The sequence below is a fragment of the Pelodiscus sinensis genome, chromosome 4 (assembly GCF_049634645.1).
Source record: "Pelodiscus sinensis isolate JC-2024 chromosome 4, ASM4963464v1, whole genome shotgun sequence".
NCBI lineage: Eukaryota > Metazoa > Chordata > Testudines > Trionychidae > Pelodiscus > Pelodiscus sinensis.
In genome coordinates this window covers 27,761,918-27,834,006 of record NC_134714.1, presented here as the reverse complement: position 1 = coordinate 27,834,006, position 72,089 = coordinate 27,761,918, and the positions used below count along the sequence as shown (strand labels likewise).

The 72,089-nt window shown below is 41.9% G+C and overlaps 1 protein-coding gene across 3 annotated transcripts; it reads left to right on the top strand.

The window, feature by feature from the left end:
- Positions 1 to 25,627: 25,627 nt before the first annotated feature.
- On the top strand, positions 25,628 to 65,917 carry LOC102460137 (protein TUNAR). 3 transcript variants are annotated; one of them, XM_075926036.1, is made up of 3 exons: positions 25,628 to 26,408; positions 35,698 to 35,958; positions 65,120 to 65,917. In XM_075926036.1, exons 2-3 carry the CDS (start codon positions 35,920 to 35,922, stop codon positions 65,303 to 65,305), a joined length of 225 nt encoding a protein of 74 aa, XP_075782151.1. In that variant the 5' UTR covers positions 25,628 to 26,408; positions 35,698 to 35,919; the 3' UTR covers positions 65,306 to 65,917. The 3 variants fall into 3 exon arrangements, with proteins under 3 accessions (XP_075782151.1, XP_075782152.1, XP_075782153.1); XM_075926037.1 differs by lacking the exon at positions 35,698 to 35,958 and having other exon boundaries at positions 25,629 to 26,408; XM_075926038.1 differs by lacking the exons at positions 25,628 to 26,408; positions 35,698 to 35,958 and adding an exon at positions 56,313 to 56,536.
- Positions 65,918 to 72,089: the final 6,172 nt, after the last annotated feature.

Sequence of the window (72,089 nt, the reverse complement as noted above, 5' to 3'; positions counted from 1 at the left end):
TCTCGCACCCTAAGCGAGAATCATGCCCCTAGACCAACAAGCCATCCTTGCTGCTCCCCTGCTGCCACTTGGCACGCCTCACGAGTCTGAGAGAAAGACCAGGCAGCTGGAAGCGCAACGTTCAAAAGGACTGTGCCTCCCTCCACCTTGCTAAGATCATATGACTCACATTATTTCGAAAGAACAATGTAAGCGTCTACATAGCAAGCCCGTTATTTAGGAATAATTTTGAAATAACAGGATTCTTATTCATAATAATAAACCCTCATTTTATGAGGAATAGCACCTATTCCAAAAAGGTTATTTTGTGTAGACAGCACAGCTGTGATTATTTCAAAATAGGTGGCCTCCAGTGCTTCTCACAGTTGCTTTGGGGCCACTTTCTCCACACTCTGTCAGAGCCCTATAATTTCCTTTCCCCTGTAGCCTTTAAAGCTGCAGCAACAGGAGAAAGGGCTGATGGCATGACGTCAGCCCCTCTAGCACCATGCCATACAGTAGTGCCCTGCTCTGTTCTCCTTGATGCCATGGCAAACCATGCTCCATCTGAGCCTCCACTGGCTATCAGCACAGCTGCAGCTAACTCCCAAGCACCTGGCCGGTGATAAAAGTGGAGAGTACCATCCTGGTCTGGTGCAGAGATCCTGCAACTCATTGAGGTCTGGGAGAGGAGGCAAACTTCCAGGGTCTTCACACTAGGGCTGTGTCTAGACTGGCAAGTTTTTCCGCAAAATCAGATGATTTTGCGGAAAAACTTACCAGCTGTCTACACTGGCTGCTTGAATTTCCGGAAAAGCACTGACGATCTCATGTAAGATTGTCAGCGATTTTCCGGAAATACTATGCTGCTCCCGTTTGGGCAAAAGTCTTTTTCCGAAAGACTTTTGCGCAAAAGGGCCAGTGTAAACAGCACAGTAGTGTTTTCCACAAAAAAGCCCCGATTGTGAAAATGGCGATCAGGGCTTTTTTGCGGAAAACTGCGTCTAGATTGGCCACGGACGCTTTTCTGCAAAAAGTGCTTTTGCGGAAAAGCATCCTGCCAATCTAGACGTGCTTTTCCGAAAATGCTTTTAACGGAAAACTTTTCTGTTAAAAGCATTTTCGGAAAATCATGGCAGTGTAGACGTAGCCTAGGTGTAGGAATGCAGACATTTATGGCCAGATGTCCAACAGCCTGTACCAGAAGGGACACATGCGCACCCAGGAGTAGGTGTTCATGAAAGTGAAGGATCTGAGTCAGGCCTACACGAAGGAAAGGGAATGGAGCTCCTGCTTAGAGGCAGTGCCCCAGACCTGCCCCTATTATGAAGATCTCCACTGCATCGATGGAGCGGGATTAGTCCCTTCCCCCGCTTGTTGTGGACTCTGGGCTGGAGATGCCTGTCATGAGCCTCCCAGACGGCAGGACTGTGGAAGAGAAGGAGGAGGAGGCCAGCAGTGACACCATGCCCGCCAGCCAGCAGGTCATGTTGTCCATGGAGCCAGTACTTCCCTCCCAGGATGTCACCCACGGCTCAGACAAGGCCCATCAGGTGAGTTCCGTTACTTTCCCCAGACACAGGTGTGGGGAGGTGGAGGTGACCAGGGGATGTGCTCGCTTAGCTTTTTTGAACTGGGGATCGCACAGCAGCCTGTGCACATGGTCTGGAGTGCCAGACTGGAACACATAGGATCAATGAGGCTGCCACACAGGAACTTTGTGCTCCTGCTCACAGGGTTCCTGCAAACGCCTGCCTTACTCCCAACCCCATTGTGGGACATGTTCCCACCACAAGCCACCACTGAAAAGGATGGGGTCATGGACACACACAGCGGTGCTGCACACAGCACATGGACATATCCGCACTCTCAGGGCAGCATCTACTTCCGGGCAAGTGTGATGAACTGGAGGACACTAAGTCCCTGTCAGCGGAACCTGCCGGGTGGAAGTAGAGAAGGGGATCCTAGTATAACCCTTCCCAGAAAGCGGAACCCCCCCCCCATCCTCCAGAGAAGTCCGCTCCCTGTGGGGCGCCACCACTGCCAGACCCAGCGTGTGTACGGCTCTGAGGGAAGCTGAGTCACTCCATCATCCCCCTTCCACCTGTAGGCTCCTGGCCTGGCTGGCACCTTCATATGTCTGCTCATCCTTGGACTGTGGGGATCGCAGGGCTCCTGTGGGATGTCCATGCCTCTGCAAGAAAGTGCCCACTGTCTAGGCCACAGATGACCATGTTTGAAGCACATCACCATCACCATCATCTGAACTGAGACCTTTCGGTATCTGCTTACACATTATCATAGAATCATAGAGCTGGAAGAGACCTCAGGAGGTCATCAAGGCCAGCCCCCTGCCCAAGGCAGGATGAAAGCCAACTAAATTATCCCAGCCAGGGCTTTGTCAAGCCGAGGCTTAAAAACCTCTAGGAATGGAGATTCCACCACCTCCCTAGGTAACCCAGTCCAGTGAAATAGTTTTTTCTAATATCCAACCTAGCCCTCCCCCACTGTAACTTGAGACCATTGCTCCTTGTTCTGCCATCCCTCACTACTGAGAACAGTCTTTCTCCATCCTCTTTGGAACCTCTCTTCAGGAAGTTGAAGGCTGCTATCAAATCCCCCCTCACTCTTTTCTTCTGCAGACTAAACTAATGCAGTTCTCTCAGCCTCTCCTTGTAGGTCATATGCTCCAGGCCCCTAATCATTTTTGTTGCCCTCCGCTGGACCCTCTCCAAAAGCGTCCAAATCCTTTCTATAGTGGGGGGCCTAGAACTGGACACAGTACTCCAGATGTGGCCTCACCAGAGCTGAATAAAGGGGAATAATCACTTCTGCTGGCAATGCTCCTCCTAATGCACCCTAATATGCCATTAGCCTTCTTGGCTACAAGGGCACACTATTGATTCATATCCAGCTTCTCATCAACAGTAATCCCCAGGTCCTTTTATGCAGAACTGCTACTTAGCCATTCAGTCCCCAGCCTGTAACACAGTTCCCTGCCAGCATGGTGCTCCTCCAGGCTGGCATCCAACCTCCACTTGTGCTGCTCGAGAGATCGCTGTGGGGTAGGCAGGCAGGCAATGTGTTCTGACTGCAGGTCTTCCTGGGGTTGCCAGCACCTGTGGGTCTCGCAGGATTGAGAGGCAGGCATGGGAGGTGGTAGATATGCCTCACTCAGAGCTGGTCCAGCTGTGAAGAAAAGTGACAAGGGCAGTCAACCCAGGAGACGGGGTGTCTGAAGCCTACCTCTTCCTGCTTCTCCACATGGGAATAATATGGCCAAGAATGACCTTGAGCAGGTCACTGCATATTATGTAGTGCTGGGAAGAAGGAGCAAGGAATTTGAAGTGCAAGTGGTGTTCTCGTCCATCCTCCCTGTTGAAGGAAATGGTCCAGGTAGGGATCATCAAACTGAGGAAGTAAATGTGTGGGTATGCAGGTGGTATCAGAGGGTATGTCTACACTACCACCCTAGTTCGAACTAGGGTGGTTAATGTAGGCAACCGAAGTTGCAAATGAAGCCCAGGATTTAAATATCCCGGGCTTCATTTGCATCTTGCCGGGTGCCACCATTTTTAAAGCCCCGGTAGTTCGGACTCCGCGCCCGCGGCTACACACGGCACGGAGTAGGTAGTTCGAATTAGGCTTTCTAATTTGAAGAGTAACGAGGAGTAATAGTAGTTCGAATTAGAAAGCCTAATTCGAACTACCTACTCCGTGCCGCATGTAGCCGTGGGCATGGAGTCCGAACTACTGGGGCTTTAAAAATGGCGGCGCCTGGCAAGATGCAAATGAAGCCCGGGATATTTAAATCCTGGGCTTCATTTGCAACTTCGGTTGCCTACATTAACCACCCTAGTTTGAATTAGGGTGGTAATGTAGACATACCCAGAGAGTGGGATTTGGTTCCTTTGCCATAGGACTCTGTTCCGGGCACAAGGATTGTTAGGAAGAGATGGGATCCACCTAACCAAGAGAGGAAAGAGATCTTCATGGGCAGGCTTGCAAGCTTAGTGAGGAGGGCTTTAAACTAGGTTAGTTGGGGGACGGTGAGCAAAGCCCTGGGTTGCCAGCGCCCTCAGGATTTCCCTGAGACTAATCCCCTTATCACAGAAGGAGCAATCCCAATCTACCCCATCCCCAGCACAATTTGTGTATCTTTTTCCGCTTTTCTTTTGGAAGAGGCTTTTCCGAAATTTGGCACGTTTACATAGCGCCAAATTTCAGCAAAACTTCCTCTTTTGCCACATCCCTTCTTCGCACAATGAGGTTTACATAGCGCCAAATTTCAGCAAAACTTCCTCTTTTGCCACATCCCTTCTTCACACAATGAGGTTTACAGGGATGGCGAAAGAACGTATCCGCTTTTCCAAATGTTTTTTTTTTTTTGGAAAAGCAGACTCGTTCCTTGGACGTGGCATACCTTTTCTAAGATACCTCCAGTATCCCAAAAAAGAACTGCAGAGTGGATGTAGCCAAAGTTGAAAGTACCTAAAAAAGGCATAATCCTGCTTTGAAAATCTGATCCTTGGAACTTTGAATGTAGTTTTGCCACAAGTCATTTTGGGTACGTCTACACTACAGCGCTAGTTCGAACTAACTTAGTTCGAATTAGTTAATTCGAACTAAGCTAGTTCGAACTAACGCATCTAGAACTAAAAACTAGTTCGAACTAGCGTTTTGCTAGTTCGAACTAGTAAGTCCACATTGAGTGGACTCTGAACAGGGCTTAATGATGGCCGGAAGCAGTGCCGGCAGGGCATAAAAGGAGGACTTAGAGCGTGGAGATACTGTCTCAGGCTAGCCGAGGGCTGCGCTTAAAGGGTCCCGACCCCCACCCCGGACACACAGTTCTAAGGGGTGCCCCGCTTGCAAAGAAGTTCTGGCTTGGAGTGCCCTGAGTGCCCACACTGGGCACATCACACCACTCGGCCATCAGCCCGGCTGCACTTGCCGCAGGCTGCCATCTGGGGAGAGGGAGTAATTGGGGGGCTGCAGGAGAGCTTCCACCCCCAGAAGCCCGCAGAGCCAGCCCAGTCCTCCCCATCGGGGGCTCGTGCCCCATTCCTCCCTCACCTTCTTCCACTTGCCCTTCCCTAGCCCCCCTTCTTATTGATGTACAAAATAAAGCTAATGTTTCTTCCAACATTGACTCTGTCTTTATTGAAAAAAACTGGGGGAGACTGGGAAAAGGAGGTGGGAGAGGGGAAGAGAAAGGCTGGGAGAGGGGAGGGCAACTAACATGATCAGGGGTTGGGAACAGGTCCCAGATGAAGAGAGGCTACAGAGACTGGGACTGTTCAGCTTAGAAAAGAGGAGACGGAGGGGGGACAGGATAGAGGTCTCTAAAAGCAGGGGTTGGGTGGAGAGGGTGCATTCAGAAAAGTTCTTCATGAGTTCCCATAAAGAAGGACTAGAGGACACCAAAGGAAAGGAATGGGTAGCAGGCTTCAAACTAGTAAGAGAAAGTTGTTCTTCTTCCCAAAGCAAATAGTTAACCTGTGGAACTCCTTGCTGCAGGAGGCTGTGAAGGCTAGAACTAGAACAGAGTTTAAAGGGAAGTGAGATCAAGTGATGGAGGTTGGGTCCATGGAGTCCTATTAGCCAGAGGGTAGGAGTGGTGTCCCTGCCCAAAGTTTGTGGAAGGCTGGAGAGGGATGGCACGAGACAAATGGCTTGGTCATTGTCTTCGGTCCATCCCCTCCAGGGTCCCTAGGGTTGGCCGCTGTTGGCAGAGAGGCTACTGGGCTAGATGGACCTTTGGTCTGACCCAGGACGGCCATTGTAAGCTCAGGGCTCAGGGTCGGGGGTCTCAGTGGACCCCCTTGATTTTCATGCACACCTGCTCCTGGGTGGCCAGGCTGGCAGCTCTCCTGCCCTAGACGGCCACTTTCCTGTGCCTAGTGCGGAGATCGTGGACGAGGTCCACGATGTCCGCACTAGCCCAGGAAGGTGCCCGCCTCTTGCGGTCCAGGGCAAGCTCCCGGGAGCCGCCAGCCTGGTCCCGGCAAGAGGGGGTGGGCTGGGAGGCATCGGGTGGGTGGCTCTGTGCCGTGCCAGGTGCAGGGTCTGCTAGCTGGGTGCTGGCAGGCTTGCACCTGGCACGGGCACCGTAGCCAGCCCGTGCCCCTTTAAGGGGTCCGGGGCCGGGAGGGGGGCATAGAGTTTCCCTGGTGTTGGCCAGAGTGGCCACCAGGGAAACCTGGGGAGGGCTAGCCTCCCACTAGTTCGAACTAAAGGGCTACACAGCCCTTAGTTCGAACTAGCTAGTTCGAACTAGGCGTTAGTCCTCGTAAAATGAGGTTTTCCTAGTTCGAACTAAGCGCTCCGCTAGTTCGATTCAAATTCGAACTAGCGGAGCGCTAGTGTAGCGCATAGGAAAGTTAGTTCGAACTAACGTCCGTTAGTTCGAACTAACTTTCTAGTGTAGACATACCCTTTCTCTGTTCTTTTTACCCAAAGCACCTCTTTTACACACTGGAAATCCTAGTCAGAAAAAATGTATTTGGATGTAGGAACTTAACTAGCCCCTATGATTATTAGAGGAATGAGTAAGAAGCTTCCATGAGCATATTCTGTTCTGTTAGCCTGCATTGAAGTGAATACAGCTTCTTCAGAGAAAGGAGCCAGTTTCCTTTAACTTAGAACAAGAAAGGCAACAAACCAATACTGCAACAATGTCTTTGTACAGATTGCAATTGCACTATCTGCCCTACTCTACAATAACTTACCAGTTATTTTACATTTACAGGCAGTCCCCGGGTTACGTACAAGATAGGGACTGTAGATTTGTTCTTAAGTTGAATTTGTATGTAAGTCGGAACTGGTACATATTGTAGGGGAAACTCTAGCCAAACATTTCTCCAGAGCACAGTTTTATTCTCCCACACCTCACTTCCCTCACTTCCCCGCGGTATTTGCATTTACATGGCTGCCGCTTTTTTCCGGCTCGGGGTTTTTGCCGGAGAAAAGCGCCAGTGTAGACGCGATTTTCCGGAAAATAAGCCCTTCTCCAGAAGATCCCTTATTCCTACTTGTCTGATTCTTTATATTTTCTGGTGGAACATCATACAATCTTTCAGTTTTTGATGAGTAAATCATATAGGTATGGGTATTGAGTTGAACTCTGCAAAATATTTGCTCTACAGTTTGTTACCTTGATAAGAAGGGATACTTTTATGTTTTTAAAGACACTTTTTGTCAGATAAGGATATGTAAGATTATCTTAAAGTCATATCAGTATTTTCAGTTTTTCTACATGCTTCTGTGCTTATCTAGATGTAAGGAGGGTCTGAATCAATACTTCAGTTACAGCCGGCTGGATTGGGAAAGGAATCCTGATGTGGTTATGTAAATACACTTCACTTATGTTGCTTAGGACTGCTAGATATTCAGTTGTTAGAATGGTGTTTTGCCCATTGTAACCAATTTGACTGTTGTGGGGGTCACAAACTGTGTAAATCATGGGTTCCCAAACTGGAGGCGTGCCCCCCTGGGCGGGGCGTGAAGAAATTCCAGGGGGGGGCACGAGGCGACCCAGCCACGCACACCCTCGTCAATCCCACCCCAAGCTTTGCTGCTATTTTTTGGGAGGAGGAGCGTGAGGGTTTCTCAAAAATCAAAAGGGGGGCGTGATGCCAAAAAGTTTGGAAACCTCTGTGTAAGCAGTAAATGTGGTAATTGTAAGTTATGACCACCAATGCTTGCAGTTATTGTGGGAATGCACAACGCAGAAAGGAAAGACTGTTTTTAACTCAGAAGGAGAGAGCCTGTCAGTATGAATACTTGGATGGACAGGGTCTACTCCTTCAGAGCCCTATAGATTAAGCTGTGGAGGGCATCAGAAAACAGCATGCCCAGCAGACATGAGCTGTAAGACTGGTTCAAGCTGTTTCTCCCCACTGTTTCAATGATAGAGTTAAAGAAAGGCTCCATAAGGGGTCTCTTTTGTGTGTAAATGTACTCCAGTGGATGCTGGAATCACTTGTGGCTGAATTGTGCTTTGGGCCAAGAGCTGAAATCACTAGGTTTGGCCCACGGCCAAATCAACCACAAGCCAGTGAAAGATGCAATGAGCAGCCAGCAGGGTGGTGATGGAGAGGTATGAGGAGTAGCCAGCAGAGCGGCAGCAGCGAGGGGCAATAAATGGCCAGCAGAGCGGCACCAGAGAGCAGCAAGCAGGTGAATGGCGAGTGACCAGCAGAGTGGACGAGATGCCTTCTATCTCCCTCGCCATCTCAGGAGGGGAGGTGAACTCTGCAGATGCACCTTTGAACTCTGGTCTGCCCTGACCAAGGGCAGTGACTAAGTGAGGTGCAGAAAAGGCTTGAGCATGTGAAGGGGACATCTACATTTCAGGACTTGAAAGCCAGAGAGGAAAAGGACATTGCCCAACCTACTTGTGCTGGGACGTTTACTCGTGGGTTATGAACTCTGTTTGTGGTGTTTTCCTATGGACTTTGTGGTGTTTTCCCATGTTACTTCCTGCCCCTTTTATTAAAGGTTTCTTTTCCAAACTCAGAATCTGTGCTTGTGACTGGGGAAGTATTGCCTCCCAGAGGCACTCATGGGTGTTGTGTGAATTTCCCAGGTTACTGGGTGGGGGTTCGAGCAAAAGCCAAATTAATATATGCAACTTTGGGTATGTTAATTGCGTAGTTGAAGTTGAAATTGTTTAATTAGGCTTTTGGCACTATCTACACAGCAGGAAGTCGAAGGAAGAACATTCTTCCTTTGACTTCCTTTACTCCTCATAAAATGAGGGTTACAGGAGTTGGAGTAAGAAGTCCTCCATCTCAACATTATTTCAAAATAATGGCTTGCTGTGTAGACATGCATTATTTTATTTTGAAATAACATCAGTTATTCCAAAATAACATTGCTGTGTAGATAGATATATCCATACAGAGTTTAAAATGAGGAGAAAATTCTTACCATATTTTAAATCTTACAAAAATGTGTGGCTCAATCATTCTCACATAGTAAATGTGAGGTATTAAATAAACAGGTATGGAAAATAGGCAGATTCTTGTGTTGTTTAAGTGTTGGCTGAAGATAGATTATCAATATGAATTTAGTTAGGAAAGATGATGAGAATTTAGTTACCAGGAAAACAAAACCAAAGTTCAGAAAGCAAGGTGAAGATGGAGGGTGGAGCAGTGGGTGAGAGAAGAATAAAGGAAAAAGAACATTTTATATTTTGTTGTCTTCAATAATTAATGTAGCTTCAGTTATTTATGGGAGATTTACATGGGAAAGCATAACATTGGTGGAAATAAGTAGTTTCTGTGCAGTAAGCATGTTTTAAAATCCTTTTTGTGAACCTGGCTTGGTTTGGGAGTCTGTAGTGAAACTTATTTTGGGTTTCATTTTAAAATACTTGCAGTGCTCTGCTGTACAATTTATTGAGCCAAATTAGAATCAACATATAACAGAGAGCAGAATTTGCCCTGTCTTCCTAAGCCTGAAACTGTTTAATTCAGAAACACGACTCATTAGGGGGAGTTCATCAGGTAATTCTGTTATATTCCATGTGGATTCAGAGGGGATGTTAGTACAAAATTTAGTCCTATATTCCTACAGCAGGCTGTTAATAAGAGAAATATGTGTAATAGATTAAATATATTATGCAGCTAAGGAATCACTCCTGGCAGGTAGAAGTGCCCGTTAAGTAACTCTTGTAGACTTAATGGTTTACTCCTTAAGTAAACCCGTTAAGTCTACAAAATTAAATGTGCTTATGTGAAAATCTTGCTGACTAGCTGTGTTCGTCTTCTCTTCTATTTGTATCTGCAAATGTGTGTGTGTATGGGAATGTGTGCTTTACATACACAAAAAGACCTTATAAGAAAGGTAAAAATTCAAGCATTATTAAAGTTAGAAATGTCAGAATTAAGGTTGCCTGTGCAACTTTCATTTAGCTCTTTTGTGTGTATGTAATCTTTGGGCAAGTCTACACTGCAATTAAATACCATCAACTGGTCCATGTGAATTGACATAAGTTCATGGTGCTCAGGCTACAGGGCTGTTTATTTGTGGCGTCGACATTCAGTCTTGGGCTGATGACTGTGCTTTTGTGATTCTCCCTCTCATAAGGTATGTCTACACTAGCCCCCTAGTTCAAACTAGGGAGGCTAATGTAGGCATTCAAAGTTGCAAATCAAGCCCGGGATTTAACTATCCCACTCTTGGTTTGCATCTTCCTGGACAGTCGCCATTTTTTGAAATTTACAAGTCCGGACTAACTTCCCGCATCTAAATGCGGCAGGGACCCGGTATTTCAAATTAAAGCCCCTAAATCGAACTACCTGTTAAACCTCCTTGCAGGAGGAATAACAGGTAGTTCGATGTAGGTCTTTAATTCGAAATACCGGGTCCCTGCCGCGTATAGATGCGGGCAGTTAGTCCGGACTTGTAAATTTAAAAAATGTCGACCGGCTGGGAAGATGTAAATCAAGCACGGGATAGTTAAATCCCAGGCTTGATTTGCAACTTTGAATGCCTACATTAGCCTCCCTAGTTCGAACTAGGGGGCTAGTGTAGACATACCCATAGGGTCCCAGAGCCCAGGCTCCATCTCAACTCTGTCTATATTGCAATTAAGCAGTCCTGTAGCCCGAGCCCCACAAGCTCAACTTAGCAGACACAGCCCAGCCACATGGAGGTGCTAGAGTTTCTTGGTGATATAGTTGTAAGAGTTTTCTTTTCTTAATCTGAGAAAAATGTATTTCCCCTAACTGCATGTTTGAAATACGACCATTTATATCAATGACACTGCCATTGGTTGACAATTGCAAGAAATCTTATACAAAGTTTTTCATGTAACTTGTCACCAGAAAAGTTAGGATTTGCTAAACCTGACTATCCTGCTTAAATCCATGTATCATGACTATATCTGAAGTTATAAATATTGGCTATATATATGTGTCTCAAATGGGTTTGTTCCTGGGGTAATACTCATAAGGTATTTTACAACTAGACTGGACAGAGGCTATGAGCTGCGTTTTCAACCAGTACATTTACAGGCGTATGGAAAAGGGTCTTTCCTGACCTGATTCTCTAGGCTGTGGATTTACAACTGACAGGAGCAGACTGAACTATGGACTGAGGACCTTCCAATCTTTTGAAAGTTACCAGAGGGTGCGTCTACACAGCACCCTTAGCTGGAAATAAGCTACACAATTTGTGCTATGCAGATCGCGTAGCTTATTTCAATGCTATTTCAAAATAGCTTAGTCCATAACTTGGCACTGTCTACACAGCACCAAATTTTGAAATAACTCTCTATTCCAAAATGCCCCTTAACCTTTGTGGAACTAGGGTTACCGGGATGTCGAAATAAGACGACCATTATTTTGAAATCTATTTCAAAATAACGGGCTGCTTCAATATACACGGAACGGCTATTTTGGAATACTTCCAGTATCCCAAAATAGATCTGCAGTGTAGAGGTACCCTTGAAATTTTACAAGCTAGTGGTCTATAACATTGTTGCTACAAACAATATATAAGAACGTTTCAATGATTGTATGGATATGATCTATTAACCACTTTAATGCTCTTCTTCTTTTCTTTTATTAATAAACCTTTACATTTTAATTAATAAAGAATAATAAATAAAGAATTAGCAGTGGTGTGATTATGGGGATAAGATCTGAATTATATATTTACATGCATAGGTAGCTGACCTTTTAGGATTAGAATAGTGGTCACCAACCAGTAGATTGGGATCTACTGGTAGATCTTGGAGCCTTGGAGAGGTGATTCTGATTAGTTTGACCAAGAGGATATCAAGTGCCAGCACTTCAGCTGCCCCTCTCTCCAATGCTGCTCATCTCTTGCCCTTTGCCTTGGAGCTGCCCATTCTCCTAGGGAGTCTCCTGCTTGCTGTGCAGGGCAGTGGAGGGAGAGGAGGAGTGCTGATGTCAAGGTGCCTCCTCCCACTCTGTATCCTTTCTCCACAGAGCAGAGAGGGGGCACAGCAGGACTTGGGATGGAGTTTGCTGGCTGCTTTAGGGAGTGGTGCAGGGCCAGGGCAGGGGTGAGCCTGCCTTAGCCCCACTGCACCACCACCCAGGAACCACCAGCAGTGCCCAGCTGGAGCCCACATCCCAAACTCCTACCCCAGTCATGAACCCCCTCATGCATCCCTGCCCTAGCCCTGAGCATCCTTGTATCCAAATGCCATTCCAGAGCCTGCATCTAGAACCCCCTCCTATATCTCAACTGCCTGCTCCAAGTGCAGCTCAGATCCCCTCTCGGACTCCAGATCCCTTAATCCAAGACCAGAGCCTGCATCCCAACCCTCTACCCTAGCCTTATGAAATTAAGTGAGGATGGCAAGAGAGGGAGAATGGAGTGAGCAGGGGTGTGGCCTTGGAGAAAGGGTGGGAAGGAGGTAGGGGAAGGGTATTTGAGGTAGATCTTAGATTGAATTTAATTTCAAAAAGTAATCTCGTGCTCAAAAAGGTTGGAGACCACTGGATTAGAAGTACGCAATTTGAGATTAAATTGGTTTTAAATAAAGTGTAGTATTTTGGTGGTGAAATAAGGACTAGAATCCCTTGGGCTGTGTCTAGACTGCATCTCTTTTCCATAAAAGGGATGCAAATTAGACACATCACAATTGCAAATGAAGCGAGGATTTAAATCCCCCCAGCTTCATTTGCATAAACATGGCTGCTGCTTTTTTCCGGCTCTGAGCTATGCCAGAAAAAAGCGCCAGTCTAGACGGGGATCTTTCGGAAAATAAAGCCTTTTCCAAAAGATCCCTTATTCCTCTTAAAAAAAGGAATAAGGGATCTTTCGGAAAAGGTTTTTTTCCCCGAAAGATCCCCGTCTAGACTGGCGCTTTTTTCCGGCAAAGCTCAAGCTGGAAAAAAGCGGCAGCCATGTTTATGCAAATGAAGCTGGGGGGATTTAAATCCCCTCTTCATTTGCAATTGCGATATGTCTAATTTGCATCCCTTTTACAGAAAAGGGATGCAGTCTAGACACAGCCTTGGAGACTGGTTTATAATAAGATGTCAAAAATGTAATGTGGTGAGACAGAGGTTTATATTTGTTTCAAGCCTGGTATAATCTAATGATAGAATAAGCACCAGGTTGGGGTGAATAAGCACCTATTTCTCAGCTGTTAGTCCTGAATCTGGTATTCTGAACTGTGACTCACTGAGGTGACAGCTCATTCTTCAAAATGGTTGAATCATTTTTGTTGAAACTTTCCCCCAAAATCACTTCATCCACTATGCATTTTACCTTGTTAAAAACTGCAGTTCTTGAAGTGTTCAGGAATTGGTACTCTATAATATGGTGCTCATTAGGTGCCATAAGAAGGCTTCAGGTGACGAATTTTCCCATCTTAAAAATCATCTATTCCACAGACAACCACTCCCTCCCAAAATAAATAAATGCTATACAATTCCATTTTAAAAACTACACCCCAAAAGTTGTGTGTGATTAAGCAATATGTATAGTTTAACACTGCTCATGCATGTGTCTTATGGTTGGAATAGGTCAGAAAATGTGAAGAAACTGAAATATTGAAAAATGCTTTTGAAAAGAACCGAGTTTTCTATTTTAAGCATTTTCAGTACCAAAAATATTTCAAATGTTTTTTATATTTTCACCCTTCTTTTGTCCTCCTTCTCTCCCACTCCTTCCCTATAGTCATTTCTTTTTTTCTTTCAATTTTGCCATTGAACTGGGGGGAGAGAAGGAAGCCGGGGAACAATGTGAAAAACACTCTTGGTAAAATGGAAAAAATTGAATAATTAAAAGGCTTTGTCTGAAAAATTTTGACCAGCAGTAATTACAATGCACATTTTAAATGAGTGGTTTCATACTGTTTTTCAAAAAATAAAAATAGTGTACTTTTAAAACTTTGTTTAAAAGAGAACAATATATTACTATCTAAAGTGTAAATACAGGCAAAAATATATGCAGACAGAGCAAACGAGGCAGATATGTTCAAAATAATCTTTTAATGAGTGTATCTTCACAGTAGATAACAATTATCATAATGGAATTTCCAGAGCTTAGCACGCAGCACTAAATAATTTTCAGAGCTTTGAAAATAATATGAGTTTTAGGAAAAATCAGAATTTAAAAGTACAGGAAACAGGATCTCATTTTAATTGGCTTTAACTTTTAAATGTACTCCTTCCCGTGTGTGTGCGCGTGTGTGTGTGTATATATATGAAACCAGCACAAGTCTTTCAGAAGAAAAGTGGAACATAACTTTAAGTTGAATATTTTAGATTTCCAATAGGTCTAGCAATGTGTCTGTAGAACAAAGCCATTAAAACTGATTTACTGTGACATTCTTAGTACACCAAGGAAGAAGACAAAAAAGCTCCTTCGTTAACAATAACCCTCACCCTGTTCAAGCTACTGGAAAGGAGCTGTCTATGACAAGGTGCCTAGTCAGAAGTGGTCATCTTCTAGATGTTGCTGATGTAGAGAGGCAGACTATGTATATTATGCAAAGCCTGTGAAAGATCAGGACTAAATTTTGCTCTTCACTGTTGGTGGTGTACTGTTTATCTAAAATCCTCAGCCAGTGTATCTACGGAACATTCCCCCTAGTTTTTCCCATAAACTCAACTTCATAACAACAATAAAATATAGCAAAGAGCACATTTCAGAGGCTTTCTTTACACTTTTCCAGAGGCCAAAAGCATTCAGTCTTTGGTCACTGTCCACACCACACCTGAGGTTTTTGGTAATCTCCTAGAAACACATGGCCTGCTATATCCTATGTCTTAAATAAAACACAACCTGTGTGCGGGCTGTAACTGGAGTACTCTAAGAAGGAATTGTTAGTTACTTCACCAAACAAAAACCTTGCCAATGGAATAGTTGGATGACAAGTTTAACAAAATGCTGTTACACATAAAAGTCATTTTTAATTTAAAGTGGGAAGTATAACAGATTACATTTCTATAGTTCCTTTCAAGCCAAACAATCCCCATAATTACACTGTATAAAACAATTTCTGAAGTACAAACAACTCCAGGATGAAAAGTAACAGCTGTTTAACATTGCACAGCAGCTCTACATAAGAAATCAGCACAGGGAGTGAAGAAAAATAAATCTACAGAAGTAATTTTAGGTAGTTATAAGGTAATTTCCCAAGTTGTAGTTTGGCCAGAGCAATGCAGTTATTACTCTAAACTTGTGGGATGTGCCCTAGGCTCTTTAATAATCACAAGACTTTTATTTTTATGTCTTACACAAAGGTCAGCCTGTCCATAGCATAGCGTCTCTGGACACCAGGCAACAGTACTGCTTTACACAAGAGTGCCACATAGCTAAAATTCCTTGTTTTGGGGGGTCTTTCCTTAAACAAAAGATCCATTAACAAGGAACTCTGTAGACTAAAGTCATGGAACATTGTTTCTGTACTGGAAGCAATAGTACCTGAATGAACAATTAAGATTGTAGAGGGATAATTGGTTATTTGAGTAATGCTACTGGGTTAGGAAATTGAAAATTTGTTCTCTAATCCCTTCATAAATCTGGTGTGGATTAATTCATGACATATAGTTCATATCTAAAACAGGCAGGTGCAGGTACAAACAAAGATTGAATAGTGAGAGGTCATATCAGTAAGGAAGAGGCTACTACTGAAATAAGAAACAGTAACACATTATTATGATGTGATTAGGAATATGGATTTTAAGCAAGCTGAAAAGGCAATAGCTTCCTTATCTTCATTAATAATAGAACAACAACTCAGAATTTGTACATCATTTTTCACCATGGAGCTCAAAGCACTTTACACAATTTAATGTACATTTTCACATCCATAGAAAGTAAATATATCCATTTAAGGGGCCATGAAAACACATAGCTGTATTGGAGGCTACGTCTAGACTACAGGCTTTTTTCGGAAGAAGCATGTTTCAGAAGAGATCTTCCGAAAAAACTTCTTCCGAAAGAAAGCGTCCACACTGCAAAAGTGCATTGAAAAAGCTATCTGCTTTTTTGAAAGAAAGAGTCCAGACTGAATGGACACTCTCTTGCATGTAAGCTGTGATTGATATGGATGGAATGGCCATTAGGGCACCTGTGCTTTTTCCTTTTTCCTCTTCTTCCGAAAGAACTCCCTCTTCCCTGTCCACACATACCTTTTTGTAGAAGAGCTCTTTTGCAAAAACGCATTCTTCCTTGTAGAATGAGGATTACCAATGCTGGAAAAACCCCTTTGTTCCTTCGATTTTCTCATGGAAGAACGCAATTACAGTGTGGACATTCCTCAAGTTTTGTCAGAAAAATGTCCGCTTTTCTGACAAAACTCTGTATTGTAGATATAGACAGTATAATCAAAAATTATAAGCTGAAGGTGGACCAGAGCAGTGAAGATGAAAAGAGGAAAACAAGTTGTGTCTCTGAACTGAATTTCATTTTTTCAATAATGTATTGTTACATTAGATAATCATAAAAGAATGCTTACTCAAACGTAGCTGTATAAGTTACCAATTAGAAATGGAAGTACTAACTCCTTGTGACATAATACTTCTTTATATGTGCCTTCATTGATGCATGATGGGTTGGGTTCATCCATGATATAATTCTTGTAAGCAATGGAGCCCCCAGTGGGCAGAGATATGACCCATTTTCACCTAGCTGTCTGTGAAATATGCTTGTTGAGATGCAGCTGGGAATGCGTGGACCACTGATTAAAAGTTTTTCTGTGCCATTTTTCACAAGTACACAGATGTCATTGCCACCCACTGTATGCATCAGAAGAGCAAGTAACAAAATATTTGTAGTGTACCAAGCTTACAAATTAATGTGTTCTAGATTCATAATATTCAGGCATTTTCTTTTCTTCACGGTGTGAAAATAGAGACAGTCCGAAAGCGAAAAAGAACCAAAACTATTACCTTTATTCAAGGTGTGTGGTTTCTATACATAGAGGAAAACCTAGTCCTATAAGCTTGTGTTTGACAGAAAAACAAGTAAGGGCTATTTTCTCCCATGAATTATATCCTGTCCATCACATCAACTTTCAGACTAATACATCAGAGTAGAAACTGATCCAATGGGTGAGGGCCAGAAGTGAATAAAAAAAATACCATGTCCAGCTGAAACCCCAAGAGGAGGTTCAGGTAAGAAAGATACAATAACCCAAACTGAAATTTGGCTGGGTCACGGAATTGACATATTGAACTGGATTCTATTCTGTACTAGCTGTGTGAATGAACTTCAGAATGATTCCTTGCATCTAGTGTTTTTATTGTGACTGTAATATTCATTTGAATGTAATTCTGTGGAACCTGAAGCCAAGGCAACTGACAAAGATCATTCCAAACATTTTATATATGGGAGAAATTCAACATTTTAAATCTTGACACGTTGTTTTTTTTTTTCAAAGAAAATAATTGGACAGGTGCTTTGGCCAAGTCAAAGTGTATGTACCTCAGAAGCCAACAAAGGGGGAATGGTTATGACATTACTGTACCTTTCTACTTCACCAGTACTGGTTTCTTACATAATTTAAAGCACCTTCAAGGTTGCTCTAAGTTGAGCCTGCTGTTAACAGCACCCTAGGGCTGTGTCCAGACTCAGGGTTTTTTTCGGGAAAAGTAGCCTTTTCCCGAAAAAACTTCCCCTGCGTCCAGACTCAAGCCGCGTTCTTTTGAAATTATTTTGAAAGAACGCGGCTTTTCTTTCGATGGCGGTAAACCTCGTTTCACGAGGAAGAACGCCTTCTTTCGAAAGTTCCTCTTTCGAAAGAAGGCGTTCTTCAAGGTAAATAGGGCTTCCTCGAAAGAGAGCATCCAGACTCGCTGGGTGCTCTCTTTCGAAAAAGTGGATTGCTCTTTTGAAAGATCCGCCTGCAGTCTAGACGCGATCTTTCGAAAGAGGCTCTTTCGAAAGATGCTTTCGAAAGAGCCTCTTTCGAAAGAAGCCTGCAGTCTAGACATAGCCTAGGGGTTGTGATGCAACATGGGGTCACTGCACACACGGTGCTCTTGCCACATTCTTCAAACCCTAATAAACATCCCCTGCATCAACGGGCACTGGGAGCAGGAGACCCAGTGACTGGCTAGCAGAGCTGTGTATGCATGGTAAAACCAAGTAAGCATACACATCCTTTATTTCTACTTGACAAATCCTATTATTTCAAAATGGTAGCCACTGGATTTTCAGTATTACAATGAATAGGCATGAATAACTATAGTAAAAAGAGTGGTCTCTGTAAGACTGACTTTTGCAAATATAAACAAACATCAGAAGGACAATAACACGAATATGGGAAACATTTCACTGTCCTCACTTTCTAAGAGATTATTTTTTGGATAAGTCCAACCAGATAGAATAATCATCAACGAACCCTCGGGATGTGCCCTTTTAATAAATTTAGACAGAGGATTAACTAAGATTATTGTCACTACCACATTCCTCTTCCCATTTATCTTCTTATATTTGCTCCTTTCATGTGCTTTCCTGCACCCCATATCATCTTCTTTTGTTTTCTCATGTCACCCTTTCACTCACATTATTATAAATAGCATTGATTTGTTGTATTACTGTTACACCAACGGACCCTAGTCATGGACCACCCTATTATGCTAGGGGCTGTAGTTTCACCTCTGGTCTGCCCGCATGTAATGTTATTTCATTCTGTGTTGTACTCTTTGTGCTCTACCTTCCCCTTTGTCTGTCTCCCCTCTTTTGGCTTCTCTTTCTCTTCTGACACTTCCACTTCTGCTTCTTCTTCTACCTTTCTTCAGCTACTTCTCTCTCCATGGTGACCTATGTTCATTCATTTCCCTTCCTCCTCCTCCTCCTTTCCCTTTCCCATATCTCTTCCTTTTTTAACCAACTATCCTTGGGTATGTCTACACTACCCTGCTAGTTCGAACTAGCGGGGTAATGCAGGCATACCGCACTTGCAAATGAAGCCCGGGATTTGAATTTCCCAGGCTTCATTTGCATAAGCGGGGAGTCGCCATTTTTAAAACCCCGCTGGTTCGAACCCCGTGCAGCGCGGCTATACGGGGCTCGAACTAGGTAGTTCGGACTAGGATTCCTATTCTGAACTACCGGTACACCTCGAACTAGGAATCCTAGTTCGAACTACCTAGTTCGAGCCCCGTGTAGCCGCGCTGCACGGGGTTCGAACCAGCGGGGTTTTAAAAATGGCGGCTCCCCGCTTATGCAAATGAAGCCCGGGAAATTCAAATCCCGGGCTTCATTTGCAATTGCGGTATGCCTACATTACCCTCCTAGTTCGAACTAGGAGGGTAGTGTAGACATACTCCTTCTTACCTGGCGATGAGCTCATTGAGCACTTTAGAAAGCTCCTCCTGCAGTAGTGTTGAGAATTCTCAAATTTCTGATTGATCTTTGGAGAGGACATGAAGCTCAGTTCTGGGCATGAGCCTTGTTTGAAGCATGTATAGTTCACAAAAGGTCAGGGTTCACAGACAAGGACTGCATCAAATTTAGAAGTCTTGCCTAGAGGATCCTACTATAGTATTTCTCATTCCTCACAAGCCTAACTTCTAGCAATCGCTTTGCTGAAGCACTGTTTGAAAGCCATTGAAGGAATGCAAGCAAAGCATTTTGGCAAGGGAGCTACTTTCGTTCGTTGGTGGACTTCAAAAAGTAGCAGGTTCTGTATCATCCCCTCTCCTAATGTTAGTTGGGTATTCAGGGCACTAGCACAATGCAAACATTTGATAACCGTGATAAGTAGTTACAGTTGGGGTACGTCTAGACTACAGGCTTTTGTCGACAGGGGCTTTGTTGACAGATACTGTCGACAAAGCTTCTGTCGACAAAGAGCGTCTAGACTACATCCAGTTCTGTGGACAAAGCAAGCCGCTTTTTTGACATGACACTGTAGATGCAAAGGACAGTGTAGATGCAATAATGCCTTCTGTGTATAGAACTCTGTCGACAAAAGGGGTTATTCCTCATAGAATGAGGTTTACCACCGTCGACAAAACTGCTGAGTTCTGTCAAAGTTATGTCTACAGAACTCGGCGGTAGTGTAGATGCTGGTTTAGTTTTGTCGACAAAACCCTGTAGTCTAGACACACCCTTACTTACTAAGCTCTTTCAATACTTCCTTAAAAGTCAGTTTCTCCTATATGCCAAGTACAGCAGGATCAGAGCCATAGAGAAAGATTGTTTAGAACTTAGAGTAGTGCATTCATTTCTGAGCATTTCATTACCAGAAAGACTAAGAAATCTGAGGCGGGGTGAGGGGTGAAAGCATAGCAACTAGTGATGAACAGGGTGGAGGTTTCATACTTATAAAAACAATTAAGGGTCTGATCCAGATCCCATTTTGTAAATTGAAAGATGTCCATTGGCTTTGATCAGGCCCTAAAGAGTTAAATAGAGCTAGTCTAGCTAAACTACAACTAACAAGGTAGAGAACATGCATCAATATACTATAGACACATTTAATTTACTGATTTATTGGAAAGATCTTATATCTTGACCTTAAGGGGCAAAAAGATAAATAAGTATGCTTGCATCTCCTGATGGTCAAATGGCAGCAGCTATTTTTGGCCTATGAAATACAGTCATATTCTTAGGTAGCTGGAACAGGAAATTAAAGTTCCCAACTTAATCTGGATTGGAAAAACTGGCTATATTGCATCTGGGTTTAGTTAATAATAAAGGTAGTAACAATCATTATAGACTGTTTTCACTCCCATGTTCCTTGTTAATTGTCTCTTACTATATTAGACATACACAAGAGTGGTATTGGTCAATATTCTTTATGTTTTTCAACATTTTATTTTGGATCATATAACTATTTTGCCACGTAAATCACTTTTGCCAAGAAAATAGGCCACTAAATTAATTATTTGGCATATGCAAATAACCAAGACAGAAGAAAAAATTGGCTTGGCTGTAATCGTTTCAGAATGACACCAGGAAAAACTATATATTTGAAAGTTGCCGGTGCCCCAGGAGATTAATATAACGTCTAAAATGAATTGATCCTTGCCTGTCAAAGCCATTTTCATTCTAGACCAATATGTGTGAAAATCTAGACGACATAATACTCCTTCAAACTGTGTATGTTAAGAGGCCAGTTTTGCAAGGCACTGGATGGTTCCCACTCTTATTGACTTCTGTGGGAGTTGAAGGTGCTCAGCACTTCTCATGAGGCACTCAGCACTCTACAGAATCAGACCCTAGAGTACGCAGGAGTATTTTATATGGGGAATTTAACTTTTCAATGTGAAAACAACAATTAGAACAAATTCCATTTTCTAAAGTCAATATCTGAAATGGCACGTTGTCTTGGGGAAAGCTCTAGGTCACGTAGGGTTAGTAATACTCTACCTTGGGACATATGCTCTGTAGATTTGTACTGAAAGAATGTGTATATATAAACCCTAAGCATTTTGTTCTATATACTAGATGTAAAGAAGTGCTTTTATTTGGGAATTACTGGACACCATTGGAGATGTCCATTTTGTAGCATGAAAACATCAAGTGGCTGATGGTTAAATTATGGTGACAATTCCTAAAACTAGTGATTTTGGGTGTTTCATCTTTTCACTGCCCTACATGACACAAATTAAAGGGGCCTGAATTTAAAAAATAACTGAATGCCGGCCCTCTGAAAATCAGACCTCTTCAAGAGTTCTCACGTTGGGCTTCCAAAAATCAAAGCATCCATAAATTACTAGCTTTGTTGAAAAACACAGACCATTACAAACAGATTTAAAGATTAAAATTTGTGTTAAAAATGTATTTATCACTTTACATTGCAACATTACAGGGTTTTTTTCCCCACAGTTACCTTGCTAGGGAAGCTGATTTCCAAAGGTTCTCTTTTTATAAACTCTGCAGGTAGGCACAATAATTTGTATTTAATTTTAGAGCTAACTGATTATTCAGATCAAGTGCAGGGACCTTCCCAATAACATATTTGATTGGTTAGCAATCAAAATCTTTTTATGTTTTATAAAGGGTGGAGCATGAAAAACCCCAAGCATACATACATCATGTTACCATTTGCTTCTAGTTTGAAATGTTCTTTATATTGATCTGACACCTTCCAAATAATGGAGTAAAATGGGTCAAATTCTGCTCTCGTACAAGCATGTACAGCTGCCATTGACGTCAGTTGAACTTACGTGCATGTATGTGAAGACAGAACTTAGCACCTGGTCTTTCGAGAAATTTGTTCATATAATTAAAGCTACGATTTAGTCATGGATATAGCAGAAGTCACAAAACTCATGGCATCCAATGACCTCCATATCTTCAGCCTGCAGTGATTGGGAGCTATAGGGCTCCCACTGCCCACCCATGGATGCAGAGAGCTACAGGGTACCCCTTGCTGCCTCTGGCACTCCTGGCCACCACAGGTGGCAGGAAATATTCCCTTCCATTTTTTCATCCATGTGGTGACTTTTTCCATCCATGTGTAGAATGAATTTTATGTGCACCAGGGCATATCCAAATGTGCACCACCAATAGAAACAAAAAAAGCTAGCTGTGGGTGCTCTGCTAATCAACTGGGCAGAATATGAATTTCTCCTGAGCAGCCACACAAGTGCACAGCTTATAGTGAACACTGGTGGCAGGATACTCCATTGAGCAGGAACTCCCGAGTTCCTGGCTGCCAAGGGCTCTTGGAGCTGTGGGCAGCAAGGGTGCTTTACCATGGTGGGTGGAGGAGCCCAGAACTGTAGGGCCTCCCCACAGCCTCTAGCAAATGCAAGCTATTCTGAGTCCCGCTCAGCTGGCCACCTTCAGGGTGTGGGGACCTGTAGATCCCCATTTAGTAAGGAACAGTTTGGTAAAAGTCAAGTACGGGTCATGGCTTCTGTGAACTTTTCTGTTTTACCCAGGAACCATGACTTTCCCTTTTTTTTTTTTTTTTTTTTTCATGGAGAGGAATGAAAAGAGCAGGAAACCTGGTTACATGGCCAAAAATCTCTGAGGGAGGGAAGCTGAGCTTAAATAGTGAAGTCTACATGGATGCAGCTCTGCACTTTTTGTGGGGATTTAGCAAGGGGATAAATTATTGTCTGTGCCATTATTCTCCAGAAGTTCATAGTGCAATAGATTACAGATAGATACCTAAGTCCATGTTCAAAAAGTCAACCTTAACGTATGCAGAGCAACTTATGATCACTGTTTCCTGAGTCATTGGCAGAGGCAGTTACTTTCACATGGACTTATCTCCTTGTTGCGTATACATGGTGAGATCCTGGTCCCGCTGAAGCCATTGGGAGTTGACTACATTTGGCTCAAGATTTTATCCCAGCGGCCCCAAAACTGCTCTACTATTTTCTGCCACTACAATTTCCAGAGACAGTGGGCTAGCAGCACCTCAAGCACCCAGAAAGAGGTGCCTGAACCTCCTCTTGGGTGCTGAACCCCCTTGCTTGGTTTTTAATACATAGCCAAACTATTACCAAATGTGTATGTGCAGGTTGTTTACTGTGCATGTACAAGCACAGTACATTTTAGCAGGCACCTTGCACGGGCTATAAGCTGAATAAGTGCAGAGTAAGAAATTTGTAATCTAAACCCAACACTGCAGTCTTTCCTTAGGCCAAGCCCTACTGTTGTCAGTGAGGTTTGCCTTAGCGCAGACTGTCAGATTAGCTACATCTAATGTGCATATTTATATAGAGCACAGCTGTGAAATGTGTGTATTATTTTCCAGGTGTGAATTTCAAATTTGCAGCATACCACATAGCCACACAGACTGGCTCCATCCTTTACCACAACTACACTTATTGAAATAGTCATACCCTTCCCTCCCGCCCCTCGTACATGGCGGTCATATTGAGTTCTCAGGACCATATCAAGCCCTGCCTGGAAAATGCATGAAAATGCTAACAAGGATAAATGCTAAGTTCATACTTCTCAAGATTTTTAAGGTGTAGTGCCACTGGAGAGGTTCTGATTGCTTTGAAGAGTATGCAGGGGGTGTATGGAACAGAGGACATTTCGGCTACGTCTACACTGGCCCCTTTTCCGGAAGGGGCATGTAAATTTCACCAGTCGTCGTAGGGAAATCCGCGGGGGATTTAAATATCCCCCGCGGCATTTAAATAAAAATGTCCGCCGCTTTTTTCCAGCTTTTAAAAAAGCCGGAAAAGAGCGTCTACACTGGCCCCGATCCTCTGGAAAAAGTGTCCTTCAAAGTAGGAATAAGACCCTCCGGAAAAGGGCACTTTTTCCGGAGGATCGGGGCCAGTGTAGACGCTCTTTTCCGGCTTTTTTAAAAGCCGGAAAAAAGCGGCGGACATTTTTATTTAAATGCCGCGGGGGATATTTAAATCCCCCGCGGATTTCCCTACGACGACTGGTGAAATTTACATGCCCCTTCCGGAAAAGGGGCCAGTGTAGACGTAGCCTTCCTGTGTTCCTGGAAGGACAGAGCAAAACAGGGAGAAGGAGAAAGGAGGAGTGCTGGTGCAAGCATTTTAGGGCAGCAATGGGCAGTTTGCTGTGTCCTAGCACTGTATGATGACACAGGGACACCAGAACAAGCTACCAGAGATCCTGGTGCAAACCCCATCAATGTCCATTGACTTTGATGGGATTTGGATCAGGCTTTTAAGGCCTTTGAGTTTCATTTGCTTAACACTAACCATCTGAGTGAGATGGACAATAGTCAGCCTCTGAGCTCAAGACCTCAGCCAGGATAGAGCTCCAAACAGTTGACTCTGGCCCTCAAGCAGGGCAGAACAGTCTTGGAACTCAGGCCTCAAACAGGGCAAAGCACCAGACAGTCAAAGGTCTAATGTTCTGTGCTGTCAAGCAGGGCAACACAGAAACTAGTCTAGGGTCCTAGCCTTCGCAGAAAGTAGACCAACACAGGCCCCCGGCCTTAGGTGGGAAGGCTGTTGCCTCAACAGGTTGGTAGCAGGAGGGCAGTGGGATCCAGGCCTAACCTATTTCATTGGGTCCCAGATCAGGGCTCTAACAGTGGCAGAGTGGCCAGCGGTGAATCCAGTCATAAATCACTGACCTGGATTCAGGCAAGAATGCAGCCAGACTAGAATTGGCTGTTCCTGGGCTGTTTCCTATTCCCCCCTTTGGATGTAGTTGGATCCCAGGGACATCCTCCCTTGCCCTAGGGTACACCACCAATGGTAGTCCCAGCAGCTCCTACGTGGCTAGCAGCTTGGGAATCTTGGGTCAGTAGGGTTGCCAGGTATCTGGTTTTTGCCCGGACAGTCCATTATTTCTGGCCCCCGTCCGGTAAAAAAAAACAAACTCAGAAAATACAAGACATGTAAAATGTTTCTCCCATGAAGGCCGGCAGGGACAATCTTCCCCTGTGGCATCTGTCATGGGCGGGGTGGGGGGATGGGGGAATGGAGAGCAAGCAGCGTGAGGATTCAAGTGATGACCTGCTAAATTGAACTTAGAGGGGACCCCGTTAGCGCCTGCACTTCTGTTTCTCATAAGGAGCAAGAGACGCCGATGGGAGTGTTTGCTCTTGTCGACCTCCCATTATGTGGATGGCAAGGAAATGTGATTTAAGATACATCGACTCCAGCTATCTAATTAACATAGCTGGAGTTGTGTATCTTAATTCGACCTTCTGCTGTAGCATAGACCAAGCCTCACTTCTTCAGTGGGAGCAGGATGAAGCTCAGTATGTTATATAAAGCCTGAGTTTCCCTGTCCCTCTCTTTCTACCAATGGTATTTGCAACAAGAGCAAAGCTGATAATCTAATAGAATTCTTTGCACGCTGGCTATAATGCTAGAATTGACTGAGTAAGTACACATACTGTATTACTTTGCCAGAAGAGCCTAGCAGATCCAACAGATTTTTACTTTGTAAGACAGATTTTGCTGTATTCATGCTTTTTTTTATCTCCCCCTGAGGAGTATTAACTCAAAGCAATCACAAGACACCCATTCTTGCCTGCTGCTTCCTGGGCTGCTACTTGTATCTTCTTCATTCCTTACTGCTTCTCTAGCCATTTAAATCATAATTTTAAACTGTTGTCTGCTCCTAAAATGATAACCTTGTCATTTGGGAAAGGCTAAACACGTAAAAGCATTTTCATTTCGGTAGCCTTCACTTTCATTTACTCCTTTCTTTTCAAATCAAGCAGCACACAGAGTGCTGTATAAATAGCAAAGCCTGAACTACAGCCAGTTTTGAGGTATATGTAAAATGCAGGATTGAAAAAGGAAGAGACAAACTGCAAGGAAAATGCTAAGCTGCTCCTGAGCCTGATGGCAATGTCTGTATTTTGTCTTGGTTACCTGAACAATCTCCGGGAGCTTAAATGGATTACAATAATATTCTAACAAGACTGCAGGCATCATCAACAGCTCTCATCTAGGGAAGAAGATAAGGGATGGAAGAATGTAATTATTTCCATGTAAGCTAAATTCCAGTAGCTGACTGCTATGAGAGGGAAAGCCCTGAAAACTTTGCTCTCCATATAAGACAAATAGGTAAGTTTTATGGGATTCTGTTTTAATGTATGAGTTTGAGCAGAAAAATGTGTCCCATACCGAGGCAGACTTTGTGTTATTTGAATGCTTAAATATGCAGCAGTACTTTACATGTTGTCATCATCTATTGGTCAGGATATAAAACCACTACCTGTAGGTTGTAAAATTTCTTTTGCTATATTATTATCTTATTCAAGAATATGGAAAGAAACCCCTACCTGATAAAGCTACTAAAGATCTGCATTCTTTTTTATATTGTAACAAGAGTAGCTTTATTTAAGTGGTCTTAGCTAGTCAAGAACCCATGCCTAAATCTTTTCCCATCACATATATACTTGTAGCTATTTATCACTCTGTTTGTTACTCTCTGATTAAAACAATATTGATCCATTTGATAGAACTAATAACCTATGTAGATGTGGCTTTCTGCTAAAGCTTTTCTTCAGATGTTTTTGATTGAATAGCTCTACTGAGTAAATTGTTTTGTAAACTGCACTTCCTTGTCCCTTTAATTTACCAGAAGTTCTGCAACTCCTTTCATGTTTCAGCTTGCAGAAATATTTTAGTAAGCAGGGGGGTTCCTAGCCCTTTACTGAAAATGTCATCAAGAAAGATAATCCTTTTTTTTCTTACTTGAAAGGTCAGTTCTTGTCTTTAAATATTGTCACTGAAGCTCTTCTAAAGATGGAACATGCAGTTTCTTCTCCTTTAATAGAAAAGATATGGTTATCACATTTAAAAATATATCTCTTTGGTCATAAATCAATTGCTTGGCAAGCTTTCTCTTAATTAACATGGTTACCTTGTCATCTGATAATATCTACTAGCTTTTAAAGCAATTATTGTTGTTAATGGGGAATATCTTAGGATGGATTTCTTTATATAGGAAGGTCTATTAAAGAAGGCAGTATTGGATTGCATTATTAATATTCATACTTTTTTAAAAAGGGAGTAATTATGCTTGTCTGCAGAAAGCAATTATTTTAAACTGTGCTTTCCAATTTGGTTATAATAATTAAAACTAAGCATGCTGGCAGAGAATAATTACAAATAAAAATCTATGAATAATTAGATGTATAATTGATGGAAGGCACAACTATTGTCACTTTTCCCCTGCATAATAATTTAGCATAAGAACATAGGAAACACCTTTTGTTAAAATCTCAGTTGCGGATCAATCCATGAAAAGGATTGAGATATTAAACCAGAAATGATTTGATGTGCATATGCAGTGGTTAAATTATTAAAGGAGACTAAAGGAGTCAGACTGAAAAGAAAGAGAGGCAAAAGAGAATATTCAGAAAATAGGTGTGCATTTTTTTCTTCTTTCTTGTCTTTTAAAAAAATAAAGGATACCATTAATGTCATGGGAACAGTGTGTATTTGTTGGCTCTGAGTGGGTCACTGAGTGAATCCCTGCTCATTACTCATTTGAAAAACTTTGCAAATTAGACTGGTCTCAGAAGAGATCCATAAAGTACTTCAAATCAATTTTTACAACAATTCAGGTTCATTTGCTGTAAAGTTTAGAATGGAGGATTTGTTTTGAATGACTTTCAGCAAAGGACTGCTCATAAGGGTGCCTCTGCTATTGGCAAAAACCAATCTGCAGGCATTAACTAATTGCCTGATGAGCCTTGCTTTTCTGAAGCAAAAGAGTATAGCTATGTTGTCGTTGTTTAAAAAAAGTATTGAAAAGGAAAGTTAGGAAAGGAATAGTTAAATTGTTAAAAATTTGTCTTATACCCCATCTCTCAAAGTGCACTCTTTTTCTACTACCATTTCATGCAATGCACTTACCCCTTTCTTTAAAGTGTTTAATAATCTTTAAGAGTATTTTGGCTAATAGTAGGTATTCGGCCCTGCAAAGAATTTATAAAGCAGCAACCAAAAATACTAATATTGAGGCCCCAGTTTATCAAGGAAAATTCCGCTTGAATTATATGAACATATCATTTTCTGTTACTTTTCCCAATGCTTGGAGGATACCTAGTAAAGGAAATTTTTCCTTTTTAAAAAGACCACAATTGCTTATAAATAAATATGAAAAAGATACATTATTTGCCTGTCCTTTTGCTTATGTGATTAAATAGCAACGTCATTTCATGCACAACAGAGAGCGTAACTAAACTTTAATAGGACTAATTTAGCTGATGTTTAATCCTTCTTTAACATACTGTAATGTTTTTTTTCCCAATGGGTATATACCAGATCAAAACCAATGTTGAGTATTTATTCACCAGCAATAACTGTTGCTCTGCTTAACTTACTTGAAAGCTTTTCTTTACCTACTGTGAATATGCTTCTGAAGAAAAGGATTTCGGGCAGAAGAGCACTTCAAATTCAGCGATTTCATGCATTACATGTCCTGTTTTATTATACAGCTGTACAGCAAGATTACTGTTTTTTTTTTCTGATGAGCTTCAGCTATAAATAGAGAATGTGCAAATACATCATTTCATTTCTTAGGCCACTGAAATGATATCTTAAAGTCCTATGGTGTTTTAACATACAAATTATATCTGTTTATGTAAGCAATACGAAACACATAATTCGTTCTTTCTTCATTTGGTGTAATATGCCAAGCACTTTTGTACGAAAAGAATACAACTAATAAAAGAAAAAGGGCCCAAGTCTGGAAGTCCAATAAGAATTTTGTCTTCAATGGAAGCAGTCAGATCCCTCCTTTAGGTTCAGAAGTTTAATTTGGCTTAGAAAAACCAATTTTGTTATAATAAATTGCATTTTAGCATAAGATGTCACTTTTAAATCTGCTGAAATTGAAAGTGAGGTGTTAGCAGTAGTCCACTGATGTATTTTGGAAGTGTTTTTGAAACAAGGATTTTCTTTCCAAAGAAAAAAATTTAGTATATTTATTGTATGTGATGTGCCTATAACATAGCGAGATATTCTGGTATCTGTGTACTGGGATACAGTTACTGTATATGCTAACTTCTGCTATTACTCACACTAGTAGGAATCCAAAATATCTTCATTAAAGCAATGGGAAAATTGCAGTTTTATACTAGTTTAAGTAAGAGCAGAATCTAACCAAAGAAACCTGTTTTTGCTTCCAGTTACACTGGTGTAAATCAGAAATGAGTTCTCTAAAGACAATACCAGTGTAAAGTCCAGGCAAGTAAGATTAGAGTCAGACAAAATACAACTATATTTTAGATTAAAGTGACAAAGGTAAAAGTAAGACCATTTAATTTACAGTCTTCAGCTGCAGACTTTTTTAAAATCTTTTATTATAAAAGCTACTTTGCCAGCTTCAGTGCATTAGCATTTACTTAAAGGAAACAAGAGCATGGCCCTAAAAATAGGCAGGAAAACGACAACCAAATTCATAATGCTTTGCATTTTACCAACCTAATTCTCCTCTGATTTGCACCAGTTTTAACCTGATGAAATCACATTTCTTTTTGTACAATGGCATAAGTGAAAGAAGAATCTAACTTGTTACAATATGCATGTACAGATACTTGCTTTGTAAAATTCTTTTATTATTTTTGCTAAATGTAAAGGTATTGTGTAATATTTTATCGAACATATATTCAAAACAAAGTCAATTATTTTTAGATTGTTGTGAAAACCATGTATGCCATAAGTAGATATGACATGTACATTTTTTCCAATATATTTAATTTTAAAAAATATAACGACTTTTTCACATAGTTAGAGATTTTCCTTTGAATTGCAGATTGCAATCTGGAAATGAAGTCCCTGAAATGGAAATTCCCATGCATGTTATATAGTATTTAAACTAAAAAGGCAAAAAATCAACTTGGCATGTTTTACTGCAATAGACTGAATAGTAATAGAGCTGTGGGATATTGAAAGGTCAAAGCTAGAAACATTTCCAGACAACTTCTGATGTATGGATTAATTGTTTCACTTACTTTTAGTTAAAATTCAACATGTGTTGTAAGTTGCATGCATTATTTAATACCTAATGATTTCCATGCTCTTGACATCCTTTCGAACATTCTACAAATGCTATTGTCTTTAAACAGGAAATTCAGGGAGTGAGAAATAATTACTGTTTTAACAAGACTGAAATTTACAAGTGGCGAAGTACTGGTTTAATGTATTTAAATCTTACGATAGTTAGAATGAGGGTTAATCTTTTTGTATTCTAGGAACTGCTGCTAAGGCCAAACAGGAATGTGGCAGGGCCGGGGCACAGATGGAATTGGAGGACGGGCTAGGGGTTGACATGTTCAGCTTTCTCCTGTCACATGACTCATATCAGGCCTGGGTGCTACTGGCATGATGCTTGGAGGAAATCTGGAGTGAAGTTATATCTCTCTGTGAATGGGGACCCAGTAATGGTAATTGTCAGAGGTGGCAATGATGCTTTAGAAAGGATAGAAAGTGGAGATGGGGGGGACAAACTAAAAGTGGAATAGGAAACAAAGCATATATTTATCTAGGGCTTCTCTATGCATAATAACACTTAGCACATATAGCCAGTGAAATTCAAGATCTATGCAGACCTTTTTTGAGGTTTGATGTGGAACTTAAGTGGTTGTGCTGGCACTTTGGATGGCATTAAATTTTATTTGTAGTGCTTTGCATTTTCTAAATGTTATATGAACATTGACATCTCTTGTCTTTTCATGCTGAGGTTTTTTCTAATAATCTGAAGCTTTGTATGCCCAACTAGAATCACCAGTTGTTGCCTTGTTTCCTTTTATGTATTGCTTTGTCTTTCTGCTGCCCTTCCTTGGTACTTTTGACGGCCGGTGCCCTTGTGCAGAAAGTTAGCATTCCACTTGAAATCCGCTTCCTATTATAAAAAGAATGTATTTCACTGTACAGAAATAAAATAAAGTGCAAGGCACATTGATATACCAGCAGTATATTGTCATTGTTCCCAAGGAGCTCACTGTCTGCACTAAAAACAGATAAATACATAATGTAACTGGGTAACACATATGTGAGTAAATGATAATAAGAACATAAGTATGGCCATCCTGGGTCAGACCAAAGGTCCATCTAGCCCAGTATACTGTCTGCTGACAGTGGCGAATGCCAGATACCTCAGAGGGAGTGAATAGAAACAGGTAATCATCAAGGGTATGTCTAGACTACATGGCTCCGTCGACGGAGCCATGTAGATGAGGTTTCTAGACACAGGGAAATGAAGCGGCGATTTAAACAATCGCCGCTTCATTTCCATCAAAATGGCTGCCGCGCTGTGCCGATCAGCTGTTTGGCGGCACAGCGCTGTAGTCTGGACGCTCCGCGGTTGACAAGGGAATCCCTTGTCGACTGCCCCGTTATGCCTCGTGGAACTAGCTTTACCAGGGCGGTTGACAAGGGCTTCCCTTGTCGACCACGGAGCGTCCAGACTACCGCACTGTGCCGCCAAACAGCTGATCGGCACAGTGCGGCAGCCATTTTGATGTAAATGAAGCAGCGATTATTTAAATCGCCGCTTCATTTCCCTTTTTTGAGTACACTAATCTACATGGCTCCGTCGATGGAAACATGTAGTTTAGACGTACCCCAAGTGATCCCTCTCCTGCTATCCATTTCCAGCCCCTGACAAACAGGACACCATTCCTACCCATCCTGGCTAATAGCCATTGATGGACCTAACCTCCATGAATTTATCTAGTTCTTTTTTGAATCTTGTTAAAGAAAAATCACAAATGATAACTAATAGCGATTGCCAAAAGCTATTATATGTGCTGTATATACTGAGTTACTCTCATGCATGCCCAGTGATTTATGTGCACAAAGCAGTCAGAGAGACCTCTCCAGCTGTGTCAGTTCCTTGGATTGAAATCATTAGGAATTTCCTGGATCCCTCGGCACATGTTTTCTCTTCCTCCTCTCTATACTTTGCTATATTTTTCAACCTGACCATGCACTATTTGCCCCATCTGTAGTTTTGAGGTTTTAGCACGAAAGCCTCTGCGGAACTTCAAAAATCATTATACAGGCTCACAGTAAAGATTGGTTTAATTTTTTTTATCACACATTGTGCCATCACTTCTCCATCTCTGCCTCTTTTCCCTCTGTACAAACTTCTGGTTTCTTTCTGAAAAGAAAGTGGCATGATAAGCAGGATCAACATAATAGCATCCCTGCCTGGCAATGGATCTCATGGTTTTCTCTGGTTCTCATGTTCGTCCATTCAATGGATTATTTTGTTGAAGAGATTATCTCATTAAACGACCTTTCAATGCCTACACATGCACCCCCGATATGCACTTGCTACCAACCCTAACTCCTTTCCCACTACATTTTCTGTATGGCTGTATGATCTTTTTGGATTATAAGAAAGAGACCCTTGGGCGATAGATGGAAAATCTGCCCTATAGCAGTGTAGTTCTTTCATTGATGGTAGTGTATATATCAAGGGGGTGAAGGACAAGAAGCAATTTCAGAACCTATGGAAGTTTCTGAAAAGGTTAATGATCTATTTTCATCAACCACCACTACAGAATATCTATGCAGGCAGACTTACTCTTATCTGGTAATAAAGATGAGGTACTATCAGAAACTGAGATGTCAAAAAGAGAGGTGCCATGATAAATGAATAATGTGGAACTGATTACATAAATCAGCGGTCCTTAGGTGGCACAGTGTTCAGTTTGGGTTACACCATTTCAAAAGCTGAAACAGAGGGCTCAGAGGTAGGCAGAGAGAATGCTAGGAGGTATGAAAAATCTCCCAGCATAGTAGAGGCTCCACCTTTTCCAGTTCACTGGCACAAACCTCGCTGCTCTTTATAGTGTGGCTTTGTCCCCTCACCACCAAATAGTCAGTGCTTTATGAAGCACAAAACAGGATACATGTGGTAGCTTTCCAATTTATGAGGTTGTATAGTGCTTAAGACCCTGTTCTTCCTTATTCTGTCACTTTAACCAAAATAAATAGCTGATCTAGTTAACATCACACATAACACACCTAGCTTAGAATTTGATGGGGCTTATTATGCCTATGTGAGTGGGCCAAGACCATTTTGTGTTTTCTCGGTCCATAGTCAGACAATGGAATTTTTCTCAAGTAAGGCATGAATAACTGCCATCGGCTGAGTAAGGACCTCATGGTTTCTCCAATTTGATTGTTCAACACATTTGTTTGTAACAATTTTTTTAATCATTGCATGGTTCTTTTACACTGTGGCCCTAGTGTAAAAGTCATTGAAGTAAATAGAAAGACTCCTATGATTTCAATGGACTCTTATCAGGCCCTGTCTAGCTGCCTTTGATAATTTGTGTAGTACTGTAATAGTCACCCTAGTATCAATGTCCCTTTTATCTCATACTCATTGGTCTCATGCTGAATTTTGGCCTTCCATATTAAGGATACAGTCCTGCTGCCACATTGAAAACAATGGTAATCCTTCAAAAAGAGTAGCTGCTGGAATGACCCCTAAATGGCAACTTTCTTTACTAGTCATTGAATTATCCAGTACCACTGACTTAATGCTCAAAAATTACTGGGGGTATGTCTACACTACCCCGCTAGTTCGAACTAGCGGGGTAATGTATGCATACCGCACTTGCTAATGAAGCCCGGGATTTGAATTTCCCGGGCTTCATTAGCATAAGCGGGGAGCCGCCATTTTTAAATCCCCGCTGCTTCGAACCCCGTGTAGCGCGGCTACACGGGGCTCGAACTAGGTAGTTCGGACTAGGGTCCTATTCCGAACTACCGTTACTCCTCGTGAAACGAGGTGTACCGGTAGTTCGGAATAGGCACCCTAGTCCGAACTACCTAGTTCGAGCCCCGTGTAGCCGCGCTACACGGGGTTCGAAGCAGCGGGGATTTAAAAATGGCGGCTCCCCGCTTATGCTAATGAAGCCCGGGAAATTCAAATCCCGGGCTTCATTAGCAAGTGCGGTATGCATACATTACCCTCCTAGTTCGAACTAGGAGGGTAGTGTAGACATACCCTGGGAAAGTACTTGTGCTTTTTTAAAAATCTATGAGTCAGTTTGCTTGTGAAGTTTTGATCAACTTAACCAGAAGAGTGAATACATTGGTGACAGAATGAAGTTGGACAGCTCTGAAATTTAGACTATCGAAATACATCCAGAGAACTGCAAACTCTGTCTTAATTCACAAGCTCTTGTGAAGAGTGTTGTAAATGTACCATATGGTGCCAGTGATTGGGGATCACAATACTGTCCAATGAATGTGATTGCAGGAGCATAGCCTCAGCTGTCACTGTTTGGATGGTGAATAGGATTGCGTATTTTGAACTAAAAGATGTGCAACATGCAGATAGAGGCAGAGGATTAATTCAGCTTTGCTTTTCATTGGGGATTGTAATTTAGCTACTCCTTTCTCCCTCCGGTCCCAGTTCACCCCTCTCTCCCCAGCCCTCCTGACCTGACATGCCCCTGTCCATACAGCCCCCGCTTGGGGTTGTAAAGACATAGCACTACTGCTGCAAATGGGATTCCTATCAGCTTGAAGCAGGGCTATTCAGCTGAGCAGCATGAAAGGAAGAAGGGCATCCTCTCCCCCTTATGTGGGCTTTTTCCTTTTCAGTGCAGAAATTTGTCAAGCTTTCCTTCAGGACAACTGAACACACAAGTGCGGAGAGGTGGAGATAGGAGGGAGCGAGAGAACATACCCTCTTGGCTCTTCCTCTGAGTGCTGCCAGTGCTGAGGCTGTGCTGAAGGTGTCAGTGTGACTCCCCAGACTTAGTTGCTGAGCAACTAGAATCAATTAATATGCTCTGCAGAAGATGCAGGGGAAGCCCAAGCTGCTGCCAAAGAGAAGGTGGGAGGCTAAGGGTGGCTCAGAATCCCACTCAAATTCCTGCATGCCCATGGAATCTCAGGCAATGTGTCTCCTAAACTCTCCTCATCTTTAGGGGCTCTGCTTGTGTACCTAATGTATTGACTTGATTTTATGTATTTATTTTTGCCAGAGTTCTTCAAAGCTAATCTGGAATTTCTAATAACTAGCCTACTTGGGAAAGAAATGTGATAGCTGCTCTCTTGGTAAGGGGGTTACAAAGACTCCTAAAGATTGCAAGGGTTGTTTGGTAGTGCAGAAATAATGAAACTATATCATGTGGGGCTTAGGAAAGTTTGGTTTGGTTTTTTATACAATAGCCAACTCACCCTACATCAGATAGATCATACTGTTTACTGTGAAACATGTATATAGAGAGGGAAAGTACTTTGGTTTTTTCTTTGCATAGTAATGTCAGGGCTTCAGTAAGGTGTTTTCTTTCTTTTCCTCCCTTCCTCCCCCTTTTCTTTCTTTGATTTTCTTTGGAATCCCTCTGACACCACATATCTGGGAATGAAGAACTTCTCAGAGCTGATTGAAAATGGCATTGCTGAGCTGAAACTTAACTGGAGGAAATATATCTCCTGAAGAAGAAAATATAATGCACTTTAAGGATCTGACTTGTGGTGAAAAAGTCAAGCCTAGAGAAAACTTGTCCACTTTATTAGGACGAATGGGTCGGACAATCTTCTTCAGTTGCAAAGGATATCTGAACGCCATGCTGAGCTTAATCTCTGCAGCATGCTATGTGCTTCTCTTCTCCTCCTGATGCACTGCATGGTAAGGCCTTTTCCTTCCTTACCAGTAACATTCTTGGGATGCTGGGAGTTAAGAACAAAAGTTAAAACAAACCAAAAGAATGTTTTATAGCCTGATTGTTTCCAGGACTAGAGATCCTGATCATTACTGCAGTTCTCACTAACTTTTTTTCGATGGCCAAGTGTGTATATTGTCATTTGTGCTTTGTGATGGGTTTCAAGAGATTTGTTTGTTTGTAAAAATTTCCAGACTAAAATTGTTATTTAAGAATACTTGTTGACATTTGTCAGGGTATGGGGTGTTTGTGCAGGGTGAAATGTACATATTTTTTCCAGTACTTCAGCTGTGTTTGATTATACAGTACTGACAGCTAGAAGATAAAAACAGAAGCTAAAAGAAAAAACACGAAAACTACATACTAATTTCTAACAAGTATTAAATAAGTAAATAAAAGCTATAGCAGGGTCTTCAAACAAATGATATTTTTTAAATGCAAGATTGTAGAAATGATAGATTCTCCTCCTTTTCTTCCCTGTGGGCAAAGAAATGTAAAGTGCACAATTGTGCATACGGAGAAGCTGGGATTAATATATGGGGGATGTAGAAATGCTGTGCTTTTAAACATTTCAGAAGGTCAGAAATCAGCTGCTTGACTAGTTTTATAAAATTACTGTTGAAAAATTAATAGAAAAGCTCTATGTGCAAATTGTTTCAGAGCAAATTATTTTTGTCATGTGTTAATGAGATTCTTGAGGCTGATTTCAAATGGATACCCATTGCTTCTTATACATCATCTACAATTGTAAAATGCTTTGAGATCCTTAGGTGGAAGGCACTAGAGGACTGCATGCTGGTGCTACTAATCAGCTATTGACCTGATAATAATGTTACAGTCAAGAAATCACCAAGCAGAGCAGAAATCACAATGGCTGGGAAATGAAGTGCAGTGCAGTTCTTTGCAGAACACAGTCCTCTTGGGTCTTCGTTCTGAAAATCAGGACAAGATTAAGAGGTGAAAGTACTCAAGGGCAACGTTATTTCCCTGAAGTATGTTGTGTAAGGAACATGCTCCGTCCTTCTCCACACTGGTTGCCACTGAGGTTTGGGAAAGATGAGTGCTACATCCTGAGGAGTGAACTGTATAAAGGATCTCACGCTGCTCTCATTTAAATTAATAGCAAAACAAACAAACAAAAAGCAAACAAATAAACAAAAGCCAACACTTGATTTCAATGGGAATAGGATTGGACCATTAGTGGATGTTAGAGCTGTGAATGGGTAACCTGTTAACAGGTACCCAGAAGCAGCCCCCTGCCCGTGCCCTGCCTCAGGTGGAGGGCTGTTCCAGCCCCATAGAAGTTGAGAACTAGACGCTCCGTGTGTGTGGAGGGGAAGGGGGGAGAAGTGGTAGTCCCACACATGGGGAGGCCAGGAGCAGACAGTCTGATGGTCTGGGGGCTGCTCCGTAGAGGCTGGAGTGCTCCCCCTGGGATCCTGCTTAATCCCAGTTAACAGGTTAACCAATTAAGCAGGATCCCAGGGATAGCACGCCAGCCTCTCCGGAGCAGCCCCCCGACCATCAGACCGTCTGCTCCTAAAGTTTAACCAGTTAACTGATTAACTGGGATTTTACATCCCTAGTGGATGTGCTTGGCAGATTTCATGTGACTCCACAATATAACTGGAATGGAGGGGATGTTTCCTAGCAACAGCTCTGGGGCTAGGTCTACACTAGAGCCTGCAGCTTGGCTTAAGGTACACAACTCCAGCTAGGTTGAATACATAGAATTCGTAGCTGGAGTCAGTTTACCATAAGCTGAGGTTGGTGGGGTCCCCACAGCAGGAGGCTGATGGGAACAAACACTCCCATTGGCTTCCCTTAATCCTTGCAAAAGGAAGAGTGCCGGCTGCCGGCAGGAGTGCCCTCTGAGTTCAATTGAGTTTTAACAAGACTTGCTAAATTGAACTCCAGAAGATTGATCACGACAGCAGCAATCTTCCTTTGATGTAGATAAGTCCTAAAAGTCAGAAAGGCTCCAAAGAGCCAATCCAGGCCAGGCCAGGCCATATCATATCGCACACCAAGATAGCTATGAAAAAGGCTAAAGACTTAAAAATCGGAAAGATATACCAACTCTCACCAATACAGAGAAACGCTCCCTTCTTCATTTTGGATCAAATTTTAAGACAGATCTTGACGACATGTTTTATGAGAAAGAATTTTACATGGTGTGTTTCAGAAAGACCCCATAATTATCACTCATTCGAATGATCACAAATGGAAGCAGACCAACTTATGAGACCATATTCATGAGGTCTGAGTGCTTAAGAAAGCTTGAATTGATCATAGGAGCAAGGGCTGGGCCAAAAAATACTCATACAATGAAGTGGATTTTCCTATATTTTACCATTTAAAATGTAATGAGGACAGGAGTCATAACTAAGAAATTGTTTAAAACTGGAAAATGCAACTGCTATGCTCTATCTTCCACTCCTCAGTCTTGCAAGAAATTCTTATATATACAAGTGGTCCCATAACTACTCATGTGAACAAAGGTTGCAGGACTGGATTCTAAATATGGGTGTACTCTGACAAATTCTTACTTATGACTACAATTCCACTCTAATCAGTGAGACAACTTGTGAGTAAATCAGTAAAAGTTTTGTAAGATTAGCCTCTTTGATTGTCATGGCACCAAAATTATTAAGCTTTGAGCATAAGATTTTCAACTTTCTTTTTTTCAATGAAGTATTGATTATAGTCAATAAAATTTACTATTATTATAGGTCTAAAATTATGAGCAAAAAGCTTTCTGATTTGAATCATTAACTGCCTTATTTATTGTAGTGACACTTTTGAAGATGTTAGTGAGGATTATTAGGGATTCCCATTGCAATCCTGAGATCTTTATAAGAACATGGTTAGGGTGACATGCATCCTGTTTTGGCCAGGTCAGTCCCTTTTTTAAGCCCTGTCCTGGCTGTCCCATTTTTTTTTTCATAAGGAGGCATTTGTCTCATTTTCTTTTGCTGACTTATTCTGTTGGCAAGAGCAAACAGGAGAAATGCCTACTTTAATCAAAAAAGTGGGGGGTGGCTTGGAGGAGTGTGCAGGGAGGAGATGAGTGGAGATACCAACCTCTGGCAGATCTGAGGCAGATGTGGGGCAGGGGAGGAGAGATAGTATTCCAGCAAGAGAGAGGGCAGGGTTCCAGCGATGGGTGACCACCTCATGCAGGGAGGGCAAGGTTCTGGTGACAGTCTCACAGGGGGGCAGGGGAAGGGGCTAGGACTGTCCTGTTTTCTCTTTTGGAAATACAGTCACTGTAAACATGGTAATATTAAACATAAGTAAGTTCTACAAGTTTTCCAGTAGGTTAAATATATTTGTTTCTTATTTATGATAATAATTAGCTGTTCACTAGACACTTGCATATATTTTATCCATAGGGTACGGAAATACAACAATAATTATAGTTATAGGTGCGGACAGAATACGTATGTGCGTTGATAGACATAAATTAAACAGAGCATATACTTGTTTCACATTTTATTTTACAGGCTTACAGGAGTATATTGATTATAAAACAAATGATTATTACTTGGTTGTAGCTAGCAAGGCGTAGGACATTTCCAGGATACAAATAGTACCATAAAAAAAGTCAGAATTCAGTTATGCTGTAAAAATTTTGGGTAAAAAAATCAAATGATAGACTATATCGGAAATGCACTTTTAAAATGTATCGTAAACCAAAAGTTAATACTTCAGCAGGACTACTTTTTTATTCCTACAGTAAATACAATATGTATAATTAGAAGTTTCATTCGGCGTTACTCAGGTCCTTAACTCAATTAATATTTGGTTTTTGAAAAATAAAATGAAAAATGTACATACTTCATTTAAATCATTGCTCTGGGATGGGGCTAGGGATGAGGGGTTCAGGATACATGCTGGCCTGGAGCTAGAATACTATGCTAGTTCTCTCTCAACACCGCAGTTTGGGGCCAAATGAGAATCCTCTCTATCATTGTTACAACTCCAGGAGGCACAGACAGAGAAAGGTGAGTCTTTCCCAGCTGGGGCAGGTGCAGGCACATCTGCCTCTGTGTCCCCCAGCCAGAGGGAGGAATGCAGCAAACTGTGCACTTTCCCCTCGCTCCCTGACAAGGGGGACAGCCAGCAATGTTTCCATATGAATCGGGGGAGGGGGGAAGAGTGTTAGCCCTCCCCACCCTCCTTAAAGGGTGCCGGAGGGTGGGAGGCTCAGGGCTCGGACAGTCCTGGATAGTGGGGGGCAGTGAGGACATCCACTACTTTGACACACAAGCTTGAGTACATAGCAGTGAAATCTTCCTTTCATTTTTTTCTGAAGTTCTGATACTTGCTGCTGTTTGTAATTGAGATTTAGAACACACTGTCTCTAGTGCCATTTCATCCATTTACTTTAAGGCACTTTCATGGCACAAGGGCTGTATTTAGCTCACTGACTCACTGTATATTCATAAGTCGACAAAATCTAGAATCGTAAACAAAGTGGGTCTGATTCTTCAATGATAACTTCAATTAGTCCCCATGCATGTAATTGATTCCATGGACTTTCGTGGGATTACTCATTGGATGGGACTATTATGTATAAATCGGAACTATTTTGTATCCTTTCTGCAGCTGTTTTATTGAAGAATATACTTAATAATACAACACATACACAATCTATGTATGGAGTCCCTTTCCCAGACCACTCCTTACCCATAAAGTCCCCATAAAAAGCTATTTCTTCCACAAAGCTGACAAAAAATAATGAGGCTATAACTTATTTTTGTATGACAGGAAACAATCTGCATGCAAAGTTACCCCAATCTCTGGATTGGAAAACTGTAATTTTCCCCCCCCTGTAAATTCTGATATTTTGACATGTATGTGTTTGTTCCAAATCAGACCAAAGGGTTTTTTGCAAGGAAAGATTATCTTTAGTTTTTTTGCGTTGACTTCACTGAATACATCATCACCGAATAAATCATCTGCATTAAAGAACTATAATTGGTACTGAATTACAGTGAACATATCTTTTAGGTCTGTGGGAAACACGCGTTATTGTTACCATTACCATTTTTAATATAGTTGTGCCTAAAGTCTCAAGTCAAGAGCAGCACTCCATTGTGCTAGGAGTTGTACAAACACCTAGTAAGAAACAGTCCCTGCCCCCAAAGAATTTACAGTCTTAAATAGACAAGATAGACAAAGAGGAGTAACGGTAGTTCGGAATAGGAAGCCTAATCTGAACTACCTAGTCCGTGCCGCGTGTAGCCGCGGGGCACGGAGTCCGCACTAGCGGACATTTAAAAATGGCGGCGCCTGGCAATATGCAAATGAAGCCCGGGAAATTCAAATCCCGGGCTTCATTTGCAACTCCGGTTGCCTACATTACCACCCTAGTTCGAACTAGGGTGGTAGTTTAGACATACCCTAACTGATTTACTATACATTGGAGATTTTATCACTATGGGTGAAGAAGGAGGACTATGGGGGTGAGAGAGAAGAAACAAACAGTTGTGCAATTAAACAACTGCTCATTTATTATCTGGAATTTTTACAGGTCATTATTAATACAGTGCTTGTACACAAAATAGTGACACAGAGAATATAGCACATAACAGATGTTTCTAATAACCCTACTGAGAGTCCTCTATCCAAGGTAATCTTTCAGATTGTTTCCCTTTATCAAAAGAAAAAAACATGGTATGACTAAAAACAACCTGATGGCAAAAAATACATCAAAGACTGAAGAAAATCCACATCGTCTTAATGCTACACAATAAAAATATTTTATCTGTGGAGAAAAAAGTTCCCTGTAAATATGTCAGTGTTTTGGAAATAATTCCACAGCATATGTCCCTGAAAATGTAAAGGGATGTGCTTACCCGAGTGAATGAGGATACAGCTGCATGTGTGACTCAGCTACAGACCACAGAGAGTGTTAGTCTTATCCACATTAACTAGACAGGAATGAATTAGGAGGTGACAATTTAATTAAAAGTAACGCTCTTGCTGGAAACCACACCCTTTGAATGCATGTGAGTGTTTTGTTCCTGAGAAATATTCAGTAGAGATATGGGACTGACAGAACAATCATTTTCTTTTGCCATTCCTGGTTAGTTTACTGTGGAAGAGACTATAAAGGAAGCTCTGAATCCAGAATGCTCCTTTTAACAGTGTGATTATATTGCAAAGCAGAGATATTTGATCTGAACTATTATTCTCTGAAACAATGCTAGTGATGTCTAAAAATAGGGATACTGGTGTCCTGTTCTGCCCTTGAATAGTACCACACCTTGTCACTTTGGGCCAGTCATTTAATATTGCCTCAGTTTCCCCAGCTGTAAAATGGAAATAATAATATTTACTGAGGTAAGCAGGGTCTGAATCAATGCTTCCGTTACAGACAGCTGGAATGGGAGAGAAACCCTGGGTGTGTTTATGCCCCTGCTTTGCTTTGATGTGTTAGATATTCAGCTGATAGAATAGTGAGTGTTTTGCTCATTGTAATCAGCTTGGCTGGTGTTGGGTCACAAATTGTGTTAACTCTAAGTGCAAAGTCTGCAATTATTGTGGGAATACAAAAGAAGAAAGTCTATGCTTAACCTGGCACAAAGTAGAGACACTAGGAATGTAAATACACTTGGATGGATAGAGGTTCCACTTCCAGAGCCTCGTGAGCTCAAATTTGAGGAAGGCACAACTCTTGAGTCAGCAGGCTACATTTCCTCTGGGTGAGATCTGTAAGACTGATTCAACCTGTTTCTCCTCACTGTTTCAATGATAAAGCTAAATATAGGCCCCATAAGGAGTCTCTCTTATGTGCTTTGGGCCAAGAGCTGCAATCATCGAAAGTTCAGATCTGTAGGTTTGGCCCAGCCGGCTGTAATGGAAGCATTGATTCAGACCCTGCTTACACAAACAGAGGTTATGAAAGACATATGTAGTTAAATTTTGTAAAACATTCAGAGGGTGTCTGTAAGGTTCTAGAAAAGATTCTAAAACATTCAGCCTGAGTGATGAAAATAGAACCAGACTTGAGCAGTTTAGCTACAAGATGGATGTAAAGTGGGATAAGAAGAAATCTGAAGAACAGCCACACCACTGAGATAAACAATAACACCTTATTTTAAAAGATCAGAAGTTAAGAGGCCTGGAGGAAGTTTGTTGGAACACTAGATTTTAAAGATAATAAAAGGTTGCAGAGAAGTTAAATTATGTATTAATCTTTACCACAGAGCAGGTTGGAAAAATACCTGTCCCAGGATTACTCCTTAAAGACAAAGCACATGAATGGATATGATATGAGAGACAGCCAAACCAATATGACCTCTGTAAATATAAAACATGCCTCATGTTGCATGCCCACATCAATAAAGAAAATTATGTATTTTTCATTCTTGATATTCTGACACATTTAGTCAGATTCGATAGTATCTTATTTCACATACAGTCCCATAAAAATCAGAGAGACTATTTGTGGAGTAAAGGGCTCTAACCCAGAGTAAAAGTGTCAAAAACTATCCCTGATGAAAAATTGTATCAGGACCAAGTTTGATTCTTGGATTGCAAGTATCAAGACAGTGTATTTACAATTCTGATCCATGTACCTTTTTCATGGGTATCTACATCAAAAACCAGTTAATGGATTTTGTTCAAATTTTCAGAGTAGCTCTAGGCTATAGAACCAAACATAGTTAAATTGCCTGCAATAGGAGATTTTGAGAGTATATCTTTAAAAATGCTAAAAATAATTATTTTTAATGGAATACCCAGCTTGAAATGTATTACAGTATATTGCTGCTTCCATGCTGCTAAAAATATACACATATTGTTCCTTATCTCCATATATTGAAGATCAAAACAGTAGCCAAAAGGTCATCCATTCCACTGATGCCCTTTCTGTTTTGTTTCCATGCGTCAGGGTTTCAGAGGTGAGGCCATCCCATATTAAAGGCTCCGCATTGCATCAAAGTGCTTGGTACAGATGGATGCATTCTTTAAACACAGCAGCATTTGACAGTGTACCTTGTAACTGCTCCTTTGGAACCATTACAAAGTATTGTTACTTCAATACTTAATATACAGTTGTTAACAGCCTCTTTGATATGTGTTAAAATACATGCTTTTGAGCACTACAGGATATCTTGTTACTGGAAACACCCCATAGGATGTATAGCATTACTTAGTGCAGTTGGACTTACAGAAGAAGCATTGGTCAGTCCTATCTGATCCTACTTATGGGAGTCCATAAATCCCACATCTTACTATGCACTGTATTAACTCGTTTCTTTTCCCCAAGGGATTCCCTTGCCCCCAATGGTTAATTCTCGAATGCATTTTAGCATATAGTGGACAAAGACTAGGTCTACACTGCAAAGATAAATTGGAAACAGAAACTTGCAAATTGCGTATCTTTTTCCGTTTTACTGTCAAAAAAGGCTTTTCCAAAATTTGGCATGTCTACATCGTGCCAAATTTTGGGGAAAAAAGTCCTCTTTTGACACATCCCTTCTTTCTCATAAAATGAGGTTTACAGGGTTGGCAAAAGAGCATGCCTGCTTTTTCAAAAATTGTTCCAAAAAAGCAGACATGCTCCTTGGACGTGGTATTGCTTTTCCAGGATATCTCTGGTATCCTGGGGATATGCTGCAGTCTAGACGTAGCCAAAGTAAAGTCTTCATTGACTTCAGTGGTGTTTCACCTGTGCACAGAGAATAGCATTTAGGCCAGTATATTTTGTGTAGTATGATTGCTATGTGATTTAACTATGAAAATCTAGAAGTGAAGCAGAGTAACAAGAAGTGATGTCTTGAACACCTGTATTGACTGATTTAGTTGGAGTGAAATTCACCTGGGTACAGTGGAACCATGCAAATCCCCTGTCACTTAAGACCTATTATGGGATTGTGCAGAACAGGAGGGGAAGTTGTGTGTGTGGCAGCCTGCAAGTTAAGGCTTCCATACCCTGTGTGCCATGGTGAGGGTTTCTAGACTACTTTGGTTTGTCAAGGTGTGATAGATTGGGGAGGACCCATAAAATTTCCAGCATAGAGAGCTTGGCAATGCAGCAGCTGCAATTGCAGCACATGGGTTTTCACATCAATTTATTTTTGATGGCTTCAGAGTGTTTATTATTATAATAATACTTATTCACACATACATGCCCAGTCATAATAATTTATTTATGTAGGGGTTTCTTGCAGATACAGTAATAAAAATAATGTACAGTTGTCTCTATTTTTTACTGGACCTAAACAAAATAGAAACACAAATAAGGTGTTTTGCATGTTGTTATCTTTTTTATTATTGTTTCTTTGGCTTTTTTGGTTGCATTTTTTAGACTTGCCAGCAAGTTAGTCTGCATCTGTGAAAAATGATATTTTTATGTTTGTTAATATCTCTTTTCACAACCGCAGACTTGTTAGCTAGCTGGATATATAGATGTTCAATTTTGACTAATCGGGTAATAAAGTAGTTGATTAATTGATAAGGAGGGCACTCACTATCCTGCTGTGACTCTCCTTTTGAAATGTACAAGAGCCACCCACAATTCCTGTATATTTCAAAGGGAGAGACCAGGGCATTCCCGTTGCCTCTCTCCCTTTGAAATGTACACGAGCCATGGACGGCTCTGGTACATTTCAAAGGAAGAGAGGCAGCGGGAGCCTGCACCAGCAGGGACTGTGTCTCTTCCTTCAAAATGTACAAGAGCCACCCATGGCAGGCATCAGGACCGGTATGAGCAGGGATGTTTTAATCCCCACTTGTGCTCTTTCCCTACTGCCCTCTGCTTCCCCTGCCCCTGCAGAGATGGTGCGGTGGGAACTGATTTTTAAGCTGGCTCCCCCGAGCACTGGCTTCTGCTCTCTCCCCTTGTTGCCTCTCTCTGATAGAGGCAGCAAGGTTAGGGGAAAGCAACTGGTCGAATTCCTATTCGATTGCCTGATCAGCATTTGCTGATCGAGTAGTCATTTAGTCAACTAGTCTCTTACATCCCTAGCCAGGAAGCAGCGATAAGTATGTTACAAGTGGTTTTAACAGATGAGATTTTCCTCATCTATAAAATGGGGCTAATAAATCTTATTGATGTGTCCCAAACTGAGGCTTAGTCAGTTAATGCTTGTAAAAATGTTCAGTCGCATAATGATGGGTCAGATCCTGCATCATTTGCTGGCTTTTTTTTCCAGCAGGGGACAAGATGCTGTGTCTTGTTTACTGACATAACTCTGTTGGCTTCAGTGGAATTATGCCAGTTTAAACCATCTGAGAATCTGGCTCTAATTCCCTGGTTTATCTATAGCAGATAACGTGCTAATAAGCATCGGTGCCATTGCTTTCACAGAGCATACAATAAAAACTGTACGTGGATTTATGTTAGACAGTGCTATAAAGGGAAGTCTGCTATTTATTGTCAAAACAGTTTGTTCCTACAAATACCTCTTTTTGATTATACAGAAAGGTTTGCCTAAAAAATAATCATACCATACAGCTTGGTATTCACTGTAATGTTCAAGTTTAAAGTAACATCTCAAGCCATGATGTTCACAGTGTGAAGGAACTTTTAAGTAGGTTTTAACCACAATGCCTTTAATTTTCACTAGTTAGCTTGTATTGCCAGCTGGATTGTGCATTTGAGCTGCATTTGGAGAACAAAATAGGCTGAGAGAAGGAATTCAGTCTCCTGCCTTCTCTGGAAGCCTATGGACTACAATGCCAGCTATTCCCTCTTCGGGCGTCGTATGCAAGGATTTAACAGCTATGTTGGACTTCAGTGGGAGTTGCACCCAAGTATAACCACTGACTAAGTGGTAGACCTGTGATTAAAAACTCAGGGTACGTTTACACAGCAGTGTTATTTTGGAATAACTGATGTCCGTGTCCGTGTCTAGTAACACAATTAGCGTCTACATTACAAACAATTATTTCGACATACTGTCAAAATAATATCGAGCTGGAGGACTTCTTACTCTGACTCCTATAACCCTCATTTTATGAGGAGTAAGAGAAGTCAAAGGAAGAGTGATCTTCTTCGGACTTCCTGCTGTGCAGACAGCGCCAAAAGATGAAATAAGCTATTCTGATTTAAGCTACAGAATTGACGTAGCTCAAGTTGCATAGCTTATTTCAGCTTTAGCCCTGGTGTGTAGACATGCCCTCAGGGAGAGTCTAGCTTATAGTCAGCACACTGAACCACAATTATTATTATTAATTACTTGACTAACGCTTGGACCAAGGTTGGAGCCCACCATGGTAAATACTGTACAAATACACAGTAAGAGAAATCTCCTGTCCTGAAGAGCTTACTGTCTATAAATGCTATCTCCATAAAAATACTAAATCCAAATAACCCAATTAATAACTAGAATTTTTAAAGTGTCATATAAGACGAGCAACACCAGGATTCATTGGCATTGTGAATTACCATTTAACAAATGTCATGTTCTGTTATTATCCTTAGCATGAATTACACACTGATCTTTTCTCGTTTGCAAATGTTTCTCTTATTCATTCTCTTTGAGATTTCACTTTGCATGTATTTCCTGCTTTTTTGTGACTGATGTTCATTTTTGTTTCTCTGACAATAGGTGTAGTGGATCTTTAATCTCTAATCGGGAATGAAGGTGGAGGAATGGAGCTGGGGAAAGGTTTTTCCCACAAGCTGAGTGCTGAATCAGTGAAGGAGAGAAACTTTTGGAATATTACAGTTTTCTTTAGACTTACGTTGTTATTTGCTAGTTTTAGAAGACAGGTTCTCTTTCTCTGACTCTTACTATTGTCACTCAACGGTCTCCTGTGCTATCATACAAAGTGATTCAATATTGGGGCCATTTCCATAGGACACACAAATTTAGGCTGAAAATTTTGGTGGCTATTTTTTTTATTTCAATGACTTCTGCTTGGAGGACCTGAGCCAATTCCCAGAACTTTGTCTCTGATTTCAACAATAGCTGAATCGGGCTTCTAATTGGTTTCATATCAGTGAACAACACTACACTGGGTGAGGCTGCATTAAAATTGCTAAAAAGAATATGGAATGTGGCTTTATAACTTATTTCTTTGCCTGAAATTCGCTCCCTGTTCCTGAATTTTCTGTGATTTATGTTTTATACATTGAAGACCTTAGTAAAGAGTCAGCTGTCAGACGTTTTTCAGTATATCAAGGACCTGATTAGGCATTTCTTGTGTATGTAAGAATTCTCATTGATGTTAGTGAATAATCCAGGAATACTAGGCTAGTCCAGAAGTATACACATGGCATGCTCAATATGCTGCTGCTTTTTTTCCCACTCACTAGGCATGCTCTCAGTCAAGCACCTCCTTTGGGTACAATTCCACAATGAGATGGAACGGATAAAGAGGCATTTCTCCTGCCTAAAATGACTGTATTTCTACATCTGTGTCAATTATAAAAAAAACCTGCAAATTGGGTCAGGAGTAATTTATAGGCTAACATATTCTGTAGGTTTTATTAGCCTTATTGACTGTGTTGCTCAATGCTGAAAAAGAAGTTCCATAAAAATGGAAAATAAAATAAAAACAAATTGACATTTTAAAAAATGAAGCCAAAACAGCTGTAAATCTTCCTTAGTTGGAGGGTGATGCACCCAGTGTAATTTTAGTCTGATGGTTTTGACTGCTAAAAGAAACAGAAAGGCAAAAATTAACACTGACAAGTCCGGGCAGAGAAAACAAAATGGATGTAGTGCAAAGATAGTGAAGGGGGTCCGAGGGCCTAGCTTTTGACAGATGGCAATGTGTCTTTCACTAAGAGGTGTCTGTAGAGCACTTATTTCTTCAAACCTTTAATTTTCATGGTACTAATTGACAGTGTGAAGGAAAAGGAGCATGTATTATACCAGGCTCTGGTAAAAATCAGGCACCAAAATAAAAAGTCTGACACTTGTGCACAGGATCCTCTCTGCAGTGCATAGTGTGTCCAGAGGGGTGTTTGTAATTAATTTGTTTAAATAGAAATAATAATGAATAAAAAATATACTACTTAGCTAGTATATAGCACTTTTCATCAGTAGATCTCAGTGCTTTCTTAGAACTGTCATGTTTTGCACTTCCTTAACTGACATAAATCGAAAGGTCTCAATCAGCTTCACAAGCATTAAGTCCATGGTAGAGGTGGGGCTAGAAGCCAGCTCCAGTAACTCCTAATCTTTTGCTTTAGCCACAAGACCATCCATGTGTAGACTAAAGGCAAACACAGATGCTTTTCAGCAATGTTTTCTTGAGCCCCAGTGATCATTAAAGCCATTTCCAGAGAGGAGATGATTTCATCAAAAGGAAGGGTCAGAAAAGTCACCTAACTTCAATTGCAGAAATGTAAGAAGGATCTTATAGGAGCCCTCACCAAGAGCATATCACTGGAAATCAATTTCGGACACTTGTAGCCTAGGGTGTTTGAAGCAAATGGTGCCAGTGTGTCCTACTAAAAAGAGTGGTTCCTCTGTGGGTTTGAATTTTAATGATCTCTGAGAACTGAAAATCCAAGAGCTGTTTATTGGCTTTTATGGGGTACTTTTGGTATGAGATCCAGGTCAGGAGATGTGTCAGTGCCTACAGGGTCAGCCAAGGAAAGTTGCTTTTGTGAGTGGAAGCAAGTCACTGTTAGTTCAAGCCATGAGAGCAGACATTGCCTCCACCCCAAGTGGAGCTGCATTGTGGAAAAATCTGTCTACCTCATCTGGAGTTGCTCTTGGAAAAAAGTAAGGAGGTAAAAGAAGAACTGAGCAAAGAAGCGATTAAAGAATTTGGGTGACAGGAAGAAAAAGAATCCATGAACTTTGGACAATGCTTTTTGGTGTCCTCATTAGCTGGCCTCTCTTTCAGAGAGCTATAGTCAAGCACACCACCTTTCTGTAAATCTGAGGGGTTTTCTGCCAATGTAGCTGAAGATTAGGAGAAAAGGTTGTTCTGAATCCCTCCTGGGAGCCTGTGCCCTTCTTTGGAGAGGTTCCTGGAGTCCCAGAAAGATTTTTAGCCTTTCTGGGACTCCAGGAACCTCTCCACAGAAGAGGGCTCTCCCAGAAAGTGTGGCTAGATACCTCTGGAGCTCCCTGCCTGATTACACACATGCATGTGAAACAGGCCACTGTAATTACAATGCAGGGGAATGTTATGTCTCCCTAGAGAGGTTTCCAAATAACAAAATGAATAGAAATAGTGGATCCATTGGGGAAAAAATCCATTGTTAATCAATGGAAAGGCTTGCTTCAGAAAAAAAGTGCTTTCTGCTTTGATACCAATGTCCAGTTGTGATTTTAAATTGGAGTTTGTCAAGTGAAACACTTAGATTTTATTTAAAAAGCAAAGTTAGGAGTGTGAAGCCCCTCTGGCTTAGGTTTTTGAAAGACAAGAAAGATAATATAGGTTTTTTTTACAAATTAAGACTTTTAATCCATTATAGCTCCTGCAGTCTGTGGTTTCTGGCACTGAGAAGTAATTCCTTTTGATGTCTGGTGTTAAACATTTCTCACTGTGTAAATTGCTCATGCAACTTGCCTTTTGAAAAGTCATTGTATCTTCCTGTCCTATGAAGTTCTAAGTACTAGTTGAGCTTCAACCCAGAATTAGCCACATTTCACTTATAGATCACGTTGCACCATTTGCATATCAGATATTGAAAACTATAGAGCATGTGGAGACCTATGGAGTTGAAAGATGCAGTTCAAATGTACTGCTAAGCACCAGAGTGGTCCATATAGAGCTTGATGCAAAACAAAGGCAATGGAAGTCTTTCTGTTGATGTTATTTTGACTTTTGGATCAGGCCCATAAAGACTAGGGGATGCCAAGAAGGCAAGTAACATTGTAAAGGGCTCAGATGAACTAAAAATGTTTAGTTCTTCATGACCAGTTAGCTGCACTTGTGACTAGACTATATTCTGTGGCTGGCTTTTTTGCAGCAAACAGATTTTGCACCCAATAAGACAGGTAATTTCAGTAGGGATCTACTTGAACAATTCCTTTGGTGCTTTAGTCCCCAGTTTCTAATCTACTTCCATATGTTTTATTCACTTGCTTGGGTACCAAAATAAAATACACTTCAAACAGAACAAAATTCCTGCACATTCTACTTACAGTTCTTCTTCTTCTAGTCTCAGGAGCCATAGGTCAAGTGCAAGTGTTTAATGACCTTCTGGCCGAGAGTGTACAGCCCTTGGGTGGGTCTAACTTGTGTGGCTGGCACTTATGGAGCAGATAATCTAAGATGACACTGACCTTGACAGACTTACAGGAGAAATATTTTCAGTAGGATAAACTGTTCTTGAATAATTTCTTCAGTGTGCTATATTAGAAACACAATTGTGGTTTTCATCCCCATCCTTGTGTGTTTTAAGAATTCCATCTGTGCTGCTGTAGTTATACAGATTTTATGGAGGTCAACAAAATATAAATCACATTCTTCGCCTATGTTCCTGCATAGTTATGGGACACTGGATTAAAATATTGATGCAACAGATTGGCTTGTTTAAAAACTTGTGTGCCAGAACCTCAGCTGGTGTAAGCTGGTGAAGCTCCATTGTTTTTAACAGAGAGAGGTCAGTTTACAGCCATTAAACATCTGGACCAATGGCTGGATGCTGAACCGGAAGCCAAAAAAAAACTGGGCTGTATTCCCAGCTACTGACAAACTGTGTGATCTTGGGGAAGCCACTTTCCTGCCTTAGGCCTCAGCTTCTCCATGCACATGGAGAGATAATGATACTGATCCTACTTTGCAAATACTGTAAGATCTATGACTGAAAAGAGCAAAGTATAATCACTGCACTTTCTTACTTTCTCAATCAGTACAATTGTCTTTCTGGCTTACATTGTGCAATAGCTCCAGACACCATAGTATTTAGCAATGCTGTAGTATCTGCCTTCTCCCTTCTCAGGTTCTCAACTTTCTGCATATTAAGGAGGCACCAGTTGTAGTTATATGGTGATGAAGTGAGCTTTGACCTTAAAGAAAGAATTCAACCTCTCTTTTATGCAGGAAAATCAGCAAATTGTCTCCAAAATAGTAACACCTCCCATTGCTCCCCATTGGACATCTCTTAGTCCTGGTCTACACTCCTCTTATTTCAAAATAACAAGCAGAGCATCCACACTGCCAAGCCTATTATTTTGAAATAAGGGGCTGGTTATTTTGAAATAACTTCTGCTTTCCTTGGGAAATAAGCTTATTTTAAAATAGTTATTTTGGGAGTTATTATTTCAAAATAAGTTATTTTGAAATAATTTCCCGGTAGACATGTGTAGATGTGTCTACACAGCAGGGCTTAACTCGAAATAAGCTATGAAAATTGAGTTATGTCAATTGTGTAGCTTATTTCGAAATAGCTTATTTTGAAATTGGGAGCATCTACACAGCACTTATTTTGAAATAGAGCACTCTTCCTCCGACTTCCCTTACTCCTTGTACAATGAGGGTTACAGGAGTCGGAGGAATAAGCCCTCCAGCTTGACAGTATTTCAACATTATTTCGAATTAACTTTCTGCTGTGTAGACACAAACTAAGTTATTTCGAAATAACTCTAGTTATTTTGAAATAATGTTGCTGTGTAGCAGTGTCCTTAGAAAAAACATCCCATCTTGATTTGAAAATTGCAAGTGATGGAGAATCCACCATGATGCTTGGTAAATTGTCCTAGTAATTAATTACTCTCACTATTTAAAATGTATGCTTTATATCCAATCTGAGTTAGTCTGGCTTCAACTATGAGCCATTGGATCATATTATATTATATATTTCTCTACTAGACAGAAGAGCCAATTATTAAATATTTGATTCTCATTAGACTAAGTAAAGTAAATCACTCCTTAACTTTCTCTTTGTTAAACTAAATAGATTGAGCTCTTTGAGACTATCATTGTAAGGCAGGTTCTCTGATCATTCTTATGGCTCTTTTCTAACCCTTTTCCAATCTTGTCAACATCTGTCTTGAATGTGGACACCAGAACTGTATACAGTATTCCAGTGGCTGTCACACCAGTGCCAAATATAGAAGCAAAATGACCTCTCTGCTCCTACTCAAGATTCCCCTGTTTATGCATCCAAGGATGGCATTAGCCCTTTTAGTGACAGAATCACACTGGGAGTTCATGCTCAGCTGATTGTCCACTAATGCCCCCAAAACTTTTTCAGAATCACTGTTCCTCATGAGAATGTCCCCTGTGCAATCAATATGCATGATTCTAGTAGCATACTTTTACTTTTAGCTGCATTATGCATTCAATTTTGAAAAGTGCTAAGGAGTGTTACAAATAATTAAAAAGCCATGTTCAGCAAATGTTCCTATGAGCAGACTATTCACCACACCAATTTTACATAATCTTGTGCTCTTCCTACACACAAAGGGCTTGTGGTGGTTATTAAACATCCAATACACGCTAACCAAAGAAAGAGGTAGGGAAGCATCTATGCCTCTATGAATTTGTATGTCACCCAAGTAATTTGACTATTTTCTTTCTTACCTATGATATTTTAAAAATATTGTATGTGGGTATGTCTACTCTACAAAGTTAATTCGAACTAACAGACGTTAGTTCGAATTAACTTTGATAGGCGCTACAAAGGCAAACCGCTAGTTCGAACTTAATTCGAACTAGCAGAGCGCTTAATTCGAACTAGGTAAACCTCATTCTATGAGGACTAACGCCTAGTTCGAATTAAGTAGTTCGAATTAAGGGCTGTGTGGCCACTTAATTCGAACTAGTGGGAGGCTAGCCCTCCCCAGCTTGCCCTGGTGGCCACTCTGGGCACCACCAGGGAAACTCTTCTGCCCCCCTCCCGGCCCCGGAGCCCTTAAAGGGGCACGGTCTGGCTACGGTGCCCGTGCCAGGTGCTAGCCTGCCAGCACCCAGCCAGCAGACCCTACACCTGGCACGGCACGAGCCAGCCACCCGCTGCCACCCAGCCCCCCGCCTCTTCCCGGGACCAGGCTGGCGGCTCCCAGGAGCCTGCCCAGGGCCACAAGAGGTGGGCGCCCGCCTGGTCTAGTGCGGACATCGTGGACCACATCCACGACCTCCGCACTAGACACAGGAAAGTGGCCGTCTAAGGCAGGAGAGCTGCCAGCCTGGCCATCCAGGAGCAGGTGTGCATGAAAATCAAGGTGGTCCAGTGAGACCCCCGACCCCGAGCCCTGAGCTTAGAATGGCCGTACTGGGTCAGACCAAAGGTCCATCTAGCCCAGTAGCCTGTCTGCCGACAGCGGCCAACACCAGCTACCCCGGAGGGGATGGACCGAAGACAATGACCAAGCCATTTGTCTCATGCCATCCCTCTCCAGCCTTCCACAAATCTTGGGCAGGGACACCACTCCTACCCCCTGGCTAATACCACTCCATGGACCCAACCTCCATGACTTGATCTCACTTCTCTTTAAACTCTGTTCTAGTTGTAGCCTTCACAGCCTCCTGCAGCAAGGAGTTCCACAGGTTGACTCTTTGCTTTGTGAAGAACTTTCTGTTATTAGTTTGAAGCCTGCTACCCATTCATTTCATTTGGTGTCCTCTAGTCCTTCTATTATAGGAACTAATGAAGAACTTTTCTTTATGCACCCTCACCACAACACTCGTGCTTTTATAGACCTCTATCATATGCCCCCTCAGTCTCCTCTTTTCTAAGCTGAAAAGTCCCAGTCTCTTTAGCCTCTCTTCATATGGGACCTGTTCCATACCCCTGATTATTTTAGTTGCCCATCCCTCTCCCACCCTCTCTCTTCCCCTCACCCACCTCCTTTTCCCAGTCTCCCCAAGTTTTGTTCAATAAAGAGAGTTTCTATTTTTGAACACACATGTCCTTTATTTTGTACATCAGGAAGGGGGGCTAGGGAGGGGTAAGTGGAAGGAGGTGAGGGAGGAATGGGGTACGAGCCCCCGATGGGGAGGACTGGGGTGGCTCTGCGGGCTCTTCGAAGTGGAAGCTCTCCTGCAGCTCCCCGATTAACACCCCCCGATGGCAGCCTGCGGCAAGTGCAGCCAGGCTGATGGCCGAGTGCTGTGATGTGCCGAGTGTGGGTACTCAGGGCACTCCAAGAGAGGACTGCTTTGCTGTCCCTCATCGAGTTAGAGAAGTGAGCGGGGAACCCCTGAGAACTGTCTGTCCGGGGTGGAGGTCGGGACCCTTTAAGCACAGCCCTCAGCTAGCCTGAGACAGCAGCTCCACGCTCTAAGTCCTAATCTGATGCCCTGCCGGCACTGCTTCCGGCCATCCTTAACCTCGGTTCAGGGTCCACTCAATGTGGACATGCTAGTTCGAATTAGCAAAACGCTAATTCGAACTAGTTTTTAGATCTAGATGCACTAGTTCGAATTACCTTAGTTCGAATTAACTAATTCGAATTAAGTTAGTTTGAATTAGTGCTGTAGTGTAGACAAACCCTGTCATACAAAGATCTGTGTAATAGAGCAGGGGACAAATTTAAGGCTCTTTGGGTATGTCTACACTACCCCGCAAGTTCGAACTAGCGGGGTAATGTAGGCATACCGCACTTGCAAATGAAGCCCGGGGTTTGAATTTCCCGGGCTTCATTTGCATAAGCGGGGAGCCGCCATTTTTAAAACCCGGCTGGTTCGAACCCCGTGCAGCGCGGCTACACAGGGCTCGAACTAGGTAGTTCGAACTAGGATTCCTATTCCGAACTACCGGTACACCGATCCTGTAAACTTCATTTCACAAGGCATAAGGGATCTGTTGGCAAAGGCTTTCCTCGTCGACAGATCTGCGTCTCGACTGCCACATATGTGCCGACGATCAGCTGAGCCAGCACAGCGCGGTGGCCATTTTTATTTTAATGAAGTGGGGGATATTAAATTCCCTGCTTCATTGACTATGTTGGGAAGTCTAATTTACATGCCTCTGCCAGCATGTAGTCTAGACATACCCTAAGTATCTAACCAGGTGAGCCCAAGACAAATATATAGGCTCCTAATGAAAGTAGTCACTCTAATCTGTTGAATGTTGCTACCTCCTTGGGGAAGCTCTCTGCTACCCCATTTGTTCGAACAAATGACACCTGCTTCAGCCTATGCCTGTTCTTGCCTTTGCCTCTGTCCCTGCTCAACCTGTGCTTGTTCCTGCTTCAGCTCCAGCCAGAGCTGGTCATCTGGCTGTCCTCCCTTCTGCACTGCTACCTACATCCCCCTCCTTCTCTGTTCCCTGCCTCCCTTTGGTAGTATGGTCCCTGCAGGTAGTGTGCTGCCATAGACTCCCTTAGCTGCTGCCAACCTCAGAGCTTGGCATTGGAGGGAAGAATTTCCAAGCACAGAAGGGAAGCAGAACTAGTCACACTACTGTAGAGTATATCTAATGGGGCCTCCTTTGCATTGCAGGGCTGTTGGTGAGGAGCCTGGTCAGCCCTGCTACATGTGAGGAGCTGGATCCCATGGAGTGGTGTTCAGCAGAGATTAGGAGAAGAGGGAGCACATCACGAAAGCAGCATTCCTCATTTTCCCCAGAGCTTCTGCAATCCTCCTTTCAGCCAGCAAAGCACCCGTGTGCTACACACGACATGGAGAAAGCCAGACCTCTAGCCCATATTCAGCACTGGCACAAGCACAGTTAAATGCAGTCTCATATGAATATTCTAATTGAAAATTTAATCACCAGTACGCATGAGTTAAGATACAGATAACAGAGCAGTAAATTGTGTGAGAAATAAGAACATACATTGTTTTTGTTTTGTTTTTAAAAGAAGGTTCTTACAGTGAATCATAGAATCATAAAGCTGGAAGAGACCTCAGAAGGTCATCAAGTCCAGCCCCCTGCTCTAGGCAGGACCAATCCCAAATAAATCAACCTAGCCAGGGCTTTGTCAAGCCAAGACTTAAACACCTCTAGGGATGGAGACTCCACTACTTCCCTAGGTAACCCATTCCAGTGCTTCACTACCTCCTAGTGAAATAGTTTTTCCTAATATCCAACCTGGACATCTCCCACCACAACTTGAGGCCATTGCTCCTTGTTCTGCCATCTGTCACTATTTAGAACAGCCTTTCTCCATCCTCTTTGGAACCTCCCTTCAGGAAGTTGAAGGCTGCTATCAAGTCCCCCCTCACTCTTCACTTCTTCAGACTAAACAGACCCAACTCCCTCAGCCTCTCCTCATAGGTCATATACTCCAGCTCCCTAATCATTTTGGTTGCCCTCCACTGGACCCTCTCCAATGCGTCCACATCCTTTTTGTAGTGGGGGGCTCAGAACTGGACACAATACTCCAGATGTGGCCGTACCAGAGCTGAATAAAGGGGAATAATGACATCTCTGGATCTGCTGGCAATGCTCCTCTTAATGCAACCTAATATGCCATTAGCCTTCTTGGCTACAAGGGCACACTGTTGACTCATATCCAGCTTCTCATCCACTGTAACCCCCAGGTCCTTTTCTGCAGAACTACTACTTAGCTGGTTGGTCCCCAGCCTGTAACAATGCTTGGGATTCTTCAGTCCCAAGTGCAGGGCTCTGCACTTGTCCTTGTTGAACCGCATCAGATTTCTTGTGGCCCAATCCTCCAATTTCTCTGTCACTCTGGATCTTATCTCTTCCCTCAAGCGTATCTACCTCTCCCCCTAGCTTAGTGTCATCCGCAAACTTGCTGAGGGTGCAATCCATCCCCTCATCCAGATCATTAATAAAGATATTGAACAAAACCGGTCCTAGAACCGAACCTTGGGGCACTCCGCTAGAAAGCGACTGCTATCCTGACATTGAGCCATTGATCACTACCCGCTGGGCCCGGCCTTCTAGCCATCTTTCTATCCATCTTACTGTCCATTTATCCAATCCACATTCCCTTAACTTGCTGGCAAAGAATATCGTGGGAGGCCGTATCAAAAGCCTTGCTAAAGTCAAGGTATATCACATCCACTGACTTTCCCACGTCCACAGAGCCAGTTACCTCATCATAGAAGCTAATCAGATTGGTCAGGCACGACTTGCCCTTTGTGAATCCATGCTGACTATTCCTAATCACTTTCCTCTCTTCCAAGTGCCTCAAAATGGATTCCTTAAGAATCCCTTCCATGATTTTTCCAGGGACCGAGGTAAGACTGACCGGCCTCAGAAGATCAGTGGCCATATTGTAAAGTAATTCATGTGAACAACTTAAAGGTAGACCATGTGGTCTTCCATGAATTGCTGTTATAGGATGATTCAAAGATAACCTTTGGGGGTGAAAGGGTGGGAAGAATCTTCTGACAGACTCCATGAAGATCTAAATATATGTATATTAAGTACTAAAGTAAGTAGAAAAAAGTGGACTTTCAGTGTCCTCACAAAGTCATACTTCTGCTTCTCAGAGGAGCCTAAATGTTCCATAACTATTCATTGCACTGTATAAGAGATCAGGAGCTCCCCAAAGAAGATGAATGTATCAGAGCAGAAACATTGTGAGGTGTTCCACACTATCTCTGGCATTTGAGCTGAGTCATACAATTCAAATCCAAGCTTCCCAAACGTATGAGATGTGGAATCAAGCGCATCGTAGACAGATGGGGATATTTTGAATAATTACCACTCATTCATCATTATACATTCTATTCAAAAGGGCATGAAGATTGTTTTTAAAATAATTATCGTTAATGTAATTCCATTCAGGTCTAAAGCACAATAGAAACAAGCCATTCCTGAATGGCAGAGACAGATGCAATCAGTGGGCTGCAGCACTGTGCCCTAGACTCAAACTTTTTAGTTCTCACAACATGAGGAACCCGTGTCAGTGCTGGTGAGGCCATTGATGGGACATCTCATGGAAAGTGGCCCTGTTTTGCATAATTGTATCTGGTTGGCTTAAAAATTCCTCCTGCAGGTAATTGGGCACAATGTACTTTACTACCTGGCCTAGACTGTGCCATGTTGCTGTTGTGGGCTGGCTTTTATCCTAGAGGAGGTCCCATGCCCTTAAGAGTTTTGGGATTCTACCAAATAGCATGTTATCATTATGGCTCTTGGCCTAAAGTCTGACAACATGGTGGTGTGCTCTTTGGCCTTCCATTTTCCTGTTCAGAAACTGCTTATATTCCAGCATCTTCTTCCCCTTTGGGTTGCTGATGTCCCTTTTCATTTAGCACATTTCTCTCTCCTACATTGCTGGAGTATTTCTCAGCCAGGACCATGCTCTCTCCTTTATTCTGTTCTCTCAGTTCAGGCCCCGCTCTCTTTGGTTCAAGTTTCTCTTTGGCTTTCAAGCTTTCTTTCTGATCAGCCACATTACCTATTGTTATATATGCTGGGGTTTTTTAATGTTTGCAGTGTAGTTGTAGCTGTATAGGTCCCAGGATATTAGAAAGAGAAGATGGGTTAGGTAATCTCTTTAAAGCTTGTCCCTCGCATCCCCACAAGCTGGTCCAATACAAAATATTATCTCACTCGCCTTGTCACTTTTTAATGCACTTTTCATAAAGCTCCTGCATTTTTCCTCTTTTCTTTCTCTTTCTCTTAATGATGCCTCTCATTTATATGATCCTCTTCATCCCAAAGCACCCCCAGGTTCTCTCTGAATAAAGGCAGGATTCTTTGTAAAATGCCCTTTTCTCACTGAAATGCTTCTGGGGAGGAACGTGCCTACTGTTTAAAATCACACGGCACACGAATCAACTATTTAGGCTAGGAAATGAAAAATACCCTGTCCATCTGGAACTGCAGAGGGATTCTAGGTAGGAAGAATGTAGGAACTTGGCCAGAACAACTCAGACAAAAAATGCCAGTGGATCTTTAGCAAAACACAGGTGCTAAGGATATTGTTGTTATGTCTCATTCAGAAAATTGAACCTCCATCAGCACAGTATCTCTTAATGCTACTGGGAATGACTGGTTGATGCTGAGCAAGTTACTAAATGTTCCCTCCAAACTCCATCCTTAGAGGGACAGTGAGATTAAAAGAACTTTTAATTAGAAATATCACTTCCATATGATTTTTCAAACTCCTGATGTTCAAGTATTAAATATCTCTAGAATCCTCTCTTCCCTGCTTTGCAATTTGAGCACTACTAGAGCTTCTCTTTTTTGTGAGATAAGGGAGGTGTCACATTTCAATAGCTTATGAACTCTTTGCATGATTTCTGTGTCCTCTTCAGTTTGCTAATCAAAACTCATTCTGTAGCACATTTCTCATCCCTGGAGGGTGAAACTGTCTTCAGAAAATTAAAGCTCTTGTATCTGCTAATGTGTCATCACAACTGATAGCCTGGGGAATGTAAACAAGTTTAAAGATCAGAACAATTTTGCTGGTGACTGTCTAAGATTGTGGATTAAGCATGCAGAATTTATAGCATCAGATCTTTCAGCTAGATTGAACATAATGGGCTAGACACTCAGAGGGTGCAAATGGATGTAACTCGGTAGAAGTCAGTGGAGCTATGCTGATTTAAATTACCTGAGGATCTGGCCTATGGTGCTTTTCAAAATGTTGTTTCAATAATACATAAGAGCAGGCAGATGATCCGGCAACATGTAAAGCATCTCCCACGAGTCAGTGATCATGCTTAGCTCCACCGGAGCCCATCTGAATTCAGGGCATTCAGGATGTGCCTTTAATCCAATTGAGGACCTTATAAATAATGACTTGTAATCTTGAGTCATGTCACTTCCAAAACTTTTTCAAAAGCAAATTGAAGTGCCAGCAGGTACAAAGTCCATCAGGCATATTAGTGCAGGCATTTCTTTAGGGGCATGCTCCAGATCTTAGATTTGGCAAACTTTCTTCAATAAGTTGGAGAGGGGTACTTGCTGCTGCCCTTTTTCAGAATCATAATTACTCAGGCTGTGTCCAGACTCAGGGGTTTTTTAAAAAAAAATAGCCTTTTTTTCGAAAAAACTTCACCTGCATCTAGACTGCAGCTGCGTTCTTTCGAAATTAAATTGAAAGAACGCGGCTTTTCTTTCGACGGCGGTATACCTCATTTCACGAGGAAGAACGCCTTTTTTCGAAAGTGCTCTTTCGAAAAAAGCAGGACAATGTAGCACTTTAAAGACTAACAAGATGGTTTATTAGATGATGAGCTTTCGTGGGCCAGACCCACTTCCTCAGATCAAATAGTGGAAGAAAGTAGTCACAACCATATATACCAAAGGATACAATTAAAAAAAATGAACAAATATGAAAAGGACAAATCACATTGCAGAACAGAAGGGGGATGTGGGAAGGGGGAGGAAGGAAGGTAAGTGTCTGTGAATTGCTGATATTAAAGGTAGGGAGAGTGGGATGTTTGTGAGTTAATGGTATTACAGGTGATAATTGGGGAAACTGTCTTGGTAATGGGTGAGAAAGTTCAAAGTCTTGTTAAGTCCTTGTTGGTAAGTGTCGAATTTTAACATGAATGACAGTTCAGAGGATTCCCTTTCAAGTGCAGATGTAAAAGGTCTTTGTAGCAGAATGCAGGTGGCTAAGTCATTTAGAGAGTGTCCTTTCTGGTTAAAGTGGCAAGAAACTGTTTTCTCTTTGTGATCTTGTCTGATATCTGTTTTGTGGGCATTAATCCTTTGGCGAAGTGTCTGAGATGTTTGTCCAATGTACATAGCAGACGGAAAAATTCGACACTTACCAACAAGGACTTAACAAGACTTTGAACTTTCTCACCCATTACCAAGACAGTTTCCCCAATTATCACCTGTAATACCATTAACTCACAAACATCCCACTCTCCCTACCTTTAATATCAGCAATTCACAGACACTTACCTTCCTTCCTCCCCCTTCCCACCCCCCCGCATCCCCCTTCTGTTCTGCAATGTGATTTGTCCTTTTCATATTTGTTCATTTTTTTAAATTGTATCCTTTGGTATATATGGTTGTGACTACTTTCTTCCACTATTTGATCTGAGGAAGTGGGTCTGGCCCACGAAAGCTCATCATCTAATAAACCATCTTGTTAGTCTTTAAAGTGCTACATTGTCCTGCATTTTGCTTCAACTACCCCAGACTAACACGGCTACATTTCTATCACTTTCGAAAAAAGGCGTTCTTGAATGCCAACAGGGCTTTTTAGAAAGAGAGCATCCAGACTCACTCGCTGCTTTCTTTCGAAAAAGCGGCTTGCAGTCTAGACACAGCCTCAGTGTCATAGAACCATGGCTATTAACAGAGCAGTTTTAGCTCACTTGTTATTGGTCTGTGCTATTGAAGGCAGAAGATCTAAGCTTTTTCCTCACTCCCATTGCTAAGTTCCCAGTGGCCAGGAAGTCCTATAAACATATACTAGTGGCCATGTTAAGGGACTATTGGATTTGGTGTCTGCTATTCCAACCTATCCATCTTGGTACTCTGAGATCCCCATTACTCTAGCATGTGAGCACTTCACCATATTTAACTTCACAACATCCCTGTGGAGTAAGGAAGTGCTAGTCTAGTCTATGGATGGGAAACTGAGACACAAAGACTTGCTTAAGAAGACACAGGACAGCTACAACAGAGCAAAGAACTGAGCCATGGGCTCTACTGATTGCCAGGCTAAGACCCTAACTACTGGATCATCCTTCCTCCCCCATCCCTCCACTCACAGGAGATTAAAGAGAATATTAGACTTTCCCAAAGATTACATTAAAATGATAATGGATCCTACAAAATAAAGCATGGAGCAGATTAATTCTTAGAGAGGTAATACTTGGATGAAAGGCTGTTATGTAACAATAAAGTTGCAACAGAATAATATGCCAAAAATGAATTCTTGGACAGAGAAGCAGCAGTGGTATTTAAGTAAAGGCTTCTTCTTTGATTGCTGCTCCTCAGCTGAGCAGTAATGATGGAGTTGGATGAATTCTTTTCCTCATTTTCTGTTTTGTACCATCTTCATGGCTTTATTAATCTTTAAACCTTTTTGACCTCTTTAATTCTTCACCAGGTCTAGATAATATATCCTCATTTCTACTTCCTTGCACTCTGGTATGCATCTGTTCTGAGTCCATTCTTGACACATGTTCAGACTATCACAGTCATCTTTCTTGGATCTTCTGTATTAGCATTATTTCTCACCTTAGCCATTTTCTTATCACTGCATTTTTTGCCATCTTGAAGCTCAGCATTCCCCTCAGCCAGTTCATTTCTGCAGACAATATCTATCATTCTTTGGTATTCTCCATATTCCAACTTGCTGACCCATACAACAGTCAGCATGACATTTGTGTCATATGTGTGGATGTTTGTTTTTATCCAAATATCTTTAGTCTTCCAGCTTCTACAGTTTTCCTAATTCAGTAACAGCTAACCCAATAGGTAACCACTATAGAAGGCTTTCACCCACAACTTGACATACCTCAATTTTGACTTTCAGCTTCCCTTTGTTTTAGGCATGGGCTTTTGTTTGATTTAGTTTGGAGATTTTTTTCTTGAACAGAGACTCAAATCCTGCAATGGATTTTATGACTGGGACCAATTTCATTACCTTTTTACAGAGAAAGCACCATAGTTATCAACGTGTTTGAGAAGAAAATGATTGATGGTTTGGCAGTGTGATGATACATCTATGTGTATCTGTTTGTGATGTGGCGTCAGCCTGATAACGTGTTTCGGATGATGCAACAATATAATACTGGGAGACCATGAATTCATTCTGAGGTTAACTGCTCCACCAGGGGAGAATTTGCTGAGTGCCCAGAGCCATTAGCTGGGAAGCTGGAACTGGCACAAGTTTTGTTTTTCTTATTAGGGTCTGATCAGTTTAACTTCTCTTACCCATTTGCTGTATGGTCCTATAATATAAACCAATTCTCTCCCCTCTAGCCCTCTACCGCACTGCATGGGCCATTCCTTGTTGTTCTTATGCAGACAGAGCTCCCACAGACCTCACAATGGGAGTTTGTCAGAGCCAGGAGACATACTTTGTATGAAAAGTACATTTATAAACAGTTTATAAAGTTAATAGACATTATGGTCACGTTGCAGACATGATTAATATATGTTATAAGTGGTCATAAGCACATCAGTGGAAACCGTTATTGCCAGTTTCTAGACAATTTACCCAGCATTGGTTGGGTCCTTAACTTTCTTCATTTAAATCATTGCTCTGGGGTGGGGTGGGGATGAAGGGTTCATTATGCAGGTTGCCCCGGGGAGAGAGGACACCCCCAGCCCTCTTTGACTGCAGCAGCTTGGGGCCAGGTGAGAAGTACTTCTTCATGGCCGCTGCAGCTCCAGTGGGCACAGTCAAGGGGAGGGAGTGCATATCCCCCAGCTGGGGGAAAGACAGACACACAAAGAGACACACAAATAGACAAAATCTCTGAAATATATAAATGATAGCAGTCTCTTTCTCTACCCCTGCCTCCTGCTGGCCCACTGGTATTATAGTTGTCCCAGCATCTATCTCTGGCCCTTTGCTGCTCCCTCCCCCTCCATAGTTATTCTGAAGTATAAACTCCGTCCTGCCAGGCCCCTTCCTTTTCATTTTATGAGAAACAATCAAATTCCAAGCACATCCCATTATCCCAGCACAACCAAATACTTGCTTTAAGTTGTGATAGGAGAAAGCTGCATACCAAATTTGGTGGTTCTAACTCTTACTGTTTAGGAGGAGTTCTTGAACAAATAGACTCACAGACGGATAGACAGACAGATAAATGCACATTTCTAAAATATATAGTAAGATCATTAACTTTCGGAGTGTTGGATTATTGTATTTGATTAACCATTTACTAAAACACCTGTTAATTGTTTGTGAACCCTTAATGTAAACTATTTTAAAATGTAGTCTTATATAAAATACAATGAGGCTACGTCTACACTGCACGTGCATTCTTGCGCAAGTTAATTGACAGTACAGCGTCAGAAAACAGGGCTTCTTCCAGAAGTTATTCCTCTTCCCATAAGGAATAAGCCTTCTTGCACAAGAGCTCTTCCACAAGAAGGCAGTGTAGACAAGCAACATGATTTTCTTGCACAAGAAACCTCTATGGCTAAAATGGCCATCAGAGCTTTATTGCGCAAGACAGCATCCACACTGCCATGGACGCTCTTGCGCAAAAGCACATGGCAGTGTGGATTCGCTGTTATGGAAGACCTTTTGCCCAAGAACTCTTGAGCAAAACAGTTCTTGCGCAAGAAGCCTGCAGTGTAGACATAGCCTTAGGGTAAGGACTGCGGATTGGCTCCAATATTAGAAACGAGTTATTATAACTAACAATTTGCTTTGGTGCTCCTCTTTCTAATTCCAGATTAGCCTGAGGAGAAGGCTAAAGAAACTGGCCACCAAGATGGTAATCACTAGTGGAAATGAAGAAGATAAAGGCAATCAAGAAAAGGAGAGCAAAGAAGAAACCATCCTGGCAATGCTTGGGATTATTGGAACAATTCTGAATCTCATTGTGATCATTTTTGTGTACATTTATACAACATTGTGAGCCAGAAGGCACAGGACAAGAACTGACAAAACGGCTGCTAAAGGTGACAACAAACATTGTAGGCTATTGACATGTTGCTTAATCAGAATTGATTCTGTACTGTATTACCACATCATAAAAGTACTGCCTGTAGGCAGCAAAAGCTGAAGCACAATTAATTTAACAGGACTTCTTCACGCAGTAACAAGCTAAACTCTTCTGCTCTGCTTCTTTCCCTTTTTATTTGGTTTTGGTCTGGGGGTGGGGGAAAATGACTGCAATTATGTAAGTAGCAGCTCTGAAGCACTCCATCTGGGATGCAAAACACAATAGAAAGAGACTGTACACTATTTAGAATTACTAATGTATATCGTATACTCTCAAAGATAGCTACATAGCACAGATTTTATGTCCATTAGGTCAAATATTTTTTCCCTCTATTTTGTTTACATTGAAACTGACAGGCTTTTTATTTAGAATGAACATATGGTGCAATCATGGAAAAACAATTCTGTTGAGCAAGATCTGCCTAAAAACAATAAAATGGGGGAAATAAGTGACATGTTTATTTTTTCTTTTTCATTTGCTTGACGTGTGCTGTTCATACCACTGTTTATAAATATATATTTTTAATAAATGTGCTATATTTTTAGCATGAATCAAATATTTGGAGACAATCTGGTATTCATACAGCCTGGTTTTGTTTGATGAAGTGCCCTTATTTGACTATGGATGTGATGTTCTTTAGCAATTATAGACCAAACTTTGCAGTCATTTCATTGTTATCTGGAACAAAACTCACATCATGCTTGACTTGAAGTTGGAATGCCAGCTGAAAAGCATTGCTTTTTAATACACAAGATAGGAAAGCATTATAAGGTGACCTTTATAGACTGGTTGCAGGGACATGGCGCTATTTATAGAACAATGGCAAATGAAAAGAATATTAGGGTATCTCACATGACATTAGAAAACTCATCAAATATATGGTCTTTAAGCGCCCCTCCTCCCCCGGTCCCTTTCTATATGTATCTACATAAGAACAACCATATTGTGTTGGACCAAAGGTCTATCTAGCCCAGTATCCTGTCTGCTGACAGTGGCCAATGCCAGATGACCCAGAGGGAATAAACAGAACAGATAATCACCATGTGATCCCTCTCCTGTCATCCATTTCCAGCCTCTGACAAACAGGGACAATATTCCTATTCATCCTGGCTAATATACACTGATGGGGAGACGGGGAGAAGATTTCTGATAGTAGGGGACTCTTTAATGGAGTGGACAGAAATAACAAGATCCAGTGGCTGGAAGCTGAAGCTAGACAAACTCAGGCTAAAAATAAGGTGCCCATTTTTATGTCTTTCTTTTAAATGTGCTTTAACTAAACTAGATGTTGTGAGCTTGAATCTGGAATCATTGGATGATTCCATATTGGATGATTCCATAGTCTATGGCCTATGTTTTGCAGAGGATCAGGCTAGATGATCATAACATTCTCTTCCTACTGTAATATCTATGTATCTATAAGTCATTAAAAGTTATATCCCAGTTCTGCTCTCAGATGGTCAGGGACCACTTCCATTGTCTCTAACTAATTAATGATTCAATTTCATCCTCAGACAAACATGGATGTTAGAAAGAAAATTCCTTACTAAATTATGGACCAAGTTGTCTCATCTGAGATTCATGCGGAACCTACAGTTAAATCAATGGGAGTTATGTGAACTTGTCTAGGGCATAATCCAAAGCAACAGAGGGCAAATATAGGACCCTGGGCTGGATCCAGTTCAACAGGGTTAGCCACTGCATTTATCTGCGTCTCCACAGGTACATGTGATTGTAGCTCCCATTGGCCACGGGTAGCTATTCCCAGACAGTGGGAGCTATGGAAAGTGGTGTCCTGGTCTGAACAACTTCCTTCAGCTCCCATTGACCAGGAATGGATCTCTGCAGTCAATGGGAGCTGCAAGCATCAGTATCTGTGGAGGTGCAGGTAATATTGCAATGACATCCCAGCAGGAGCTAAACCTGGCAAACTGCCGCCATCTTACTGCCCATCCTGATTCAAAGTCAGCTGTAGTCAATGGAAAGGCTCCCACTGATATCAGTGGGCTTTGGATCAAGACCCTAATTCTAGATCCTGATTCAGTGAAATAAATGACAAAACTGCCATTGATTTCATGGTTGAGGATCTGGCCTGAAGAAGGCAGAACTTCACCTTACACCATAAGAATCCAATCTCAAAAGGTACCTAAAAACACCTCCCAGAAGGGATATATTCAGTATCTTGTGGCACCTTATAGACTAACTGAAGTGTAGGAGCATCAGTTAGTCTATAAGGTGCCACAAGACTCCTCGCCGCTTTTGCAGATTCAGACTAACATGGCTACCCCTCTGATTCAGTATCTTGTTAGACCAGGCACTCACTGAATAGCATGTTGGGAAGAAGGAAAAGGTCAACAAATAACATTAAATGAAATCCAATACAAAGTGAAAGGGCTGAGAGAACTTCATGATAATGGTAAAGTGACGGACCAATGGTACCTTAAGGAGCGAGTGCACCAGTGGAGTCTGAATCAAAACAGGACAAAATAGGAAAGGGGCTTAAACAGGTAGGGGAGTGCAAGAGATAATTCAGTCATGTTTGTAAAGTGCTTAGAGAACTGCTGATCATTGGGAATGCAAAAAAGTATTATTGAGGTGTTTATTATCAGCTTTATATCACCTGGATTGGGCTGGTACTGCATCTTGGTTTTGTCATTTTAAAGAACAAGAAAGATGCTCAGAAAATTTATATGGGCATTCTTTGGTTGCTCTGAATCAAAAGCCAATGGGGGAAAAAAATATTGGCTCAAGCCCTGCATGCCTCATTCAGGCAAAAACTGCCTTGAGATGAGTATAAAAACCATGATTTTTTAAAAATTAATACATCTGAAGTTCTTTTTATTTGCCATCTGGGTTTTGAGCCGTTAGGATTTACATTTACAATCAAGAGAGCTAGAAACTTTTTTTTAAGGAAAGGTGAGATGATCTTGTCATCACAAGACTCCAAGAGCTGAGTCTTTAAAAAAACTACCAAATATCACAGGACCCTTAATAAAAAATGAGAATTGATAACACTACAGAATACATTTGGGATAGGGTGCCTTTGTGGGCCACATTCTGAACGGAAACTGCAAGGAATAGGGCAGACAAAACTGGTGGTTTATTCTATAATTACATTAACCAAGAAAAACTTAAAAAACAATGAATGGTCCTGCAGCACCTTAGAGACTAACAAAAAATGTAGATGGTATTGTGGGCACAACCCACATCTTCAGATGTTGTTTTTTTAATTACAGACTAGCATGGCTACTCCTCTGCTACTATTAACTAAGGGTATGTCTACACTACAATGTTAGTTCGAACTAACGGACGTTAGTTCGAACTAACATTCATAGGCGCTACACTAGTGCTCCACTAGTTCGAATTTAAATCGAACTAGCGGAGCGCTTAGTTCGAACTAGGAAAACCTCATTTTACGAGGATTAAGCCTAGTTCGAACTTACTAGTTCGAATTAAGGGGTGTGTAGCCCCTTAATTCGAACTAGTGGGAGGCTAGTCCTCCCCAGGTTTCCCTGGTGGCCAGGGTGTCTAGTTTTTAGTTCTAGACGCGTTAGTTCGAATTAGCTTAGTTCGAATTAACTAATTCGAACTAAGTTAGTTCGAACTAACTCTGTAGTGTAGACATACCCTAAGAAAGTAACAAAACAGCTTGGGTATGTCTAGACTACATGGCTCCATTGATGGAGCCATGTAAACTAGTTTACCTGGCATAGGCAAAGAAGCGGAGATTTAAATAATCCCAGCTTCATTAAAATAAACATGGCTGCTGCGCTGTGCCAACAATCAGCTGATCCGGCACAGCGCGGCAGTCTAGACGCGGATCTGTCGGCTGGGGAAACCTTTGCCGACCGATCCCTTATGCCTCGTGTAACGAGGTTTACAGGATCAGTCAGCAAAGGCTTCCCCAGCCAACAGATCTGCGTCTAGACTGCCACGCTGTGTCGAATCAGCTGATCGTCGGCACAGTGCAGCAGCCATGTTTATTTTAATGAAGCGGGGATTATTTAAATCCCCGCTTCTTTGCCTATGCTGTGTCAACTAGTTTACATGGCTCCGTCGACGGAGCCATGTAGTCTCTAGACTGGCAAGTTTTTCCGCAAAAGCAGTTGCTTTTGCGAAAAAACTTGCCAGCTGTCTATATTGGCCGCTTGAATTTCCGCAAGAACACTAACTTCCTACTGTCTGAAATCAGTGCTTCTTGTGGAAATGCTATGCTGCTCCCATTCGGGCAAAAGCCCTCTTGCGCAAATGCTTTTGCACAAGAGGGCCAGTGTAGACAATGTGTTATTTTTTTGCGCAAAAAAGCCCCGATCACAAAAATGACAATCGGGGCTTTCTTGCGCAAAACCGCATCTAGATTGGCACGGATGCTTTTCTGCAAAAAGTGCTTTTGCGGAAAAGCGTCCGTGCCAAACTAGATGCTCTTTTCCGCAAACGCTTTTAACGGAAAACTTTTCAGTTAAAAGCATTTGCGGAAAATCATGCCAGTGTAGACGTAGCCTCTATGTTAATGATCTGGGATAGCCCCCATTGAGGTCAGTGGGAGTTTACCATACATTTTAATGGCAGCAGAAGCAGGCTCTAACTGGTCTACACTACATGGAAAAGTCAAAGTAAGATATGCAACTCCAGCTACATAAATTGCATAGCTACAGTTGAGGTACTTTAAATTCTTGTCCACATAGCAGGAGCATAACAAGGAACAAACACTCCCGTCGGCTTTCCTTACTCCTCGCGAGGAGTAGGAGTACCAGTGCCAAAGGGAGCACCCTTTGAGTTCGAGCTAGTGGGTCTATACTACAGCCGCTAAATTGAACTCCAGAAGATCGACCACAGCAGAGTGCAAGGCATGAAAAGCAGACTCTTAAAATACATTAACATCTGCAAACATTATTTAGTGGGAATCAAGCTATTATATGGGCCTGATCCTGCAACACTTACATATCCTTGTGCAGAGAGGATAGGGTTCAGGAGGGGAAGGCTCCTACTCCCAGATCCTTAAAGGTATGTGAGCATTGCTCCTTTCCGTAGTGCAGCGCTGAGCAACTGGGAACCTGCTGCTCACTGGAATTTTCAAACCCATGCTAGGTGCCCAGGTCATCCGCCCTCAATGTCTGGGGAGATACAAACACTTCAGAAATCAGTAAGCTGAGCAGGGAGCCCCTAGGTTATCTAGCAGGGAAATTCTGAGGAGAAAGAGTAAATTGCCTGACTTGGCACAAAAAAAAACCAAAAAACACCTCCTTCCATTCAGGGACCTAAATGGTCAAATCTCTCCTGGAGTTAGATGCCTAAGTCAGGTTAGTCTCATGGGGTATGTCTACACTACCCTCCTAGTTCGAACTAGGAGGGTAATGTATGCATACCGCACTTGCTAATGAAGCCCGGGATTTGAATTTCCCGGGCTTCATTAGCATAAGCGGGGAGCCGCCATTTTTAAATCCCCGCTGCTTCGAACCCCGTGTAGCGCGGCTACACGGGGCTCGAACTAGGTAGTTCGGACTAGGGTGCCTATTCCGAACTACCGGTACACCTCGTTTCACGAGGAGTAACGGTAGTTCGGAATAGGACCCTAGTCCGAACTACCTAGTTCGAGCCCCGTGTAGCCGCGCTACACGGGGTTCGAAGCAGCGGGGATTTAAAAATGGCGGCTCCCCGCTTATGCTAATGAAGCCCGGGAAATTCAAATCCCGGGCTTCATTAGCAAGTGCGGTATGCATACATTACCCCGCTAGTTCGAACTAGCGGGGTAGTGTAGACATACCCTTAGGGAATGTCCACACTGGGGAGGTATTTTGAAATAACTCCCTTTATCTTGAAATAATAAGTTGAGTGTCCACACTACCAAGCCTGTTATTTTGAAATAATTGGCTTGTTATACAGAAATAATAACTCCTGTTTGTGAAGAGGAATATGCTTATTCTGAAATAGTTATTTTGGGACGTATTATTTTGAAATACCCTGGTAGCGAAGACATAGCTTTAGATAGCCTTTATTCTATGAGCCATAATCTTTTCTCTCTCTCTCTCTCTTTCTTTCATTATGGCTACACTACAGCTTTATCCATTTTCCCCCCTTCTTCCTCATGGAAGGAGGAAGACAGGGCTTCTGAAAGAGTGCATTTGCACTACAGCAAAAAAAAACAGCAGAAGAGCAAAAGCATTTCCTGGACGTGGCAGAGGTTTTCTGGAATACCTCTGATATCCCGGAAAACCCCCAGGCTATGTCTACACTGGCATGATTTTCCAAAAATGCTTTTAACGGAAAAGTTTTCCGTTAAAAGCATTTTCGGAAAAGCACGTCTACATTGGCAGGATGCTTTTCCGCAAAAGCACTTTTTGTGGAAAAGCATCCGTGGCCAATCTAGACGCAGTTTTCTGCAAAAAAGCCCCAATCGCCATTTTCATGGTCGGGGCTTTTTTGCGGAAAACAGTACAGTGCTGTTTACACTGGCCCTCTTGTGCAAATGATTTGCGCAAGAGGGCTTTTGCCCGAACGGGAGCAGCACAGTATTTCCGCAAGAACACTGATGATCTTACATGAGATTGTCAGTGTTCTTGCAGAAATTCAAATGGCCAGTGTAGACAGCTGGCAAGTTTTTCCGCAAAATCACCTGATTTTGTGGAAAAACTTGTCAGTTTAGACACAGCCCCACAGTGTAGATGTATCTCTACTTTCTCTATCTCTCTCTCTTTCT

Bases quoted from the DNA above. Each gene is read 5' to 3' on its own strand.
- LOC102460137 (XM_075926036.1), top strand. From the start codon at position 35,920: ATGCTATGTGCTTCTCTTCTCCTCCTGATGCACTGCATG. The intron at 35,959-65,119 runs GTAAGGCCTTTT...TTCTAATTCCAG, and splicing joins TCCTCCTGATGCACTGCATG to ATTAGCCTGAGGAGAAGGCT.